Here is a 72,089-nt window from a genome sequence, read left to right as displayed (position 1 = left end):
CATAATGGACTCACGCAGCTGTAGCTTTTGAAAGGCTTTTCACTGTATACTTTTTTGTACCTCTTTAATTTTGTACCACGTGTATATATTATCTATTCAAAACATAGGTACTATTTTGGGAAAGTAAAAAATCATACTTCCAAATAACCTATTGGTTAAAGAGGAAACCCAATAAAAATTATAAAATATTTAGAGCTGAATAATAATGAAAGTGTTAATAAAATAGTATTAACAAAATGGGTCTCGATACTATCATACACAATGGAAGTAATCAAGACCCATGGATGCAACAAAAGTGGTACTTAGAGGAAAATTCATAACCTTAAGTGCATTTATTAGAAAACAAAGATTTTTTTAAGGAACCTAAAGTGTTCTATTTTAAGAACCAGAGAAAGAAAAATAAAGTAAACCCAAAGAAACTAGGATATAAGTAATTGAGATCACTATTGACTACTGAATGAATAAACACAAAAATAAATTGGCAATAATAAAAACACATATGATTTATGTATTGAGGCACAAGCCAACTTAGGGTGGTGGAATAAACATTGAACTTAACACCTCTGAGCCTCAGTTTCCTCACCTCTCAGTTGAGAATAATAATACCCAGCACTGCCCGGCAGTAGGCAGGACTTCCACCAATAAGGGTTTGGCCATAATAGCATTTCCTTTTTCACGTGCATTGGTACGCAAGATAATTACCATGGGAATTACTGTGTGCCATAGGGAGGTTTCTCATCAAGACATTACCTTTATATTTCCTTACCTGGATTTCTTTCTTCTCTGCTGCTTCTTACATCTTTCCTTTCTTCCTCCACTGTTGATCTATGCTAGAGAGGCACTGCAAAAGCAGAAACTTGGGGCCACTGAGCCCTAGGGCAGGCCAGTCAGAGTTCACATGCTGGATTCTGGAGTGCCCTGAGAAAAGCACTAAAGCCCTGTATTAAGAGACCAGGGTGTAAAACCACATCTACCACTTTCTAGCTCTGTGATCATGAAGAAGGCTCTTATATTCATAAAGTTTTGTATCTTTATCTGTCAAATAGGATCATAATAAAGTCCATATTACAAAACTATTATGAGAAGCAAATGAGATGATATATGGGAAAGCATTTCATAAATTGCAAAGTGCTATAAAATGTCAGTTATTATGGTAATTATTTTTGTTAAAACTTGTTCACCAAAAGCAAACTCCAAAAACATGTTTCCCCGGTTCACAGGAAGACTTCTGTGCCAGTGGCAGTTGGGTTTAGGATGGTAGCTCTTCTGATTTAGATGCCTTGCTTCCTGGGTTGGCTAGCCAGCCACCCAATCACCTATCAATACTTCAGCCGACCTCCCAGCTTTTGAATTATGAGGTTAAAAAGAGTGCAATTGAAACTTTACGGAAAGGGCTAAGGTAGAGAAAAGAGAGAATCTTTCTTTTTTGTTGCAAAGAAAGTTAATTACCCTTACCTTTCTTTCTTAGGTTCTTGGCTAGCCTGAAGAAAGAATCTTCATTGAAAGGTTAACAATTCACATATAATTATTCTTCTAAGACTTCTATAAACTAGATTACAGTGTTGTCCAATAGAACTACGCCAGCCACAAATGCAAGCCATAAACAGCCAGAAAGAGAATTTAAAATTTTCTCATAGTCACATTAAAAAAGAAACAAGTGTGAGTTCATTTTAACAACATTTTACTTAACCCAGTATATCTAAACTATTATTGTTTCAATGTAGTCAATGTAAAAAAAATTAATAATGAGATATTTTACAATATTTTTTCACACTAATCCTTCAAATTTTGAGATTCACTTGTAGTCCATTTCAATTTGGACCCATCACATTTCAAGTGCTCTGTAACCACATGTGGCTTGTGGCTGTCATCTTAAACAGTGCCGGACTAGCATTTAATTAGGCTTAATGAAGTTGTTTCATTTCTGAAGAGTAGAAAACATGGCAGGAAGCTAAATTGTTTCTTATAGAGTATAGTGGGGGGAGAAAAACATGTACTAGACTTGGGTTCATTTAGTTGGTCACTCATCAGCTATGTATTGAGCACCCACTTTGTGCCAAGTGCTGTGGTCTTGGCACTACAGCCAACTCATGCAATGAGTTTGGGCAAGTCACTTCTCAGGGCCTCAGGCTCCCTGTTCCACCTTTGAGAAAATACCCACATAGGAAGGAGAGAAATGTTTGTACCAGCTGGAGGAAAATACATCTGGAAATTATTAGCTCACTGGTGGAGTTTTGAAAGGCCATCAATACCAATCACTTTCATTGATTGTGCTGATGGAGCTCTCACAATCCCTTTATTATTAATGTGAAAACTCGATCTGCCCAGCGGGATTTTACTGGAGGAATTAATCACACGAGTCTTATCCATGGAAACAGTGATTTGTCATGCTGGTGGTGTTGCCCAGGACCCCATTTCTTCACCCGTGTTTTATTGACCATCCTTTTAGGGAAGTTCTAAGAGAGAACAATAAAACAAGTCATAAATTCCTTTGTGACACCAAGTGCTTTATAAATGCTAAGTGATCATTCCTGTCTATCAGTAGGTTTAACTGTGGGAAGATGTCTAGTAGGCGTTGCAAAGAGTGGTGCTGGGACTGTCTTAATATGGTCACTGAAGCTTGGAAATAAAGCCATTAACTTGTAGGTGGCCGTGACTTAGGAATGACTGCATCGTAAACAGAAAAAGGAAATATAGTTAACAGTTCCTAGGAACACGGTAGTATTTAGCCATCCAGCTGGGACTATCAGGTGAAATCAGTTTTCAACTTCTGGGTTAGGATAATGATTCTACACAGGTATTTAGAAAGAGAGAGAATGACTCTTAGAAAATAGCAGTGTTGGAAACTTATTAAGTAGATAATGATCAGAAAATCAGATACCATCACTAGTGGTTGCAGCCCAAGCCGGCATTGGTAATCAGGAAGCACAATCATAGTAGACAGTACAATTGCTAATGCAAATTGAGGTGGTAAGCACAAAAAAAATAATCCCTGACATTGGTACATGGCCTTTTAACTTTGCAAAGTGCTTTCACAACGTCATTTCACTGGCGCATCACAGCAGCTCCGCATGGGAAGGAGGATGGGTGTTGTAATCCTCACTTCACAGATAAGGAGACAGCGGCTAGTAGTGAATGGCAAAGATGTCTGTAAGAGCGATGCTTTTTTGTTGTTGAGTTTTTGTTTATTATCACTACATCTTGTTGCCTTCCTAAGCTTCCCCAGAACAAAAGTGTAGCCCTGGTGCCTTATACAACTTAGGGCATGTAGAGAGCTTCTTAGAAGAGTGTGTGTCTAGAGAGGTCCTAGCAGTTAAGAGGAGAAGACAACTCAAGCCTAGAAGGAGGTTGCCCTTTGTTCTCTCATAAATGCATAGACTTTTCACTTTGGAGAGGATGGTAGGAAAGGAAAATAGCTGTTCTCATTCACTATAATTGCAGTGGTATCAACCACAAAAGAAGTGGGATCATTGCTGAGAAACACTTCCCTAGAACTGAACATAATGGGCTTTATTCAAAAGAAAAATATATTCCAGATCTCATCTTATATATGATGACCCCTTCTCCTTAAAATCCACTTTATAATTTGTGAAACTTTCTCAGACTTATCTCAGTCAATTCTGATGTGTAGTGATGCCACAAGCAGAGAACAGTTATTACTTCTGGTATATAGTGTTTTGTTGAGTAAATGAATGGATGAACCCATTTTACAAATGATAAAACTGAAGTCCAAAAAGGTTGAGTGGTTTGTCCCAATGAGGAAACCATGACTGAAACGCATACTTTCTGAGTTCAAGCCTGATCATATTCCTATATGAGCTCTCCCTTGAGATCTGGTTTATGAACATACACCATAGAACATCAATCACCAGGGGAAATCATCAGACTTTCCATGAAGTAAGGATTTAGGGGGATCTCAGGTCTCTCCAATCATTCCTAATCACGTATGTTCTATAAATTAAGCCATTACTCACGCTCTCTGAAAAAGCAGTAAAAAGACCAAATTGGCATGCTGCTTCCTGAACAGCCCAAGGCAGAGTGAAGATGGCAGTAGATAGTAACCAAATTTCTTACCAACTGTCAAGAAACAGAAGCAGATGGATTAATTTAGGAGCCATCAATCACAAGTGCAAAATAATGCCAGCTTAGCAAAGAAAGTGGGAAAATATAAACATACACACACACACACACACACACGCACTAAAAATAAACCAGGCAACACCTGGTACTGATCCCAGTTTATGGCACAGATGCCTCCACAGAGAAGAGAGTGCTTGTTTATTCTCCAGGAACTTCAAGATTGAGGAGAAAATCCTTAGAAGAAATTTAGAACCCCAAAGGAGGAGTGACATTGTCAGTGGTGAGGGAAAGGATGTGGTCTTTATAAATCCAGAGGTGTTTGGGGGAAATGTACAAATTGTTTTCTTTCAGGAAGTATTCAGGAACTACTGGACAACCTCTGTGGAGAAGAGCAAGCATCTTCTTATCAGTAATTTTCCAGAATTCAAGTCTCTAAATTGAAAGGGGCCTTAAATTAACTATCTATTATAATCCCCTTGGTCCTGGCTGGTCTGCCAACTGTCTCCAAAACATTTCTGTCACAGTCATTGAGCCTCCATTTGTCCTTGAGTGGTGGACAAATCCAACATCCCTTGAAATATTATTTCTCTTTATCTGCCTTCTGAAAAGTGTTGTCTTTATGTTGAACCCAAAACTGCTACCCAGGTTTTTGTACATTGCAGCCCATTCCAAATAAACTTAATCCCTCTTCCATGTGACAGCCCATTGTAATCACGATGCTTCAGTCCCATGCAGCTAAACATCTCTAAGCTAAATATCTTCTGCCAGAGGGTAGTCCCTTAAAATATTCCAAGAAAAGATGGGTTTCCAGGCCCAGTATCAGCCTGGCTATCCTCCTGGACAAATTTCAGGATTGAAAGCTGGACTCCAAAGACAGCCTGAACTGCAGAGGGCACTTTCTCTAGGATGATTACTTGACACCTACCTCTGACCTCAGAAAATGCCCATTAAGTGGGGAGGTAGTGGAGGATGGAAGGATGGTCTCTGATCTCAGGGCTGGAAGCTTTAGCACTAGTAGGGTCCACAGCTGGGACTGTTCTGGGCTGTCAAGGCAACAGGTAGCACCATGTCAGCACGTTAGCACTGCCGTGATCGGGGCCTGGCCCCAGCCCAGGCTCATGGCTGTGGGCCCAGCAGAAGGTGAGGGGCTGTGTTCTCCAGAGGCTCCCTCAGGGGGCAGACTGGCTCTCCCTCCCTGCCATTCAGGCAGCATCCCCATCAGGCATACTCTTGCCCCAGCAAGCTAGTTGTAATTTATATTCTTACAGCAGCACAGCCTGCCCATCCTGGACCTTGAGTCTTTCAAACACAAGATCTACAACCTCAAGAGAGAAAATGTGCCCAGTACATAGCCAGGGCTTTAAAAAGTGAGACCAGAGAGAAGGGGCATTGAGAGGCAGCCGGGGGTCACTGGTGCTTTGACCTTTGACACAAAGCTCCCTCCCATGCAGCATCCACAGAACTTTAGAGCTAAAAGAAATATCACAAACCCAACTGCCTCCTTCTTATAGATGCGGAAACAGATCCAGAGAGGGGAAGTGACCCCTCTCAAGGACACACAGTGATGAACAGGCAGAAGCTGAGAAGGCCCCACCTCCTGGAATCTGGAGTAGCCCGTCTTATGTTTTCTAGGCTCTACCATGAAGGCTCCATCGCACTTGACATGGCTCTTTCCTTCCTTCACTCATTTCCTACCGATGGGATGCAGGCTCACAAACACTACACTTTGCTTTCCGCCTCAAAATAACTTAAGTATCACAGTGAACCTAAACTGTGGTCTAACAAGGAGAGTGGGCACAGAATGCTGGGTCTCGATGACTGTGAGATCTTGGCTTCCAGGTTCCACTTTCTCCACTTGTAGCATTGTTTGGATTAGCCAGGCACCAAAACCTCTGCCAGCTCTGACTTTCTGTGATTGTTCTGTGGTCAGACACCCCAGGAATTTGTTCAGCTTACGTTATAGAAGGATTTCAACCACTGTTAGCAGAATTAATAGGGAATCTACATCTCTCTGCCAATGGCTTCTTTCATTGTCAGGAGAGAAGGAAAAGTTCTGAGGCTATGAGTGGAAGTGGAACCCTAAAATGGCCCTGCTGTTTATAATGGGTGTGCAGGTCAAGGGGCAGATGCCCCTGGTTCTCCTGAGAAGTGCTGGGACTGAGTCCTTTGACCTGCTCAGTCTCCAAGGAAGCCTTCCCCAGCCCCGCAGCCTGGTTCAAGGTCAGTCACAAGTTCTGACACAGCTTCATCAATGCCATCACCACACTGCCATGGGGCCGTCTCTCCCCTGTGTCTTGTCTACCCCAGTGCCTGACATGTGGTGAATACTTACCTCATTCCTAATGACTGGTGAAATGAACAGAGCCTCTCTCTACTGAGACAGGAAGGTAGGACAGGAGTGGGGTGGTGGGGCATTTGAAATTACCCTGCTTCAACTTGTCGTATTACTTGGGGCAAGTCTCCTGCCCTCCTTTATATAAGAGAGCCTGATTAGATGAATAGTTTCCAAACGGTTCTGTAACACACTGGTTTCTTAGGTATTTTTCAGGAAAATAAAAAGTCTCCATGGGTAATTTGGATGTATCACGCTACAGATCTCTCTTGGAGATTCATGTACATAGTAAAATATTAAAGGCTCTGAGAAGTCCTACAGTAAAGACATCTATTTAATTTTATGTAAACCAACTTTCTCCAAAATCGTCTGGCCTCCTCCTCCTCCTCCTATCTGAGGAGCTGGCGTTGTGAAGCATACAGCCTGGGAAATCCTGAACTAGGTGATTTCCAAGTCCCCCGGTAACTATGTCTCATCTAGCCTGATATAGTGAAAAGTCCAGGGGATTTGGAGCCAGACAGACCTGGGTTTGGATCTTGGCTCAGTCTTTTAGCAGCTGTGTGGCCTTAAACAAGTCACTTACCTTTCCAAACTTGGGTTTTCCTAACTGTAAAATGAGCATGTAACACCTATTTGTTAAGGTTGTAGGCTGCTGAGAGCATTAAATGAGATAACAGATAATCTTGTAGAGTGTTTGACACATAGTAGGCCCACAAAAAATATTAGCTTCTTGGCCCTATTACTCCTGACACTCTTCTTCTACCTCTCACCCCCACACTCCTAAGCCCAGAGTCAGCCAACGGCAGGGCAGGCCGAGCACGTAGCAGAGGGGTAGGCTGAGTCCACGTCCTCATATGATCCTGACCATGTTCTCTTGGTATCATGGAAGGACCACACCCCAGCAGAACCGAGGTGAGGGGGCCCTTTTTTGCCAAGTACATATGTCTTTTCTGTGCTAGGCACAGAGAAAAAAAATGAAAGAAACATTCAAGTTGTTCCAAAATGAATGCCCACTGTCATCAAGCCACTACCTAAAATAGCAAACCCTTCCCAAGTCCCAGCTTGAGGCAAAGTCTTGGTCTGTCTGCCTGGGCAAGAAGCTAAAACAAAGGTGGTGACTTGAGTGATGGCAAACAGAAAGGGCACGGTTCAGGATGGCTTCTAGGAGCCTTGGCACCAGGATAGCCATTGCAGGATCTGCCTGTGGGCAAAGCCATGACTTAACAAACACAAAGCAAGCACCAGGTATGTTTCAGACATGGGACTTGATTGTGGTAGAAAAAAACAGGAATTCTCCAGGGAGGCAATGTTCTTGGCTTTCTGTAGGGACTGAACTAGCTGGCTGGATCAAATGCATTAGAATCTTAGTGAGCCAATCTCATCTTTGTACTATTCTCCTTTTCTTTCCATGTACAGCACTATTAGGAAAAAGATCAGGGGCCTTAGAGACAGAAGTGTCTTCAAGTCCTACTATGCCTTTGCTAGTTTCATGACCTTGGGCTATGAGTTTAACTCCCCCCCCTGAGCATTTCCTCTTGTAGGAGAAGGACAATCATCCCTACCTCACAGAGTAATTGTGAAAACCAAATGAGCCAACCTGTATATACCCTGAAGTGTAGCACATGTGGCTCTGACAGGGGGGGTAGACATTTTTAAATTCTAATAGTTAAATGTTCATTTAAATATGCATGAGAAAAACAATTAACACACCAAACCCTTTAATGGATGTTATTGATTGGTACAGGACAGAGTAGGTATGTAAGTTAAAGAAAAAAAGAAAAGAGAGTTGATTTAAAGAAAAGTTATTAAGTAAATAATGCCAAGAGTAAGTTATATATATATATTATATATATATATAAAATATATTTATAATATATATAATATAAATACTTATAATATATATAACATATATATTATATATGTATAATATATATATAATCCTCATCTGTAAAATGAGCATGATAACACCTATTTGTTAAGATTGTAGGTTGCTAAGAGCATTAATTGAGATAACAGATATCAAGTATCTAGTAGAGTGTTTGACACATAGTAGGCCCATAATAAATATCAGCTTCTTTGCCCTATTACTCCTGATACTCTTCTTCTACCTCTCACCCCCACACTCCTAATAGATATATACTATATATAACAGATATATTATATATTATAAATATATATATATAAATACATACATATTTTTTTATTTTTTTCTAGAGATAGTACATGACCACTACATACCTATTAGAATGACCCAAAATCTGGAACACCAACATCACCAAATGCTGGTGAAGGATGTGGAGCAATAGGAACTCTCATCAATTGCTGATAGGAATGCAAAATGGTGCAGCAACTTTAAAAGACAGTTTGGCAGTTTCTTACAAAACTAAATATACTCTTATCATACAATCCAGCAATCATACTCCTTTGTATTTACCCAAAGAAGTTGAAAATTTACATTCACACACACACACAAGAAAGAACTGCACATGGATTTTATAGCAGCTTTCTTCATAATTATTAAAAACTTGGAAGCAACCAAGATGTCCTTCAGTAGGTGAATGCATAAACAAGCTATTGTACATCTAGACAATGGAGTATTATTCAGCCCTAAAGTGAAATGAGCTATCAAGACATGAAAAGACATGGAGGAACTTTAAATGCTTATGACTAAGTGAAAGAAGCCAATCTGAAAATGCTACACGCTGTGCGATTCTAAATATATGACACTCTGAACAAGGCAAAACTATGGAGAAGGTAAAAAGATCAGTGGTTGCCAGAAATTGGGCAGGAAAGGGATGAATAGGCAGAACATAGAGGAAAATACTCTGTATGATGCCATAATGGTAGATACATGTTATTGTACATTTGTCCAAACCCCATAGAATGTACAACACCCAAAAGTGAACCCTAATGTAAACTATGGACTTTTGGGTGTCAGTGTAGGTTCAGTTGTAACCAACGTCCCCTCTATTGGGAGATGTTCACAATGGAGGAGGCGATTCACGTGTGGGAGCAGGGGGTATGTGGGACACTTCTGTACCCTCCCTTCAGTTTTTCTGTGAACCTAAAACTGCTTCAAAAAGATAAAACCTTAATAATAAAAATAAAAAGACAATACACATATGACGGACACTATTCATTATCAACCCCATATCCATTCTCTCCATTCTCACTAACAGAACCCCGATGTTACAGGGATGACAATATGTTCAATAAGAAAACACTATTTCCCAGCCTCCTTTGCAGTCAGAGGTCCAGAGTCACATAGTTCTGAGCCAATGAGATGTAAGCAGAATTTGCTGAAACGAACTTCCAGGAAAGCTATTTAAAGGGATCATAATCAGGAGGCAATGCTCTTTGCCCTTCCACCTTCTTGCATGAAATACAAGGCTCTGGCCTGGAGGTACAGAAGATCTGTGAGTCTGCGGTGGGTCACAATCCCATGATGGTAGAACAGAGAGCTGGAAGGAGTCCGGGTCCCTAATAGCATTGTACAAGCTCTGGACAGCGTGTCCCAGACTTTGTTTAGTAAGAAAAATAAAACCCCTTGTTTGCTTATGTCATCATTCCTCAGGTCTCTTTCATGCAGTCAATTGAAATTCCTAACAATATGTATTCACTGAAAAAATTTCAGTGAGTATACAGTGAAGGTCAGTCTCTTTGTTTCCTTAACCATTGGGCTTATAGCTCCTCTCCCCAGATAAAAACCACTGTTAGCATCTTCTCTTACACCCTTCCATGTATTATCTAGGAATATACAAGCATTGTGTGTGTGTCTATTTTTTTCAAGGCGCTTCTCATGATAATTTATATCCAGAACCCTAAAACCTAAGAGTGGACAACTCAAGTCACCTTAGTGTACTGCTCTCCTAACTTTTCTCTTGCAAATGAAACGTGAAGATTATTTGATTCAGAGGGTCTCAGGGAAGGTCAGAATGTGGGTGGAGGTGGCCACGCTAGGCGACACTCACTGTGTTCAATGAGAGGTGTTTTGATGAATGTGTATAGAACATGAAATGATGTGGGGGCTGAAGAAAAGGTTGAGACCTATTGATTTAGACCGAACTCCTCATTTCCCAAGGTCTCCAAGTGAGTTAGTGACAGAGTCAGGACTAGAGCTTAAGTCTCCAGGTGCCTAATTTAGTGTTTCATCTTCAACTAAATGGAATCATCAAGGACAGAGACTGAGCCTGAGGAAGTCCCCCTCACTGCTTCACTGCAGAGCAGAAGGTGAAGAGAGGCCAAGTAGTTGGGGCCTGTTGAAAGCAGACCATGGCTAAAATATTCTTTATTTGGTCCTGTGTTGTAACTGACTTGAATTTCCATTTCTTTCTCAGGTTCCTTGGGCACAAGTCTTATGAATATTGCCACATCGCTAAGAGCAAGACTTATCTGGACTTTCCAGATCTTACGTTCCAGAGAGGTGAGCAGAGCCATTCCCAGAACTTCCCCTCTTCCTGTTATCCTGACTCTCTTTTGGGAGAGAAGTTTCTAGCATCATTGGCAAGTCACTCTTCCAGTTTAAAGTTATTAACTTCCTTAGTATAAAGGCCCATGTAATGAATGTCAGGAATGTTAGGACAAGTCTTAGCCCTCTGCAATTTATAGCTTAGTTTTTTTATGGATGCATAAAACTAAGATCTAAATTTGTTACATGGGAAATCCCTACATGTTCCTGAGAATTAAAGAATTTTAGTAGTGCTCGGGCAGCTGGTTAGGTTAGGTGGTTAGAGCACAGGCTCTTAACACCAAGGTTGCCGGTTTGATTCCCACATGGGCTGGTGAGCTGCGCCCTCCACAACTAAATTGAAGACAACAGCTTGACTTGGAGCTGATAGGTCCTAGAAAAACACACTGGTCTCCAATAAAGTGTTTTTTTTAAAGAATGTTAGTAGCGTATAAATTTGGTGAAGACCAAAATTGCCGATCAAACCCAGCCAAGAGCCAATATTCAAACTGCAAAATAATTCACTAGTAAGTTGTCTAGTGCTGAATCCATTTTTACTTAGTTCATTCAGTATGTAAGATCAAATCAGGAAGGAAAATGCTCCCTGTGTCCACATTCACAATTGCCTTGTTTGAAAAGCTATGGGCAAATACATATAAATTGGACATAAGTGTCCCTATAATTGAATGAGGAGAATAAAACAGTACCTTAAGAATTCTGATTATTGTCTCTATTCTTCACCAGGCTAGAACAATACATAGATATTAAGGCTGAGGAGAGGGCTTTTTCTTGATGCAGCTGACCTTGGTTACTAACTGCTAAGGGGTGATCCCCTTCAGATAATGAAATATATATATATATATATTACACATTAAAATGGTAACTATATATAAAAAAAGAAACGATATGGATGAGCCTGCTGACTGAGCTTGATGGTTATGTGGAAATGGCGGGCAGCTCGAGCCTCTTCAATGAGCTGTTCCCTTAATTTTTCTCTGCTAAGAATGCCCTTTTTTCCTTTCTTGTTACATAATTTATGCATATTCATTATAGAAACCAGGCAATACAAGCAAAGGAAAATCAGGGAGCACTGTTTAGATTTTGTTGTACAACATTCTAGACTTTTAAAATTCCTACGTTTGCCATAACCACTGCTTACATTCTAGTAGATAGCTTTTCCCACTTACAACACTCTCCTGGATAGCCCCTCACCCCTTCCTAAACCTTTAGTTTTCTTCATAAATCACATGTATATTCAAGTGGCTTATGGTATGTCAGATGGCAAAAATACAGAAAAAGCATTATACATACAACGTACTATAAAGCATCCAGCACAAGTGTGATTTTGAACATACTTTTATCTTAAACCCATTTTTTATTAATGCCTAACATGAGATGGAGAAGGAGGCACATAAAATTCGGAATCCGAAGTTTTAGATTTGAGTCTGGCTTCTGCTGCGATACACAACTCACCTGGGCATCCATTTTTCCCCCTGTAACGTGGCAATTGTATTAAAACCTGCTCCCTAGGAGACGGGTAAAGATCGGGTGAGATGCTAAATAGAAAAGCAAATTTTGTGATAATTGTACACACTTTTAAAGATGTTAATAATATTTGCGGCTATTGATAACATTTAAAATATTTCTCTAATCGTGCAGGCCCAACCCCTTTAGACCTTTTTCTACAGTGGATTTCTCCACTGAAAGGAAGGGACTACAGTGATATAGCAGAAGAACAGAGTTCAGAGAGCAGGAAAAGCTTTCCAGGTAATTTGAGTAAAAGAAGGAAGTTGGACAACATGACCCCTCAGTGCTCTTTTGGCTCTGAGATGCAGGTTGGTTAATCTGTGATTTTAGGCAAATCATTTCTCCAAAAGGCCTTGGCTTCTCATCTGTAAAACAAAAGGGTTGGGCTGGCTGACCTCTCTGATCTGTTTCCCTTGTAAGAATTGACACAACCCTGGTGACTTGCCCTCTGTTCTCCCGGTTCCTGAAGCATGCTCTTGGTGCCTGCAGCTTTTGCAAGCCACCAGTAGACCTTCCAGGTGTGGCCTCGGAGCCCATAGGTGGTGGGTGGGCTGTGGTTTCTCTTCTCTGTTTGTCTTTTCTGCTGTATGCTCACCAATAGCCAAGTGACAGCTTGGCAGAGTAAACCACCCTTCCCATAAAGACGGCTCAGACATGTGGTGAGCAGGTGCTGCCCACCCATTTACCTTCCCCATGCCCCAGGATTAAGCACCCTCATCCTGTTTCTGGGTGGAGCCGGCCCCTCTGGCCCGTTCCCACATCCCTGGCTGGATGCTGTGTGCTCCAGATTAACTCAGCGGCAGTCTTTTCCGGGGTCGGCTCTCCTTCTCTTTCTCCTCCCGCTCAGAATGCCTCTCTCTATGATCTTTTTCTTTGGGGGATGCCTGAAATGCCTCCTCCTCCCAAAATAACTCTTCTTTGTCTCCATAATCTAAAATAATCACTCCTTCTGAATTCTTTCCATGAGTAGCCTGCACCTCATTTTTAGTTCTTATCAGTTTCTGTCTTTAAAAAAAAAAGCTCCGTTGCTCCCTGCCTGTCTTCTCAAGGGCTGGGTGTCTCTGTGCTGGCCACCCACGTCAGACATGCAGGCATTCGATGAAACAAACACTGACATGAGTTGTAAGGGACTTTTACACATCTACTCTTCCTTCAAGGTTTTCCTTTGTTTTATTTCTTTCTTTGGGTGAGAGTGGAAAATTTGGGCATAAATACAGTGAAGTTGAGACTTTGACATTAGTCTTGGCAGGGCCCGGCCTTCCTATTCAGCCCTTATTAAAACCATCATCACCAGTATGAGTAACAACAATTTCCTGAACAAAAGGCCCAGAAAGACCCAGGTGTCACTGAACTGGAGGATTCGTCAGAGACAGGGCCATATAGATGGGGCCTAGGCAGGGAGGGGGGCCTGGGTTCAGATCCTGATGTGGCTACTCACTGGTTATGTAACACCGTCATGTTACTTAGTGTCTCTAAGCCTCTGGTTTCTTATCTATACAAGTAATATGGAATAGCAATATCTTCCTCATAGGGTTGTCATGAGGCTTAAAAGTTAACTGATGCGAAACTCTGAGCACAGAACCCAGCATCAGGAAATGGTGGCCAGCCATGACGACTCAGGTACTCCCCTCCTGAAGAAACTCGTCACTAACAAATTTAGATCGTGTATTATTAGGTGCTTGATGAGTGACTCAGGGCATGTTTCAGAGGCTCAGAGGTGGGGAAGTCCGTTCATCTTGTCATTGACAACAGACTTTGAAGTATGTCATCTCCTGATTCCCCAGGATGCTCTAGAGGGTGAGAGATGCATGTATCATTATACCCATTTATGCAGAGGAGTAACCTTAGGCTCAGAGAAGTTAAATGATTTGCCCGAGGTCTGACTGATGATAAAAATATGTGCTCCTGGCAAGTTAGACTGTGTCTCTGAGACTTAAGCCTAGGTTTGCTTGGTTCATTGCAAACCCTCTTTCCACAACCACTGGAATGACCAGGAGGAGGGGAGAGATTTGCTTATAATGAAACCTGGATACAGCAGGAATAGGGAAGGTATTCCAGGCAAGGGCATGTTATAAATAGGCATAGAGGTTGGGTCAATTGGGTTGGGTTCCAGGAAAAATGATTAGACGGGTTTTGCTGAATAGGAGAGCTCATGGGAGAGTGGTAGAAAATAATGGAATTAAGGTTGAACATACACTGGCCTTAAATGCCAGACTCAGAAATTGGAGCTGTAACAGGCCGTGGGGGAACCATTGCAGGTTTCAGAGGCGAGGCTCTGATGATGGTGAGAAGCCTCCAAATTATGACTCATCGGGTTGAAGAAACTGATGTTTAACCTAGAAAAGAGAAAACTTTTGGGCGGGGGGTAGGGGGCCGACTCAGGGAAGAACATGATCATTGTCAGGCATTGGAACAGACTTGTTTCATGTGGGCTCAATGAGTGTTTGGTGAGTAAGCAGTGAGGACCAGTGAGGCAAATTCTCAGTTCAAATGAGGAAGAGCTTTCTGGTCCTTTCAATGCACTTTAACCCTAGTTTACTGAGAGCCCACCACCACATGCCCCAGGCACCGGGACACACTGGGGATGGAACAGTAATGGGTACGGACCAAGTTCCTGCCCTCACAGAGCTCCTATGAAATGGAGGAAGATACACCTTAAAGAGAATCACCCCAGAAATGAATCTTACGGCCAGAGCTGTCTAGTACAAGGACCGACTGCTTTGAAAGGTGTAAGTTCCCTGTCCCTTGAGTTTTCAAAAGAAATGTGTCAGGAAAGGGGATTTTTGTCCTGGGAGAAAGTCTGGGCCAATGACTTCTCGTGGGATGCTGTGCTTCTCCACGTGTTGCAAAATCTTCAGCAACACTAAATCCCTTAACGAGAGAAGGAAAAAAATGCAAAGATCAATTAGGGTCTTTAAAAAAAACAAACAAAAAAAATCCACATTTGCATGTTGCATCTGAACTGGAGTTCAAGGTACAGAGTGTGGCCAAGCAGGAATTTCATCCTGCATGTAGCTGGGTGACTCCACCTAGGAACAGAAAATCGTTTAGCTAAAATTGTGACATAGTGTGCAAATTATGGCCTGTCTGCAGGTTGGGGCTGCAGCTGCAGCGTGGCATGGTGCAATCCTCCAGCAGCTAACATGAAATGGACTCAGCAGACTCTCTGAGGCAGTGGAGGCAGGGCCCTGCTGCTCAGCTTACCAGGTTACAGGAGAGCTGGCTGGAGCGTCAGGGAGAAGAGGAGGGAAACTCAGCCCCTGACGTGGGTGCAACACCACCCTGCTTGCAAAGAAACATCATATCCACCATTTCCTAGTTTTGAGCCTCACTACAGCCCTGGGAGGTGTGTGGGCAGGCTAATAAGGAAAGTGAGGCTCAGAGAAGTAGAAGGATTCCTTCAAGGTCACACAGTGGGCAAGCGACAGAGCCTGGCTTTCAGCTGAGGTCGTCTGAATCCAACATGGGCAGCTTTCTACCACATATCCTAGGGTCAAGGCTGATCAGCTACAGACCTTCCCAGGGAAGACGGCACGATCAGTGGTCAGGCACCACGGCCCACGCTTGTGAGTCCCACTGCAAAATCTGCAACACTCAGGACTGTGGACTCCCTGAAGGATAATAAGAATAATTAGAGTATCAATACTAACAATAGACTGGGCAGTGCCTAACGCTGTGCTAAGCACTTAATATTCGTTGTTTCCTTTAACTCTCACAGCAATTCTATCTCAATTTTGCAGATGAGGAAGCAGAAACCCTGAGAGGTGAGGTGATGTGGCAGAGCCAGAATTTGGATCTACATCTGTATGAACTCAGGGTTCCTCTGTAAGGACAGCACTGCCTCCCTGTCACCTCTGCAGGCGGCCTTGCCAAACCATTGAAAAGAATGCCCAGGGTCCAATTCCTCTTGGTTCCTAGGCCAACAACAACAGTAATAATCAGAAGCCAAACCCCTGTTTCTTTATAACACACTTGAGAGTGTGTGGGGCCCTTTCACATGCATTCATCCCATTTGATTCCCACAGTTCTCAGGGTTCCTGGCAAGACTGACTAGACGTAAGGAGGGCCTTGTCCAGAGTAACAGGCAGTGCCATGGCAGGGCCAGGACCCACCCTCAAACCTAACTGGGGATAAGCAGTCCTTGCCACAACCCTCTTTACCCTTTGCTCTCTTCTGGGTCATCTGCCAGATGGTCTCATTCTGTCCTTCATGGATGCAGAGCCATCTCTCTCTTGGAGCCATTAGAGGCCTATGCCTAGGCAGCCAACCTCTGGGCTAAGCAAACAGGTTCTGGAGTTGTTCACATATGAATGTGAATCTCCTGGTTGCGTAGAATCAGGTTCACCCGTTTCTTCCTCCTAAAAATAGCAATAATCATAGTACCTATGTCATAGGCTTCATCTAAAGATGAAAGAAGGTAATCTGTGTAAAGTGTTAGCTCATGTCTGCCCACAGTGAGCATTCAACTGATGGTAGTTATTTCCATCTCTGTGATGAGTGGTTGATTTATGTATTCAAAAATATGTGTGCTCCTGCCATGTGGCCAGCCCATGCTAGGTCCTGAGAAGATGTGACCAATATGCAGCCTGTACCTTCAAAGAGCTCAGGCCAGAGATGGGGGCAGACATAAACAGGTCACTCTGGTGAGATACAGTTGGTAACAGAGGTCCTACAATGTTAATAACGCTGTGAGAGCCCCAAGGACAGAGAAATGATGGCGATTCCTCTTTTGCAACTCACCTGTCTGTTTCATTCTCACCTTTCTCAAGATCCAGCATTCCCACCTTTTCCCTAAAGACCTAATCTTGTCATCATGGTGCTGGGTCTTCATTTCCACTCGAACTCTGGGGGAAGCCTTGAGAAATTTGTGCTCTGTCATGAATCCTTGAAACATTATCACTTTTTTTTTTAACTCCCTAGTCCATCACAGGAAATGTTGGTACAGTAAAACCTTGGATCGCGAGTAACGTGGTTTGTGAGTGTTCCGCAAGACGAGCAAACATTTCTAATACATTTTAACGTGGTAAACAATATGTCTTGCAATATAAGTAGTTTGTTTATGGAACAAATTATGCTCGCAAATCAAGGTATTACTGTACTTGTAAATATCCACAATAGGATCTTTAAAAAACATATATCCCCTTAAAACAACACACAAGCACACAAAAGACGTAGAATGTCAAAGTCCTCTCTCCCCTTTCTTTTTAAGCTGAGCTCAGCAGCTGCTCAGCTCAGACCGGGAATCGAACCACTGTTACTCAGAGCTCAAACTCTTGAGCGAGCTCTTAACCAACTGAGCCACTTGGCCAGCCCTCCCCTTTCTTTTTTTTAACCTATGTAGTACCTGGGCCTAGAAAGGGTCTGTGATTTACCCTCCAGTCTTACAGGGAGCCTGTGGCAGGACCGGGATGAAACCGCGTTACCACTACAAGATCAGTGGCTGTCGCCACTGCCTCATTAAAAAGAACAGTTTCCTCCCCAATCTGGAATCAAACTGACATTCAAATCCAGATATTATCTGGATTTAATCCATTGTGGTACACACTCATGCACTTTTGACTTGCCTCACCTCATTTGATTATTCCCTCTATTTAGTGAGCTGAGAAGGGTGGGTGTGCCCCCAATTACAGACGAGGCTTCCAAGGCTTTGAGGTTCCGTGATGGCCCAGCTAGCGTTGGCATTGAGTGCTTCTAACTCCAATCCAAATGCCCTACCTGCCACACTGAAACCCTGTCCAGGTGAGCTGTGAGGAGCATTTCATACCCTGGATGCAAGTGGAAACCACCAATATGTATGTATAGTGAGAAAAGACTAAGCAGATTTCTGCTTCTGGGCTCTGTGGAGACATTTCTTAGAGCCCTCACAGCTCCAACTCTGGACAAGATACTGCAAGGAAAGCATGACATAATTTCCTAAACCCTACAACCCAGAGAACTGTTCATCTTTGAGAAAAATCATAAAAGCAGACTCTTTCTTCCTTATCTCCCCATTCCTTCCCAAGCTGGTCTTGCATAAGCAGGATGCCCTTCCATTGGGTGACACGAGTATGTCGTAAGGGAAACGCTTACAGGCACTACAGGAATGACCTGGTGCCTCGCCCACCTCATTAGAATTCTAATTGGGGTGTGTGGGAGAGGCTTCTATAAATGGTAAGGCAATCCCCAGCAGCCTGTCTCCCCACTTCTGCCTGCCATTCCCAGAGGATCCCCAAGAGGAGGAAGAGGCAGAGGAAGACAACATGACTGGTGAGTGGATGGAACCTTCTCTGCCAGGCCCTTGCAGGACATGATTCTCCTGGGCCAGTGGGAGACGCCAGAGTGACCAGCTCGGGACAGCTGCCCTGGGGGCTCTGTAGGTTGGATCTTAGTGCTTTAGGATTGTATTCTTTCTCAGTGGCTGCCTAGTCCCTCTAGTGTGGTCCCAGGGGAAGAATATATTTGGGATGCAGCCCTGAGTAATGAGCAGGGTGTTCAACACAGCTGGAGGTCACATTCCCTTAGACAGGTACATAAGCTTTGCTGTGTCAAACCCGACAAGCTCCCCTTGTTTCTGAATGCAGTTTTCCCAGCTGTCAGTAGCCTAGGCAAAGAAATGCACATCTCAGAGCTACAAGAAAGTGAGAGCATGGCAGCCTGTAAATTAATGTAAAAGAAACCATCAGCAGCCCTTGGATGCTTCTAAGTACACAACACATCCAGAAGCAAGGGCAGCCTCTTTGAAAGTGACTTGAGGAGCTGAAACCTCCCAGTAGCAGAAGGAACATGTGTGCCAATGACCGTATGTCTACAAGCGGCACCCGGGAAGGTGGGTGAAAAACAACAAGAAGCGCAGGTTTTTAAGCTCTGCGGTCACTGCCAGGATTTGGGCTCTTGTTAGACAGCACCCCTGCTGAGCAGCGTGATAATTATTGCCTGTCCTGGGTGCTCAGCCTCGTGCATTGACAACATTGCCAAATCCAAACTCGGCATGTATCAAACCTGTAAAATATCCTTAGTGGTGGTTAGGACTGCAGGAAGGTTTGCCAAAGAAACCACTGAGCACAGTGCAAAAGGGGAATGCAGATACCTTCAGGAATCACAAAGGCCAGGACAGGCTGGCGGCAAAAATGCACCCCCACCCCTATCCCCGCAATTCCTCCTGTGAACATGTTAAGTCACTAAGAAGAGGAGCTTTGGGTCCTCTAGACTTCAGCAAGAGGGGATGTCAGCTGTCGCCTAGGTCACCTCCCTCCCTCCAGGGGGAGGAAGAGTTCCAGGAAGAGCCAGAGACTTACCTGGTCACTCAGGAAGCTGGTGGCAGAGCCCAGACCAGGTCCCAGCAGCGTCCTTTTCACAGTTTCCTGCTACCAGAGCTGAGTTCATCCATGAGTACATGTGATATCCAGGGCACAGCAAAGCAATGCTGAACGCTGTTTCTCATTTGAAGGCCATTACCAGCCGTTTCTGTGTTCCCTGCTGCCACCGAGCTTCACGCTCCCAATTGCAAGATGAAGGGCTTAAAATAGATGGACTTGCAGGCTCCTTCTAGGACTGACAACTCTCGCCATGAGAGGAAACCGGGGACAGAGAGCAATGGGCCCCAGGGGCACGTGCAGTCCCATCACTCTGCAGGCCCTACTGTGGTCCGTGAATAGCCAAACACCTGCCCCTGTGAACCCTGCTCCTTACCCTGAGGGTCTGGTGTGTCAGTGCCTGTGAGTCATGGAGAAGTTAAGCTCTTAGAGCTCAACATCTGAACCACCAGGGTTGCTCTGAGGTCACGAAAGAACGCAGGCAATGGCCAGTTGGGAGAAAATCAATTTTAACAAATGCGGGGTAGAGACACGTGAATACCTCATCCCCTTCAATTCGCCACACATGCAGTTCCTGGCTCAGCTCCTAGTCACTCAGCCGGGCAGTGCTCAGTAAACGTCTCGTGAATGAATGAAGTTACTTAGTGGACACCTAGGGAAAGGAGCTACAAGTAGGTGCAGTAAGGAAGACAGAGATAAGTGAGCTATAGTCTCTGCCCTCCGTGAGCGCACAGCCTGATTGTGCTTGGTCAGTGGTAGTTGTGTGGGGTGAGGAGTGTTCTGGGCAGAGGGAACAGGAAAATAAATGTGGGTGGGTCATCAGGTGTGACCCAGGGGACTATCAAATCCATGCATGCTGGTTGGAGAGGACTGTGTCCGGCTCCCAATTTAAGGCTCTTGTTGGAATCAGCAGAGGTTCAGTTATTATGCCTCCTGGTGGAGAGAATGGCCTGAGCTATGGAAGGAGGTGATGGCAGTGGAGGAGGACTTGGTGCAGTATCTTGCACAAAGTTCAGTTGACCCTTGAACAACATGGATTTGAACTGCTCAGGTCCACTTATATGAAGATTTTTTTCAATTGACCTTCACAGTTCAAACCCAAGTTGTTCAAGGGTCAACTCTGTGGCTGGTAATCCATGTGTGCAGAGGGCCAACTTATACTTAAATTTTCAACTGTGAGGGCAGCCGACGCCCCCAACGTTCACATTGTTCAAGGGTCATCTGAGACCAGAGCGCCAGGGTGGACAGGAATGCAGGCTGTGAACGCAGATGTTGCACCCAGTGTGAAGGGGAAGCCTTGTTTCCCATCCCCAAAGCCACTCGGAGGCCCTGGGTCAGAAGCAGAGTCCTCAGGGTACAAAGCTGAGCTGCACACCCTTCTGCCTGTGGAAGGCCACAATCGCCATTCTGGGGACTAACATTCTGACCCACTGGGGCAGTCAGCTTTCTGTCAACTATTTTGTTGGGCAGAGTGCTGGCCATGGATGAAGAGACGTACCTTCTCTGGCCTCATTGCTCAATCTGTGGAGGACCTGTGCCGTTCTGGGCCATGGGTCTGCCACAAAACATCTTTGCTTGGATCTGGAACACCAGCAGCTCTTTCTCCTGGGTTCCTGCCTCCTTCTGGTTGGGAAATCTTCAAGGAGCGTCCTGGGTTCTCCTCACATTGGGCAACAGCTTCTTACGAGGTCTGCCAATTAAGTTAGCGAACTCATCCTGGGAAAAGTACTGCATACCTCATTGCCGAATATCACTACAGTCACCTCCAAAATACTTCCCTTGGGAAGCTATGCACTAATGCCAGTGCCTAGTCCACCCTTCAGAGCAATTTTAGAACTTTTTCTGGAATGGCCATCAGAGCTGTCGTCTTATTACTCTTGACATCCTGAATGTCATCAAAATGTCTTCCTTTCAATATTTCCTTAACCTTCGGGTAAAGAAAGAAGTCATTGGAGGTCAGATCAGGTGGGTAGGAAGGGTGTTCCAATACATTTATTTGTTTACTGGCTAAGAACTTCCTCACAGAAAGTGCCGTGTGAGCTGGTGCATTGTCATCATGCAAGAGCCATGAATTATTGGTGAAAAGTTCAGGTCGTCTAACTTTCTCACGCAGCCTTTTCAGCATGTCCAAATAGTAAATTTGGTTAACTGTTTGTCCAGTTAGTACAAATTCATAAAGAATAATTCCTCTGATATCGGAAAAAGTTAGAAACATCATTGCAACAAGTTCACTAACTTAATTGTCAGACCTCGTATTTCAGCCACCTGTACCCAGAACGTTATCTATGGTCTCTGAAAGCAGATCATCCCTGTGGTCTCAGAGGCTCATGGCTTCAGGCACTCAGCGTTTGTGATAAGGACAAGCTGCCTCTTCCCCCCACAGCCCCATCCACTTTCTTTCATCTGGGGCAGCAGCTGCTCCCTGTTCATCAGACACAGGCCAGCCAGTAGCTGCATCCACTTGAAATGAGGGCTGCCCATGTGTTCACTTTTGTTACCTAGGATTATATACAGGGGTGGACAAGCCAAAGGGTTACGAGTACATGTTCAAAGGCACGCTCTCGGCTGAATCTCAGCTCTGATCCTTACTAGTTGAGCAACCTGAGGCAGGTTCTTAACCTAAGTGTCTCAGCCTTCTCATCTCAGAAACGGGTTTATTGTGGAACCCACCTCATAGGGGCTCAGCCCACATAGCTTATTATTTCTTGGAAACTTTTCATGATCCTGAAGAAAAACTCCATGAGACAAAGTCCATTTTCTAATCAAGGACAGTTGCCAGGGAAACCTCTCCCACGAAGTGCCTCCCCTGCCCCCTTGCCAGCCCCCTCGCCAGCCCCCTCGCTCATTTTCAAATCCCCAGTGAGCTGTTCTTGTTCACCTCAAATAACTTGCCTTCTGCCTCCACCCTGCTGGGCCAGACTCCACAGGTGGGGCCATCACTCTCCTCCCCAGGGCCCACATGCCGGCCTGGGGTGTGAGCTGAAGTGAGGAAACTATTTTCCCTATCGCTCAGAAGTGGAGGGAACCAGGCCCCGGGGGTTTTGGTAGGGGCTCGGAGATGAGTTCAGGGGGAGTCTGCATTCTCCTCTCTTAGTGGTATTTTACTCCTTTCTAAAAAGGAGACAATGATTCCCCCTTCCCCTCCCCCACCTCACCCCTGCCTCCCTCTCAGCGCTGCTGTGTGGCTCAGGTGAGATAATTAATGTAAAAGAGTTTTGATAAGTGTAAAATGATATATAAGCCTAAAGTAGTGATTCTGCGTCCTGGGTGCTTATTAGAATCACCAGGAAAGTTTTTTTTCAAATACCAATGCCATCCCTAACCCAGAAATTCTAATTTAACTGCTCTTTGGTCAGGCAAAATGGGTTTCCAGTCTGGCCTTGGGTCCAGGCTCTGACTGAGTGTGTGATATTTGGCAAGTGACGTCACCTGACTGAACTTCCCAAGCAAATATCTGTGAAATGGGAATAACAACATCATAGGGTTTTTATAACTACCGAGGGTGCCAAAAACAATGTATACAAGTGGGCACTGCGGTCAACGTTGCTCAAGCAGTAGTTTGCCATAATCAGAAGTGTCTGGACGCTGATGGTCGCCACTTTGCGCACCTCTTGTAATTGCAGAAGTCAAACGTGACTTGTATTCATCTTTTGTTATTGGTGTATATTGAGCATTACAATTGTAATACAGTTTTTTCCTTTCTTAAAATGTGTATGCATTTTTTTTTGGCACCCTCTGTATGAAAGGACGTAATGCAGGTAAAATGCTTAGCACAACTGAGGTCCTCAATGGCAGCATGTTAAAAAGCTCAAACCCTACTCTCTCCTGTTGCTTTTGCCAGTATATGCAGGACCTCCAAGAGATTTGCCCCCCCTCCAAACCTCTTGGACCCTGGTGCTAGTGATAAGTACCGTATTTCCCCATGTATAAGACGTTCCCATGTATAAGACAAACCTTAATTTTGGGGCCTGAAATTTGAAAAAAAAATGTATTACATTAAGTTATTGAACTCAAGTTTTATTCGTCATAAAATTCATACAACACCTCATCACTGTCAAAACTCCCAACCATTAGCTTGCCCTCATCTGTGTCTGATGATGAATCTCTGTCTTCATATATTGCCTCGTCCTCAGTTCCATCTATGGCAGTTGAAATCTACAGCCACTGTATAAGACGCACCCAGTTTTTAGACCCCACAGTTTTTGAAAACAGGTGTGTCTTATACATGGGGAAATACGGTACATATGGAATCCTGATAACAACCCCACAAAGGAGGGTGTACCGATCTCACTGTCCCCTTCTATAGACGGAAAAAGTACAATCCAGAAACATGGAGGCCTTGCCCAAGGCCTCAGCCTTCCAGACCAGTACAGGACTCACTCACTTCATCCCCGCGAGCATCACCAGCCCCTCACTCATCTGCCAGCTGAACCCCTGAGCTTTCCTGCCACCTGGGTGCCAAGAAATTGTTACCACTGTGCTGCGCAGGGATTGAGAATGTCTAAATGCAGAGGAAAGGGAAAGGGCACAGGCTACAGAGAGAGAAAGTAGAGAGAGGTGAGAGCTAACAGGAAAGCCTGGTCCTTGGAGCCAGTGATGGGGCCAGCCGGGAGTTGGGGACATTCCCTGCGCCAGAGGGGAGAGGTGGAGAGCACTGGGAATGACTCACAGCCTCTCAGTGACGAGGATCTAAGACCTGGTTCTGGGCCAGCCTCTGCTTCTAAGCTACCCTCAGCACTTGGCTTCCCCTTTCGGGGCCTTGGTTTTCTTACCTGTAATGTGGGGGATACAGGGTGACAACATTATTTTTCTAGCTGCCATTTATCACCCATTAGCCGGTTGTAAAATTAGTTTAGTGGATTGTGACCAGCAATTAAAATGAAGTATAGGGAAAATATCAGTACATTGTACATAGTAAGAGCTGAGTATTGTTTTGTGAAACTTGATGTCAAGTATAGACCCATGTATGTAAACACTGGGTAAAAATGTATTTCTTAATGTGGCCTCTAAAAAAATGCTTGGAGACACTTAGTTATATAATTTTTAGTATATCGATTAGCCTTAATTAACTCTAGAAATCTGTAAGATAAACACATGTCTTTGACTAGAGAAGACATAGGGTATAGGGTCTGGGCAGGTCGGGGAGATGCAGCCACTGGAATATCAGTTACATCATATTGGGCCACCTGCCAGCAACTTGATGCTGTGGTCCTCCCAGGAATAGGAAGTGAAAACCCCAGTCACACACCCGTAACCAAGTCCTACCCACTTTGCTGCAGGTGATTCGGCTGCAGAGCTAGGCTGATAAGGATTGAGACAGCTGACTAGTAACCCCCTTTCACAGTCCGGAATCTGTTCTGCGCTTCTCATGTTACCCCTGCCAAAGTTGGACCCCAGAATAAGCTGGGGGGTTGCATCATCAAGTATATGTGATTAGGTATGGCTGTGAATGACAACAAACCCCCAAATAATAATGGCTTAGAGGAAGAAACAAAAAGGAACTTTACTTTTTCCTTACAGAATAGGTCTGGATGTAGGCAGTTCTCGGCAGGTAAGCCATCTGCACAATCCCCAGGGGTCCAGGCTCTGTTCAGTCCCCACTCTGTTGTCCCCAGGGCATGTGTGGTCCAAGATGACCGCTAGAGCTCTGTCCACATCACACCTACACTCCAGACAGCAAGATGGAAAAAGAGGGAGGTAAGCAGGCTAAGGGCATTTGCCAGCTGTTTTGAAAAAGAGGTTTCCTCAAAAGACTTGAAAACAGGTACTTGCATACAAATGTTCATAGCAGCACTATTCACAAGAGCCAAAAATTAGAAACAACCCAAATGTCCCTCAACTGATGAATAGATAAACAAAATATGGTAAATTCATATACAGTTGACCCTTGAACAAACACAGATTTTTTTTTCAATAAATACTGTAAATGTATTTTCTCTTCTTTATGATGTTTTAATAACATTTTCTTTTCTCTAGCTTACCTTTTTGTATACATGTACACACACATATATATATATATATCATACATATAACATACAAATTGAGTATTGACTATATACGTTAATTGATATTTATGTTATCAGGAAGGCTTCCGGTCAGCAGTAGGCTATTAGTAGTTACGTTTTTGGGGAGTCAGAAGTTATAACCAGATTTTTTCAACTACATGAGGGGTCAGCAATCCCTAACTTCCATGTTTATTCAAGGGTCAATTGTAGTGGAATATTGTTCAGTAATAAAAAAGAAATGGACTACTGATAAATGCTACCACACGGATGAACCTTGAAAACACTATGCTAAGTGAAAGAATCCAGACCCAAAGACCACATGTACGTGTAATTCCATTTCTACGAAATACCCAGAATAGGCAAATCCATGGGAACAGAAATTAGATTAGTGGTTACCAAGGGATGGAGTTAGGGGGGAAATGGGGGTTTCTTTGGGGGACGATAAAAAAGTTCTGAAACCAAATGATGGTGGCAGTTGCACAACACGGCGAATGTACTGAATGGCCCTCAATTGTATGCTTTAAAATGGTGAATTATATGTTCTGTGAATTTGACCTCAATTTAAACATTTTTTTTAAAACTGGAGGTTTCCTGGAAGTTAGTGCATGTAACTTCCTCCTACAGGTTGTTGGCCAGAACTCATTCCTGTGACCCCCAGCTGCAGGGGAACCTGGGAAATGTAGTGCCCATTAATATGGAGGATTTTATTACCAAGAAAAAAGGAGGGAGTCAATCTTGGCAGAGACATTTAGCAGTCCTGCCACATTAGGATTGCTGGTGGCACTGAAATTCTCAGGGAAGTGGCATGGAACTGTGAAGAGACCACTGGAATGAGAGTCCAGAGATGTCTCACTGTGGGCAAATCACCTTCCAGGCCTTCATGTCCTCCTATCTGGATAAGGATGGGAGTATATATGGTCTTTCTCCGAGGACTCTTTTTCCTCTGATGTTTTTTTTGAGAGTAAATGCTAATGAGTGAATTGCAGGGTTGATGCCATGCTCCTCTTTTCCCTTCCCTTCATCCAGGCTGGTGCGGAAGACAATCCTAAGACTCATAAATATCCATGAGGTTCTAAACTTAGTTGGTTGTGTACCTCCCCCACCCCCTCCCTTTCTCTTCCAGGACACGCTCTGGCAAAGGGGCTTGGGATTACTGCTACATGAAGGGGTGGTGAGTAGGGGCAACTGCGGAACATAGATAATCCACAGACACGATCATCAGATTCTTGATCTGGGGGGGGGGGGGAGAGCCAATCCTAGGGTTCAAGGGGTGGGACAATGACCAGGGTGACAGCCAACAGAAGGAAAAAGATTTCAGAAACCACATGGGAGGCTTTATTTCTTTATCCACATTGGAGCATGCTGTCAACCTGCCCCTTTCACTTCAGGATGCAGAGGCGGGCTGCTCCCCTTTTGTTCACCTCCCAAGTAGAATGCCCTTTTGGAACATATTTCTCCCTTCCAGGTGCTCACCCTCTCCTTTATCAGGAGGTGACACAAATGCATAGTGAGGGAACCTCACCCCGTGGGTACCTCCTGGACTGAAGATCCCGCCTGGGTTCCCTTTTCATGCAGAGAACTGGGGACCAGGGCAACAGGGGCGTCCAGTAAGACCTGGGTTCAGAACCCTGGCTCTGCCAATCACTAGGTGTGTGACGTAAATACGATATTTATCTCTCTGAATATCAGTTTCTAGTTTCTGTAAGGATTCCATTGATGATATGTAAAGTGCTCTGTATACTGTTAGTTAGCAGTTGACATACAATAGATCGATGGCAAATGTGAGCCCTGCTTTTCCTCACCCAGAGAAACCTTACACATCCCACAAGCACCCCGATGTGAGTGCCAGAGCTTCTTTGTGCCAGGGCTCACATCTGGTGTCAGGAGGGGCAGAGATGACCACCACAAACATCCCGGGCCTCACCTAGCGGGGCATGCAGGGTTCCTTTCATCTCCTTTCAGTGTCTCTGCAGCCAAGCCACCCTGGGTCTCACTCTTGTCTGTTTCATTTTTCCTATGGACAAGCCACTGGCCTCTGCTATGGACACAGCTGGATCAGATAGTGTATAAACCTTGGCAGGGCAAAGAAGGACAAGGACCTGTTGCAGGGGAGGCAGATGCCACCTGTAGATGTAGAACCGCTGCCGTCCCTCTTTCCTCACCCCATGTTTGGCAGAGACTGTCTGGGGACGTACTTTCAGCCCTCGGGGAGATCTAGGTTAGAACGGTGAGCTTCCCCTGGGGAGTGTGGTGTCTGCTTGCTCGCGGGCCGTGAAAGAATTCATGAGTCAGGTAGAAATATAGAAGGCAGATTGGTTAAAGTAAAAGAAAGGTCGGCTGCATGCATCCTTTGGATTTGGGAGGGGATGAGTAATCTCTAGGGGGTTCATGTGATCTGAAACCATATGTTCCTTAAGGGCTCTTTTTTTTTTTTTCTAAAAAAGACAAGGTGTGAAGTTCACCATATCTCAACTCACAGGGATGTACAGTAGGTAGTGACCAAGGTTGGGAGGAGGCAGGGGTTTAAAAGGTGGGGCGATTGTCCTAGAGAGAATGAGCATCCACAGGCCACATAGAGCTTGGGGCCCCCAGAGCGTGTCTCAGATCTGGGCTGTCTCCATTCGATATTTTTGTCCAGGAACATTCATCTTCTCTCCTTTCTCCTTCTGTCTCTCCTTTCCTCCCTTTGTCCTTCCCTGCATTTAATAGATATTTGGTGATTGTGTAAATGTTTTAGTTTCTCTGAGTCTGTGTGAAAACGTTAATTTATTCTTTCACTAACTATTTTTTCAATGAATGAATGAGGGATGTGTGAATGAATGAATCTTTAGTACCCTGAACTGGTGGGAAGATCACCTACTGATCCCCCCTCTCCAGCCGCAGTGTTGGTCTCTCCACCCCAAAGAGGCTGCATTTCACTTGAGAAAGTACCTACGATGAGCCTCTGCCCATCTCCAAAGCTACTTAGGTCGGATGCCCCTGGCCCCAGGCCTGCCCTGAAGCCACAATCTGTCCACCTCACCTTTCTCCTCTGGGCAGAGCCTCTGCTCTAGCCAAGTAACATACTTTCTCTCCTTGAGAGGCCTTGGCCTCTTCCCATTGTCCGGATTGCAGGCTGCTCCATTTGCACCTCTTTCTTCAAGGCCCAGCATTTTCAGTGAAGCTTTTCCTGATCCCTACAAGTGAACGTGATTCTTTCCTGCCTGCATCTCCTAGACACCTTTTATCAGAAAGATCGGATTTGCTTCCCCGGCCTCCCCCACCCCCGTTCCATCGTTTCTTATCACTTGTGCTTATCTTACCCACTGCTGAAGCTCTTTGAGGGTTAAAGCTTTTCATGCATTTTTGCACTCCCAACAGTGTGCCTAATCTAGTGTCCTATAAATGATAGGTACCCTCTATACATGTATTGAATGGCTGCCCCACATTCACTTTTCCTTATGGACTAAATCTTGAGGTGTAGTCATGATGGTCATAGCATGGCATTAGTTTTGGTTGGTTTGTTCATTTAATTCCTTCATGCATTTATCTAATTGTCCTAATACAGTCAACAATGTGCTAGGCATCGGAATACAAAGATCAAGTAGGCATATTCTGATGACGAGAGACAGACACATATAAAAACAAATGTGCCTGGCGATGGGGTGTGCCACCCCACTCTCACAGCTGTGACCTCATCATAAAGACAGAGACCAGCCTGGTTTGCAGAGGAATGGGTGATGGAATGTCCCGAACATAATGCAAACGAATAAAAATGTTTCAAAGGTTTATGTGGGCTAAACTCTACCCCGTGGCATCTCTCATAAACTCTCCTCAATTTAGCCCCATCACCTCCACAATCATGTGAGAAGAGGCAGAGGGTGTTAATTTCGAGTATTTGTCCTCGGGGTATGATCCAGAGACCTCATGGGCCTTTGACCTGCTCCTAGGTACTGCTCTTGCCAGTGAGCATTTGAAAGTCCAAGCTTCAGGCTTAGAAATTCTGTTCAGAGCCATGCTATCCTCCCCAGCATCAGAGTCCCAGTCCAACACCGAGGCACAGCACGTATAAAGTATAGAATACACAAGAAAACATTTTCTGGATGTTGGAGTCGTAAAAGGCTCTTGGTGTCTAGGGAGGTGCAAAGGGAAAAGCAAGCAAGCCAAACGAAGATGATGGATTTGAGAGAAGTGACCTCCTCCCAATTCTAGTCGAGCCCCGATCTACCAAGTAATGATGTTAAAAGTGGACAGAACCTGGGTGCTCTGGTTTCCCAGTTCTTCTGGCTGGTTGGGTGAAGCTACTCTGAGCACCTGGCCTGTTCCTTGAGGGCTGCGTGACTGCTGTCTAGGTGAAGGGGGAAGATATTCTCAGAAGTGAAAATAGTATGTGCAGAGGTTCAGCTGCCTGAAAGGGCAGATGGGGAATAGGTTGTGAAGTTCTCCCTATGCTCGGTCAAGGTCTTTGGATTTTAATGTGTTTCTTCCTAGAAGCTTGGCTTTGTCCTTACTAGCCCCACCCAAAAGCTGCCCCGTTGGTAACTTACACCTTTTTCCCACATCACCATTCCTTGCCTCTCAGGACCTCAGGTCATCTTTTCTGTCTCACAGATTTAGAACCCCAGAGTATCGACTGGCAGACAATCTCCAATCGGTTTGCACATCACACAGACAAGTTCTACAACCAGGATCTCATCTTGCGAAGAGGACAATCATTCAATATATCATTGACCTTCAGACGACTTCTTAGATCTGGAGAAAGTCTGGGGTTCATAACCTCCACAGGTACATGCTTATTGCTCCCAACCCATCCACACACACCTGAGCAGCCCATGGGACTGTATATCCAAGGGATAGTGGTCATTAGGTCACTGGGTTCTAGCCCAGCTCTGCTATTGACTCAGTGTGACCTTGGGCAAGTTTCTGCTTATCTCTGAGTCTGAGAGCCCTAGTCTTCAAATCAAGAGAGATTTGGCCTGCATGGTCTCTCCAGTTGCTTCCAGAACCATAATGTGGTGCTTCTTTTGGATAATGTCCTTCAAAGGTCCCCTGAGGTTTTATTAGACTCTAACCTCTCCCCACAGTCTGGCCAGCACTCCTTGGTTTTCACTGACCTCTGTCTTCTTTTACAGGGCCTGCCCCTTCAGAATCGGCCAAAACGAAGGCTGTGTTTTCACTCTCCAATGGGACAAATAGTGGCAGCTGGAATGCACAGCTCACGTCTCAGAGGGATAACACTCTGATCATCTCCATCTCCAGTCCTGCCAATGCTCCCATAGGCTGGTACACTCTGAACCTTCAGATCTTCTCCCAGGGCAATACCTTTACTTTGAAACTTGGGATGTTCATACTGCTCTTTAACCCCTGGTTGCAAGGTAAGCACTAAACACTCACACTTCCAGCCATCAGCTAATCGATGCCCATGGAAAGCAGATGGGGGGGGGAGTGGTTTTTATGGGCTCAGGCTTGATTAGGAAAAGTTTTTGGGAAACGGAAAAAGCACAGAAGCTATAAGTCAGGAGCCATGGGTTTGAGTCCCGGCTCTGCCACTTAACCAGCTATGTGAGTCTGGGCAGTCACTCTACCTTTCTGAGCCTCAAATTCCTCACCATTAAATGGACTGCCTGCTATTTCCTCTGGTGCTATTGCAAGGGTCTCATGGGCTTTTACAAACTGTATAGTATTGATGTCATTATACGGGACGACCGCAGTGCAGTTCTGTAGCATAGCGGTAGCTTCCTTCCTAAAGGAGCAAATGTTTCATTCCTGGAGTCTCATTTTCAGACTCTTGGATCACCCCAGCTTCTCTTTCAAGCTCATAGTTCCCAAAATATGAGTGGAAAGCATTACAGCCCAAAGCTTCCTTCCTCAGTGGAGGTTGCGGAGAAGGGCTCCAGGTATGACTTGCTCCGGTTCCCAGGCCAGTACTCAGGAATGAGAGGAGGACTGGTCTTTATTGTCCTCTGTAGGATTCTAGTCCCTGATATCTGATTTTTGTGTCAAACAGCGGATGGTGTCTTTATGAGTAATCACGCCGAGAGGGAGGAATACATTCAGGAAGATTCGGGCATCATCTTTGTGGGAAGCACAAATCGAATTAGCATGGTTGGCTGGAACTTTGGACAGGTAAAGGGGTCATCAGGAGGCTGGGGAAATGTCCCTATTACCCAAGAAGCTCAGCAGCTGGCCCCACAGATAGGTGGACGTTCCCAAATCTATCCATTTGCCTGTCCTTCATTCATTCATTCAGAAGACGTTTATTGACCACCTACTACGTGCCAAGCCCTTGCTGCACACTAAGAATACAGGAGATAGACAAGACAGATTTCTTGTCTTTGAGAAGGTCACAATCTAGTGGACAAAAACAGACATATAACTAAATTAATGTAATGAAGTGTTATTGGTGCCATGTTACACAAATGAAGATAAGGCCCAGTAGAGACACTTGGCATAAAAATGTAGTTTCTGTTATTCTTTCACGTAAGAATGTGATGAAACATAGAACATAGAGTGCATCCAGGGGTAGAAGGGGGGCTGGATGGCATGGTCTGGGCAAGCCTGTCCTAGGAAAGAACTTTTGATCAGAAACCTGAAGGAGGCAAGGGAACCAGCTAGATATCTTGGGGAAGAGCATTGGAGGCAGAAGGAATAGCACCTGCAAACACCCTAAAGCAAGAGAGAGCTTGGCCTTCTCCATTTGAGAAGCAATGACTCAGAATAAGTCGTGTTTTGTGAAAATAGCTTCAGATACCTCTTCTAGTAAGCTATTTTACCTTTACAAAATTTCCCCAGGAGTCTAACAAATATTCTCAAGATCACAGAGATAGATGGAAACTTTAGATGAGCTTGGGCCGATCCTTTGTTATGCAGATAGAGAAATCAAGGCCCAGGCAGGCTAAGTGATTTGCTCCCAAATTCATGACAATGAGAGCGTCCTGCTCAGTTAGAGGCCTCAGCACAGGGCCTCAGGTATCTTGAAAGCTCCGGACAAATGTGCAGGATTAAAGGCTGGGTGAGGTGGTTGTTCCTTGGTAGCTCTCCGTTCTGGAGGCCCAGAGTGAAAAGACCCAGGCAGATGCCGTGGTTCTCACCAGGGTAGCCCCCAGACACTTAATTAGCCAACACTACTTGTCATTTCTTTCATCATAACATATGGCTCCCATTTTGAACAGTTTGAAGGAGACATTCTGAACATTTGCCTCTCGATCCTGGATAACAGCCTGAATTTCCGCCGTGACCCTTCTACTGACGTGGCCCGCAGAAGCGACCCCAAATATGTTGGCCGAGTGATGAGTGCAATGGTGAGTGATAGGAAAACCACATCTAGTTGTTACCATATATTGGGTCATCGGAAAAGTCATGACGCATTTTTGCATTGGAAAACAGAAAGATATGTCATGACCCAATATCAAACCCAATTATGGGTTAGGCACATGCGCTCTTATGTATGTCATCTCATTGAAGCCTCACAAAATACAGTTGGTGGCTATTCCCATCCCCACTTTGCTCACGTAGAGCATCAGGCTTCTCTAAGTTAAAGCACTGCACAGTGAGTGAGCAGCAGAGGTTGAACCGGAACCAGGTCTGCCTGACTCCAAAGGCTTTTCCACTGTATCGTGAGACCTGTCCAGATGACAAGGGAACTTGCCCTTTTGGTGTCCGGCAAGCTGAGACTTTGCTCCATCCCTGGGTCTTTTCGGAAAGGAGGCAAGTTCCCAAGTGAGCCTGAAATGTTAACCTCCTTTGTTTTGACCTATGCCCTCCCAGTATAGAGTGCTTGAATATCAGACTAGGAAGACAGAAGGCCAACCCACTCATTGGGGAAACAGAAACCCCAAAAGCTGAAGTGACTTGCTCACAGCACATAACCTGTGAGTCAAACCAGAACAAGGCCTTGAACTGCCCACCCAGGGCCTCTCTCACTCACCCAGCCCCTCCACTTGATAGACCTGTCCCCTCTCCCCAAACACACACACACACACACACACACACACACACACACACACACGCAAGCTGGATCCTGGAGGAATCGCTTGCTCTGTACTCAGTGTGTAGAGAACGCCTCCGTCAGAAAGTATCCAAGCATGGACCAACCTGCTCAAGAGTGACACATTAAAAACTTAAAAGTCAGAGAGCTCTTGATCTTGAATCCTCTGAAACTAAATAATTACCCTAGAAATGTCTTAACTTTAGTGTTTAATGGGCTAAGCCTGCCCCAGTCTTTTTATTTTTGAGTTGGAGAATATCCAAGCTAATAAGCTAGTTACAAGGATAGAAACTTGAACAACCTTCGGGCTGAATGATAAATATCTGTGGGTAACCATTGGGGGCTTCCTGAAAGAACAGGCTTAAACCAACTTAGCAGGAAAAGAGTGTGGAGGCCCAGGGAACGTGGGGACACTGAGGAGATAGGTGGGAACCAGTGCCACTGGGGAAAAGTACAGAGAGGAAGTGGGAACTGGACCAAACCGTGAAAACCAAGTGACCATGGAGGGGTGGGATTGAAGGCCGAGGCCCACATTAAGAAAAGCTGGCATTCAGGGTGACTTACGAAGCTGAGCTTTCTTGGCCAAGGAGAGGGTGGGTGAGGCCAGCCGGCTCCTGCAGCTGCTGACTCACTCTCACCCTCAGGACAAGCCACTTTATCTCAGTGCCAATTTCCTCAGCTACACCTCCGTGCTGCTCTCTCCAGACCTCCTGGTTGGGCTGCACCATAAGCTAATAATTACGGCCTGTGTAGGGCTTTGAAATGCTCAGCTTTTAGCCAGAGATGACCCTGCTGATTACCACTCTGGTGGCTGGAGCACTGTGACTCAGAAAATGGAAGTGGGCTGCACAATCTTCCATCTTGGAGGAGTCCCCGTCTTGCCTGATTCTGTGATTATAGCCCAGGCCCTCCTGGAGGTAGATGCGGAGTGCACCCACCACACAGAGGGGCTGCAGTAGGCTGGGTCAGCCTGTCCTGGGCAAGGATTCTTCTGTTTCCAGACTGTCCATTCTCATAGGCCTTGCCACTTGTGGACTCCCACAAAGTGAGGGAGTAGAACTCACAGGCTGAGAGATTCTGGTCTAGCCATTCACTGTACGGTTTGGATAAATGTTGCATAAAGTGTCATAAACTCTGAAAACTTGGCTGCTGGAAGACATCTGAGAGCTCATTTGTTTCTAGCTCTCCCTGCATTCGAAGGTGAAGAGCTAAGGCCCAGATTGGTGAATTAACTCGCCCACAATCACCAAGCTGACAAGTGCGAAGGCTGGGCTTGGAATCTGGCTTCTCCTTCTTTCTCTCTCTTAACTTGGTGTTATGGAATAGTTCAGACTTTCACAAAAATAGAGGGGAAAATGAAATGAACGCCTACTTACTCATCACCAGCTTCAACAACTACACACTCCAGGCCAGCCTTTTTCCTTCTCTGACCCTATCCTCCACAGATTATTTGCTAATGCCCAGATTTTACATCATTTCATCCATAACTATTTCAAGAAGTGTCTCTAAAAGACAATGAACTCAGGTCTCCTGATTCCTAGTCCAGCCCATTTTTTACATTGCATCGTGGTTGTGTTCCGTGTACAAGAATCATGCCTTAAGTTGAATAAATGAATGAATGAAGAATGAATGAATGAATGGAGAATGAATAGCAGTATACCATCTTTATTCTTTCCAAGAAGAAGTTAGTTGCTAAAGTTTTAAAGCACTCATTTAGAAGACCAGTACACCAAAAGAAAGCGTCAAACCATGGACTCCCAGGTCAGATCCCAGTGACAGCCCATAAGTGTGGCAAGAAATTGTCTACAGCCTGAATTTCGGATGCGGCTTTGCCACTGACAAGCCATGGAGCCTCAGTTTCCATGGGAGCCTGCTGCACTTGATTGATCCACGGGCAATCAAACATGGATTACAAACACATCCTGGTGCCTCTCTCATTCCGAAGCCAGCTCTTTACTCACACTTCTTTGGGATGGATGTGCCTTTCAAACGCCCAAGGGCGCCATCATGGAAATTCTAGTTCATTTCTTGTTGTGTGCCGCACTCTCTCCCACCTCCCAGCCTTGGGCTCTGTTCCTGTCTTGAGAGGTTTTAGGATTATTAAAAGCTCAAACACAGCCCATTGAGCAAAGCACTTCTAAATGCATAAACTAGTTGATACCTCATCAATACAATGATCATCCCTAAATCACCTAGAAAGACACCAAAAAAAATCCACTCGATGGCTCCCTGGCTTACTTCCTCATCTCCCTACCTTGTCCCCTGAACTCTGCATGTCACCCCCTGTGCTGATTTTCATGGTGATTTTCCTATCCAGGTCAATAGCAATGACGACAATGGCGTGCTTGCTGGGAATTGGAGCGGTAACTACGTAGGTGGCCTGGACCCCAGGAACTGGAATGGCAGCGTGGAGATCCTCAAGCAGTGGAAGAAAGATGGCTTCAGGCCAGTCCGATATGGCCAGTGCTGGGTCTTTGCAGGGACCCTCAACACAGGTACTCTGAGTGTGACATGACTTTGCTGGGTCAGTGAGCAGTAGTGGGGTGCCCCGAGATATGGTGTCCACTGCAATCCGAGGCCTCACACTACCCCTTGACTTGCAGTGCTGCGGGCTGTTGGGATCCCCTCCCGGGTCATCACTAACTTCAACTCAGCTCATGACACAGACCGAAACCTCAGCGTGGATGTGTATTACGATGCCATGGGAAATCCATTGGACAAAGGCAGCGACAGCGTATGGTGAGTGTCTGACCTTTTCTGAGCAATCTGTGTAGCTTCTTGCTCTCCCCAGTCCCTGAGACCCAGCTCCAAACAGGAATTGAAAGGCAAGTAACATGTCAACACATGGTTGAGATTAGAAATGCTGACAATGCTGATTACACTTCTAACAAGACCCAAAACAACTCTTTCTGCAAAGTCTGATGGTTTGCTCTATCTTGCTACTGGGTGAAAAGTCTGATACCAGTTCATACCAAATAAGATATCAGATATGGCTTATGGGCTCTGCAAAACTGTCCTAATTTATAAGGCCCATTAGGCCTTATGCTACTTTAGAAGATAAACATTGAAACTATTGATTTTCCAGCAATAAGTATAAGTTTATCTCATTTCAGGCAACCCATGTGGCTTATGGACTTTATTAAAGAAAAACAACCCATTTTCTCTTACCCGTATATACTTTTTATGTACCCTGGTTGATAGAACAAAAAGTTAGTTTATTCTGGATTTCCAAGGAAAATAAGAAGCTTTATATGTAGCTAAGGGCATATATATTTCTAACCATAAATAGACCATGTGCATGTGTATCTGTACATGCAAATATATATGTCATGTATAATAGGTGCCAACTGGAAGTAGATTATATAAAACTTATAGACCTATCTATAACTTCATATAGCAGTATGTATTCATAAAATAGATATTATTACAGCTATTTAAGGGTATACCATATGCCAAGTTATTACCAGATGGCGACTGAAATAATTATGTCTATATCTACATTTTCACATAGATATGTGTCTCTGTATATAAAGTACACACATGTTAATTGTCCATTGTTTTAATCCATTTCAAAGGCCATACAGATGATACACACATTATCACATGCATAGATATGGCTAGATAACCTGATACAGATGTTATTTCCAGATGTTCAACTTTTTGAGATAGCCTATATAAAATACTCTTTTGTACTTATAATTCCCCGAGTAAGTAGACCCAACTTTTCTGAAATGTGCTCAGTGTAACTAATGGAACAAAGTCAAAGGAAAATACAAATTAGCAGAAAAGCTGTTAACACAAACAGCCAACAACAGAACTGAGTAATATAAGCATCCCCTCCCCTCATGAATTACATGAGGCTCATGTAAATCACCCAAGGTCTTGTGGATTCTGCAGTTTAATGGGGGAGGGGAAGCTTATTTTAGGATGTTCTTTCTTGATCTGCACATACTTTCTCTCCAATGACACTGCTACTTATGGCAAAGTTTTGTTTTCCAGCTTCCCATAAATGAGCATCTTATCTTCTCCCTGGTTTTTTGGTTGGTTTTTTTTTTTTTCATTTATTGTTTTGTCCAAAATCCCATTGCAACTGTTTGGATCGCTGAGGCAATGCCGTCCCTGGCCTGGGTTTTCTTCACAAAAGGAAATAATTGGTCCGACAAGATAACTGAGTTTGGCAGGGAGATCCTTTTAGGCATACTCCTGTGATTGTCCTGCACACTAGGAACTGCAGAGAGAGCAGAAACCTTAAGACTCACTCCCTCTACTGCATTTCTGATGCTGTTAGGGAACAGGGAGTGGGGAAGTCATTAGCAGAGGCCGGTTAACAGCTGAGGGCGGTATGTGGAGCACCAGGTCAGTGATTCCGACAGTAAGCACTGTGGGAACTCAGGGATGGAGTCATCAAGGAAGACTTCCTGGAAGCAGGAAGGTGGGGCGTCTAAGGTGAATTTACAATTAGGACCCAGATCTCTCGTTCAGGCTCCCACCCCACATTAGCTGCATAATTCATTCCAAATGTAATCACCTTGGAGCAAGTATGGGCCCATGAAGACATTCCAGGGTGTTCCCCCTGTCACTTTTTGGCCTCACTGGAGGCTGTCAGGCCCCAAAGCTCAGATTTTTGCTGGGAATCTCATCACCTCTCACCCTCCCACCTCCCCCTCTCCCCACAACTTTTTCTAAACCCTCCTCAGAAAGCTGTGGGAGCTGATGGTCCCTCTGACCCCATTCCCTACTTCCTGTGGGTGAGGAAACAGCCCTGGATGGTCTGAGGAAAGGGATTTCTGAGTCCTAGTTCCAGCCTCACCACCACCTTGCGCTAGGATTTATGTAAACCACCTCATTTTTCTGGTCCCAAATTTCTCCATCAGTGAAACATAAGGGTTGACCTAGAACTAGTTGTTCACTTAAGTCACTTACGAGCTTTAACTTTTTGATTCTCTGCCACTTCAGCTCACCCCACTTTTTGCATGAGAGCTACCCCTCCCAAATGAGCTCTCCCCTCCCTCTACATGGATCCCATCCAGGGTGAGAGAGTTAAACCATGAGTCATTTTCTGCCTGGAGTGAAATTACTACCCTGTTATTATAAGGACATTTTGGACTTGGACAGAAAACCTTCTATCTAAATCTTTGTATACTGCAAATGTTCAACGCTTTTAGAGCCTTGTTCAGATTTGCCTAAAGTATTAGAATGTAAGAATCAAGTGAGGTTAAGCATCTGAATGTGCTTGATAACAATAAGGGCAGCAACTAATAATCTGTTGAGCCATTGTTGTATGCTAGGTACTTTTCTAATTGCTTACCTTTACTCTTCAAAAATGTGAGGTAGGCCCTAGTATGATCATCCCCATTTCATAGCTGAGGAAACTGAGGCATGGGGTCACTTACCCAAGAGCATGTAACTAGAAAATGGTGGAGCTGGGCTTTCAACCCAGGTGGCTTTGTAAACCCTGGAGCACCAGAGAGATGCCAGAGAATGTTGTTATTATTATTTCTGACTGATGTTTGGGAAATCTGATAGCCTACCTTGAAATTTTCCAGAGGGGGTTGGCTAGACACCAATCAGGGCTCTGGGCAAGTTGAGTACTGTCCAGCCCATCCAGATAGATTCTGTGATTCACACTTAGGCAGCAAATGCCACTTTTCTGTAAGACTAAATGTTATCTCCGGGGCTCAGTGAAGAAAAATAACTTGTCCAAAGTCAATCCGTGAGTTAGTGTCTAAGCCAGGGGTGGAACACAGGTCTCTGTCAACAGGACTCTCCCAAGTCAAGGAACATTAGGACTGGAAAGAATCTTAGAAAGGGACCTGATGATTTCATAGCTGAGGAAACAAAGGCCCAAAGAGCAGTAAGGGTAAACAGCTGGAGACATTTCGGCATTCTAAAAAAGTGTATGACTCCACATACTTTCCTTAACTTTTCTGTACCTTTGTTTTCCATCTATAAAATGAAGGATTAGATCAGGGGACCTCAGCATTTTCTTCCCGATTTTTCTTTACATCGCACTCACAGCATCCAGTGGTGTACGTTTTCATCTAAGCCATTCTGCTCATGGCCTTGGTTTGGCTTAAGAGGCACCAGGCTCTGGAGTATTCCCTTCTTGAGAGTCAGGATGCTTTGAGGGAGAGCTGTGTTTGGGATGCTTCTTTTATACGGTTCCTTCTGGACCACTGTACAGGAGGTCCCAGGGGCTTACTCAGTCACTGAGCAACGACCAAATGATTTGGAACAGTTTGGCCAAGGTTATCTTTATCTTGACATTTCAGGCTCATTTTCTTAATTATTTGACTCGATCCCTCAGTTTCTAGAGTTACAGACCTGACTCTACTTGTAGACTCTAGAGAGCTCCGAGGCAGAAAGCACATGGAGATTGCCCTACCCTGTCATCAGGGAGGTGAAGTCAGCCAGTTCTGGAGAAAAGCTGTTGGCACCCGCCCATCAGCCTGAGTTCCTGGCTCCTAATGCAATCTCTCTGTGGCCACCAGCCTCCAATAATACCTAGCCAGCCCCCAGTGTACCTAGAGTACCTCACTCAGGCACACAGCAGGGAAACCCCAGCTCCAAGAGTGGCCCAGGCCCAAGAGTAATTTAATTCAGAAAACATTATTATGTACTGTGTACCGGACTCTGCACTGGGCACTGGGCACTGGGCACCAAGAGCCACGTGAGAGGCAGGAACCACCCTGGAGGAACTCATAACTGGATGAGAAGACTAGCGATCACGGAGTAGAAGAAGTCAAATAATTGAATTATGTGCAAGGTTCAGAGATAGTACAGAGGTATGGTTGGCACTTGGCATGTCAGGAAGAGCATTTGGAGGAGATAATATCTCAACTGCATTTGGAAGGACAGATAGGAGCGTACCAGTGGAAAGGGTTGGGGTTTGGGAATCACTTTCTAGACCAGGTCTCCTGACCCCATGCATTCAAAGGTAAGCATGACTGAATTGCTGTCTAAGGCACTGGTTTATAAATTGTCAAGATTTCATTAGCATTGCCTTGGGTGGAGGGAGGTAGGAGGGGCAGGAATGCATCATTTAATTAATGCCTTAGGTAGTTCTGACACATAGAGCTTGTCCTTTTCCTGGGCTCCTACTACTGAAACCCCTCAAGACTGAAACAGAGCCCAAAAATGGGAGGTGGGAGAGAGTGTGACACACAACAAGAAACAAACCAGTTTCCATGATGGTGCCCTCGGGCATTTGAAAGGTACATCCATCCCAAAGAAATCTGAGTAAAATGCTGGCTTTCAAATGAGGGAGGAACCAGGATGTATTTGTTATCTGCTCTATCTCAAATTTCTGCTTTGTAAATAAGTATTAAAACACAGCTACTTACCTTTTTTTTTTTTTTTAACAACCCACTCTTTCCCTAGGGTTCTCTGCCGGGAAGAAAAAGAACATACATCTTGGTGTTCTTACTGATTTCTCATCCCATTCTTGCCTTTTTCACCCATCTAGGCTTATCTTCCCACACCCCTTCTGCTTTGCCCAGGATGAATTCTAACTGGTCTTAAGGACCCATTCAAAAAGACACTTTTGGGGGTCTCCCTAGAGATAACTTTTCATAATGTTATCTTTATAATGACCCTTTTTTTTTACAATTATAGGAAATTTCAGAATATATAAATCATTTGTAACCTGACTATTAACATATTTTTAATATTTTATCATTGTCTATCCAATCTTTTCTCTAGCTGTCGTTTATAGAATTGGGATCACACATTTACTAGGCATGGGTACAAGACAGAGCATATGATAGATACATCCCACTTTTTCCCACACCCGGAAATTCACCCCTTCATCAACAGTTTTAAATCATGTGTTTTTGATTAAACATATTATGAGCATATTCTCTCTGTCATTAAATCATCTTCAAAAATAAGACTTTAAGTGTATCATATTCCATTGAGTGGTTGAACCGTATCTTTTTCTCTACTGTTACCAGTTTCCCATTCCCTATGATACCTATCTATTTCCCTTTTTTTCTATTATAAATAACACAGTAGTGAGCATTCTTATATATAAATCTTGAGCATGTCTGTAATTAGTCCCATAAGAAAGATTTTTAGAAATGGTATATCCTGAGTTAAAGGGAAGGAGCATTTAAAGGCTTATGATATCTATTGGTGTTGCCTTCCAGAAAGGTTATAACAACCTGTGTTTCATTACAGCAGTGAATAAGGTATTCTTTCTTTCCATTCATATCATTGGTTGGTATTATTTTTAATTATCTGTTTGTTCACCTCTTATGGCCTTATCCTTTTCTGCCTTGTTCTGGATCTGACTTTTTAGTTCCCTGTTTCCTGAAGGATGTAACAGGGTCATGTTGCGTTTGACAAGTACTTACGGAGCACTTCTAACTCCTTTTGACAGCTGTGTGATGTAGTGCTTCCTCGAGCACACATATCCTATCTGGTCCCCACAGGGAGCCTCTTACAACATGGAGAATTTTTTCTGATTATAACATAACAAAAAATCAATCAATAAATAATAAGAATTATTAATAATATAACTACCCAAAGAAAAACACTCATAACATTTTGAGATACACCTTTCTAGACATTTCCTTCTGTTTATATTTACACACATTGCATCTACGTGCATTGAGTTTTGATTACACAAATGGGATCAAGTTAAACAGTCTATTTTATAATTTTTTATATCTTTCTATATTAGTAACTAAAAATTTAGAGAGAGACAGTATAATTTGGTAGTTAAAAGCATGGACACTGCAGCCCACTCTGCCTATTTATTGCAAGACATCAAACAAGTTACTTAATTGCTTTGTGCCTCAGTTTCCAGAATTGTTGAAGAGGGATAATAATTATTCCTATCTTATAAGAGCATTGTAAAGATTAAATGGGTTGTTATATGGGGCTGTTATATATAATACTTAATAACTTTCTTTGTTGACACATGCTGTATTAGCTATTAGTGTTTATATAATATACATATTTTAAATATTTATTTTGTAATTATATAGTTATAGAAATAATAAGCAAGTCTCATTATAGAAAATGAAAACAGAAATAAATAATGTAAAACTTAGTTCAATATGTACTCAAAGCTGCCCATATACACAATATATACACCAAACTATTATCTAAACTGTGGTTATTTAAGGTAATAGAATTATCTGAGACTAACTTTCACTGAATTTTTAATGTATAATTTTCTAAATCCAAACAGGTTCATCATATTTGTACATATTTTCGTAAGCTTATAGATATACATATATATCTGCACACTATTTTGTAACTTGCTTTTTTTTACTTGATGATGTATTTTAGACATCTTTCCTCATAAGTGCTAAATTGATTTTGCTCATTCTTTTGGACAGCTCTGTGATATTCTGTTGCATGGCTGTGCCACAATTTATCTGACCATTTCTTTATTGATGAACTTTTCCTCTAGTATTTTTGCTATTACAAACAATGCTTCAATGAACATCTTTTCATGTACATCTGTGTGCATTCATGTGAGTTTTTTTATAGGAGAAATTCCTAGAAGTGGAATTAATGGCTTAGTGCGTACAGAGATTTTTTTAAGGTTTTTCATATGCATTGTCAAATTGCCCTCCACAAATGTCACACCACTTGAAACTCTCACCAGTAGTGTATAACAGTTCTTGTTTTCCCACACCTGGAAATGAGCATCCCACAACAATGGGTATCATCCTATACGTGCATCTTTTTCAGTCCAATAGGTGTAGTGGTGTCTCTTTGTCATTTTAATTTTATCTTAATGGTAGTGAGGTTAAAATTATTTTCATATGTTCAGTGATTATGGGTAATTGCCTTCTCGTCCATCATTGGAGTGTTTTGACTTTTTCTTTTGTGTCTTTTTCTTACTGATTTGTAAGTGCTCTATAAAATTAATTATAGTAAATCTCTGTCTACCACGCATGTTGCATATATTTCCCCCACTTTTTTTATTTTTTTCCCAATCGTTTTTCCCTCTCTTCTTCAAATTGGATGATTTCTATTGCTCTATCTTCAAGTTTACTGATGCTTTCTCTGTCATCTCTATTCTGCCAGTAAACCCATGCATTGAATTATTTAATTTCAAATATTGATTTTTTTTCCAGTTAAAAATTTCCTTTTTTTATAATTTCTATTTTTCTGCTAAGAGTTCCTCTTTTCATTTGCTATGAGCACATTTTCCTTTATTTCATTGAACATAGTTATAATATCTGCTTTAGTCCTTGCCCAATAATTTAAACATCTGGATTATCTAAGAATTAATCACTGTTGGTTGTCTTTTCCCTTGAGCATAAGTGATGTTTTTCTGGTTCTTTGTATGTTGAGTAGTTTGGGATTGTATCCTAGACACTGGGTATGTCTGGATCCTGATATTTTGTCTTAGCAGCCCACCCAGGGTAGACTCGATTGCAAACTCTGTCTCACCGTTGGTGGGCAGCAGCTGACATCTCAATGTGCTTCTTTTGTCTTTAGCTGGATGGCTTGTAGTCTACCTCATACATGCATGGTTCAGAGGTCTCCTGGAAGCTTGGGCAGAGTTTGTATACAAATTAGGGTTCACCTTTCTCGGACTCTTTCCTTTCCAAGACTTGCCCCTCACTCTGTTATCTCCTCAGGTCAGAAAGATGTGGGCTGTCTGTTGGAGTTTTTACTACCCTGCACTTTACCCCAACTGTGGCCTATCCTTAGGGCAAAATCACCAAAAGTGCAACTCGCCCCATGCTAGCCTCCTCCTCTGGGTTTTGACTCCCTTCTAAAACCCTCCTACTTTGTTCACTCTCAGATAGTTAGTGTCTTTTGTATTTTTTCAGTTTATTGTATATGCAGAGGGGACTATCTGTTATGAACTTACTCCTCCATGTTGGAAACAGAATGTTTGTTTGTTTGTTTGTTTGTTTGTTTGTTTGTTATAAGCACGTTTAATATTTTTACCTAGTCAAATTTATCAGCCTTTTCCTTTATGGCTTCTGAAATTGGTCCTCCACTTAAATCTATCTTCTTCACCTCATGAGTATAAGTAATTTTTTTTTCAAGTTAGTTAGAACTTGGATTTATGCTGGACTTACATTTCCTTCTAGTTGAACCCCAAAACACCACTGTTAATGTAGTTGCTATGGGAGTGAAAAGGAGGAGGGGGCAGAATCAAGAATGAATAGACATTAGCTAATTGGCTATACCTGGTGAGGGAGAGCACCTGTGCCTGAGACGTACCAATTGTGAGATGAGGGAACGCCATTGGTGAAGAACGTTTTAGAGCTGGTATATGTCATTCTTCAATCCAGACCTCAGCCAAAGGCTTTGTGGCTCTTAGCCAGATGTGTCATTCTTGATGTAGGCCCAGTCATTTTCAGCCTGCACCAAATAGAGTAGTGTCCCCCAATAGGATACACAAAAGGAAACTGTGGGTTTGCCTGCTGAGTCTCTGGCTGTAACTTAGATCCATTCTGCTCCTCAGACAGGCAGTAGAACATGGTGGTCAGGGACCTAGGTTTTGGAGTTAGTCATAGCTGGGTCCAAGCTGATTCTGCTGTTGTTAGCTGCTTAACTTTGCTGAGCCTCAGTTTCCCCTTTTATAAGATGGGCATAAAAATAGTTCCTGTTTCCTAGCGCTGTGAGAATTTAAGGGAGGCAATGCTTGCCAAGGTTTAAATAGTTGGCACAGGGTCAATTCACTCGATGCGTATCAGACCACTGCCCTATCGGATCAGAGCTGTGGCTTTGGCCCCTCACCTGCTGCGGTGGCCTTGGGCCAGCTCTGCAGCCTGTGGTTCTGTCTGCAGGAACTTCCACGTCTGGAATGAAGCTTGGTTTGTGCGGACTGACCTGAGCCCCTCGTACAACGGATGGCAGGTTCTGGACGCCACCCCTCAGGAGAGGAGCCAAGGTAACCCCCTGCTGGCCCACTGATGGCCCCCTTCTCTGTGTTCGGCTTTACATCACAGCCTCTCCATTTTTTATAGTAGTGGACAGTGGCACAGGAAAGTCACCAGAGTTCTCTCCATCTCTGGAAGGCACAATGGGGTTAAATTAAAAATATTTTCAAGGTAGATTTCCCTTCCTAATTTTACTCGGCTCATGCTGCTACCTAACTGAGTGCCTTGCCTGTGCCCACACAGCTGCCATCGCTGCTACACAGGCCCTGGCACATGCCAGGCAACGAGAAAAAGGAGCTGTCCTCTGCCAACAGTGATTATCCTGCACCGCCTCTAGTAGTCTGTTCCTCCCAGCACAGGATTGTCTGTTACCTTCATTTTCAGTTGCTTCTTTCAAACTTAAAAAAAAAAAAGTTAATTATACAAGTAATATGTAAACATGGTTTAAAATTTTTTCCAAACCATTCTCAAAGGACTTACAATGAAAATGAAGTCTTACCCCCTCTCCCAACTGCAGCCTCTCTGCCAGAAGCAATGAATGTGACGAGACTGGGGGACTTAGGGGTAGGATGGTAACTCTCCAGATATTTTCTAGACCACTGTTTTTCAAACTTTTCACTGCAACCCGTCAGTGGTTATAAAATCAAGTCAGTGGTTATGACCATCATTTTAAGAAACGAAATAGGATGGCATGTAAAGGAGGGGGTTGAAGGAAAGGAAAAGAAATTAAATATCAGGGTGCATTGGACATAGTAAGAATAAGTATTCTCCTGTAAAACTTTTGTTTCAGGATCATATATGTGCCAAAATGTAAAATCTATTTATTTTTAGGGGTCATGGTAAAAAGAAAGTTGAAAGTGACTGTGCCACTTTAAAAGTGTGTGTCTTTTTTGTTTGTTTTGTAAGTAAAGTGGAATAATTCTCTTTTTTCTATTCAGCTGTGCCTTGCTTTTTTTTTTTTTTTTTGGCTGGGCACTTCATGAATGAAACTATATCTATATATCCACATCTACATCTAATCTATATCCATCTATTCATTCATCTATCTATCTATCTATCTATCTATCTATCTATCTATCTATCTATCATCTATTGGAGCTACCTATGCTGAGTGCAAGAGAAGAGAGGTGACAGTCAGGGCTTGGGAGCTCAGAGGAGCAAGAGACGACCCCTGTAGGCTGGGTGTTCAGGGAACTCTTCCAGGGATAGGGAGGCGATGATTTGGGAAGAATGATTTGCAGAGACAGAAAAGAGGCAACCCTGATCACAGGACAGCAAGAGTTTCCTCTTTAGGAAACAGGCCAAAGGCAGTGGGTTAGTACGCACCCATAGAATGTGCACGTGGGATTGGGCCAGGCTTCTGAAGAGGTGAAGTCAGACCAGGGTACTATTGCAGAAGATAACAGTAGCACAGGAGGGTTTGTGCTGAGTGCCAAATGAGGGGGGCAGGCTGTGGGGGCTGACGGAGCTTGGCAGGATAGAAACAGGGGAGTTGGGTGGTTGCGGATGGCCCCCAGAGGAGCAGGCCCTGGGGTGGGCTGTTGAGGATGGGCCTGGCTTTGGCACGCATCTAACCTCTGCACCCTGGCCACCAGGGGTGTTCCAGTGTGGTCCCGCTTCGGTTGTCGCTATCCGAGAGGGCGATGTGAACCTGGACTTCGACATGCCCTTCATCTTTGCGGAGGTTAATGCCGACCGCATCACCTGGATCTACGATGCCCACAGCAATTCCCAGAAGCAGAATTCGTCAGATAGTCACACCATTGGCAAGTACATCAGCACCAAAGCAGTCGGCAGCTACTCTCGCATGGACGTCACGGAGAAATACAAGTACCCAGAAGGTAGGAGGGGCACTGGTGAGGCTGTGCCACTCGGGGATCGATGGTGGCAAGATAGCTGTTAGGGTGGGGAACAGTAAACTCACTGGTACAGGGTAAACTCACTCGATGAGTATCAGAGCACTGGGCTGTCAGATCAGAGATGTGGCTTTTGCCCCCCACATGCTGTGTGGCCTTGGGCAAGTTCAGCCAGTTCTGCCTGAATGGTAAGGCTGCTCCCTGGCACCTAACACCCAACTCCCTAGACTGTTTTAAGTGGGGACAGAACCATCATGGGCAGACTGGCGCCAGAGGAAGTTTGCCACAGGGCCCAGGCAGCTGTCATTCCAGCTCATCTTCAGCTGTGCCTCTTTGCCAATTGCATACTTGGGGTGACAGCACAGTGATTAAATAGCACAGGGAGACACATGGCCCCTATGGGTGGCTCCCAAGGCCTTTAGGAGAAATTATTCAATCGGCCCACTCCCCTAGCCTCCGAGAAACACAGAAAGAAAACACTTTTGGAACAAAAAAATGGACAAAGACCCCAACGACATGGGCTTGTGCCATGTTCACTTCAGAGGCCCCCCAAGAAACCAGGGGAGGTGGGACTACATCATGAGGAGAATTCCCACATCCCTGAAATCTTAAGCAGCCACATGGGTGCTGGCCTCCTAAAGTCACTGGGAAGGATAGTTGCTATGCGGCCACCTTGAACTCAAATGACTCTTGTTGCTCTATTCTGGACATTGTTTTTGAAGTCAGCAGCCTTTCTCTTTGAGGATTCTCAATTGTGACAAAAGTTCTACATTTGAAAGGGATGTTCATTTTTAGAAACAGCCAAAAGTAAATTAATGCTTGCTCTAGCAGTCCAGTCATTCCTTGACGGAGCCAACATTTCACTCTTTCTAAAATACTTTGAAATAGTTGCTTCAGTGGATCTTCACAGTTGGTTCTGAGGGGTTAAGAAAAGTGCTCTCAGAAAGGTGCCCACAGTACATTCTAAAGTAAACCCTACAACGGTGCAACTGTTGGCTATTGGTGCTGGATGCAATTTACAGAAGGAAAACGCTGAGCACAGGAGATGAGGTCTGGCTCCACGTTCAGTTGTGTGACCCTGTGGGTAGTGGTATTTGTGGACATTTGGAGGCACAACTCTAGGGCAATGAGATTGGTGGCCTCGATTTGGCCCCGTCTGCTTCTGCAAGCCATTCCCACTGTCGGGGTCAGATGACCCTTCTCTCAGTCAATAAACATAGACTGAGACCTCCACCAGGGCCTGCTCTGTGCTCAGCTCTGGGGAGGCAACAGAAAAACACTGCAGATGGAGCCCCTGCCCTTGCAGAACTCACAGGCCAGAGGGAAAGGCAGGTATAAGACAAGTATTTTCAACAATGTCATGATGTTGGAAACAAGCAAAGGGGCCAGAGAACAAACCACCTGGGGCAAGAGGTGAACTCCAGTCCTGCCACTTAGAACTATGCAACTTCAAGCGTGATTCTTAGGATTCCTGACCCCTGGTTTCCTCACCTGTAAAATGAGAGTGGCGATGGCCATCTTCAGTAGGATATAAATGAGCTGGTGTTTATAAAGCACCGAGTGCAGTGCCTGGCACAGAGTGAGGACTTAATAAATAGTGGCGACTTTTTTCCAATTTGAACGTCTGCAGCTTCATTGGAACAATGACCTCCCAAGGTGACTTTTGAAGTGCACCGCTTACATGGATATATGATGCTATGAGAGGTTCCTTACCTTACTGTCATGCCTTAATTCTACTTCTTGGGGGCTCTGGCTGTCCCAGCCAACCTTCTAAACTATGCAAAGGGGCCAGGCTGTGGCCAAGTTGGAGAGAATCCCTGCAGGATTCCTGGCAACACCCCAGCCCCTGCGTGACAGTAGGGCTCATCACCCTGCCTGTTGTTGCTCAGCTCTCCTTACCTAATGATGCGTTTGTCTCTGAGGGCCCTAGGGAAGAAAAGCTCATAAAATGGGTTGCTAAGCATTTGTGCAATAGCAATACCAAGGGAGAAAACAGTAGCAGGAAGCACAGTCTTGAGTAAGCCCAGCAGGTGACCTATATAGGTATCTAGGCTCTGAGCCTCATTGTGCAAACACGCCTGCTCCGAGGTCCTGGGCACAGAAGGCTCAGCTCCCTGCGCAGACATCAACCCAGGGTGTGGACTTACAACTCGGCTAGAGAATGGGAAGGCACCAAATGGAACTCAGCCCACCAGGAGCTATCAGCTCGGGTAATCTGGCGGACTGCCTCCTTTTCGGTAGGGAGTGTGGGAGGAACCTTGGAGGATGGGTCTTGAAGACTGGCTCCCTTTCTGGTTCTAATCCCAAGATTAGACTAGTCACTTGCACCAGTCGCTTCCCTGCTTAGGACCTTAATTCTAACATAATGGGCTTGGATGAATTGGTCTCAGAGATCTCAGCCAGTTCTTGCATGTAACTGATGGGAAAAGTGCTTATAATAAGTTATCTGGTGTCTTAAAATTTTCACAGGTTGGTTGGGGAAGGTGGGGGCCATAAATATGGTCTGCAGATATAAACATAGTAATTCCTTGTGCACCTCTGTCCATGCCCTGGAAGATCAATACCTTCCCATTGATAGTGGGTCTATCTTCAGATCAAGGCAGAAAGCCTAATGTGAACTGTGTGGTCAACACTGGCTCAGAAACTTGGAGTTTGTCACTCAGCTCTTAATGCCCAAGAGCATATATCACGGCCATGCTCCAGGGGCTGTTTATACCATCACATTCAGCAGGACCCGCATTCTGAATCAGTCAGAAAACCCATCCTTTGTGTTTTTGAAGCCCGAACCCTCTTGACAATTTAAACTCGTCATAACTTGGAACCATACCAACCATGGAAAATTATTGTCAACTGACACAGACAAAAGCGCTGCTCTTCAAGCTCTTCAAAGCACCTTTAGAAACAAAGCAGAATACCATGGTAAAACGGTTTGAAAAATTCTAATGAAGTCAATTCTAAATCATAACCTTTTTTATTTTTTATTTTTGCCTGTGAACTCATTCTAACCTTTCCAGCTAAGTTTTTATTTATTTTTCAATTATCTGTTTGTTCTTTAAATCTTACAAGGAAACTTTTATTCAAAAAAAAAAAAAGAAAAAAGAAAGAAAGAAAGAGAGAGAGAGAAAGAGAGAAAGAAAGAAAGAAATCTAACCTAATTAACCTAAGCAAAAATATCAAGCCATATAGTAATTTTATACAGTTGCTGATAAAGCTTTGCCTGCATATACAGCACCTTAGAAATTTAGAGCTGATTGGAAAAGCACCATAAACTGGCTGGTCTAAGAGCCGTACCTTAACCTTTTTGCTGCATTAATTGATTTCAAGTTTATTCTCCAAAATGTGTCCAAAATCTACAGAAAATAATTACAATATTTATATTTTTAAGAAAATACAGTTAAGGTGTTACATTTTATTAAAATAAATGATTACTTTGAAGTATAAAAATTTCCCAGGGCCGGCCGAGTGGCTCAGTTGGTTAAGAGCTCGCTCAAGAGTGCGAGCTCTGAGCAACAGGGTTGCCGGTGGGATTCCCGGCCTGAGCTGAGGCAGGGTGGCTCAGCTAAAAATAAAAAAAGTAAACATAAAAATAAATAAAGAATAAAAATTTCCTATTGCTATTCATTCTTAAAAAATACAAGAATATAGAAAAATGTACACGTGCTTCCCTAAACTTCCTTTCTGAAACACTGAGCTTATGGGGTCAAGTCAAACGCCACAGTCAGCGGTCTGGAAATATCATTCGACTATAGACGAATGTTGCAGCAAAAATGTTAAGGAGGATGAAATGGTGGCCTGGAGAGGCTGGACACTTGCTTGTGTCAGAATCACTGTGCTGCAGCAAAACCAGTGTCAGTCCCAGGCCACCTTTCCAGGTAGGGCACTGTCCTTTGTCCAGGTTGCCACTGTATCTCTGAGATGCTTCTCTCTTTTCCCCCCACAACACAGGTTCCAACGAGGAAAGAAAAGTGTTTCAAAAGGCTATGGGGAAACTTAAACCCAGCAGTTCATTTGGCCCAACATCTGCAGGAGGGAGAGAAAATGAGGAACGGGAGCCCAGCATCTCTGGCCAGTTCAAGGTCATTGGCATACTGGCAGTGGGCAAAGAAGTCAACCTGGCCCTCATGCTCAAAAACCTGACAAGGGATATGAAGACAGTGACAGTGAACATGACAGCCTGGACCATCGTCTACAACGGCACACTTGTACACGAAGTGTGGAAAGACTCCATCACAATATCTCTGGACCCTGAGGAAGGTAACTCATCCATCCTATAGGTTGTTGAGGCACCCTGCACCCAAGGTCACTGATATTCTGTTGGGGTTGGAGAGTTCCTATTGGAACTGACTCAATTGTCTAAGGAATGGGCAGCCCAGGGCCTCTGTGGTTAAGCCTTAGGTTTTGAAGTTTTGGAAGTTGCTCTCATGGTGTTCAGTGCAAGTCAGGGTGGTGCCAATGCAAATCCTTTTATGCCCTCAGTGAGGAAGGAGGAAGGCTTGGACTAATACCACAGTACCTCTTACAAGTACATACCACTTCCCACAGTGTGTAGAGTGCTTCCTTATATACTACCTTATTTGTTCTTCTATAAAGGATAGATTTCATTATCCCCATTTTATGGAGGCCAAAACTGAGGCTTGGAGAAATTGTGTCATAGCTAGTAAGTGGCAATGCCAGGCTCTTGGTCCTAGGTTTCCTGATGCTAAATCCAGTACCACTCCCACCCTCTCATTTTCTAGGATGTATTGCTGCCACCACCACCCTCCGCATGCCACCCCCACCCACCCCACTCCACAATGAATCACTTTTCAGGTTTGACCCTAGAAGTGTTGCAATGTACCACGGGTCTTGCACCCTCACCTAATGATCCCCACAGCTATCGGGGAGTGAGTAGAGTTTTCTGATGACAGCGATGGGTTTTCTTGGAGACCTGAGAATTTGGGAGGCACAGTGACTCCTTGCTCTCGGGTGTCACAGAAGGGAAGGGAGCAGGTGGAGCAGAGAAAGGCTGGTGTCCTGGAAGGATTAGAAAGCAGGTGTGCCCACATTGGCAAAATCTCTTAAGCTGTTATGAAAAGTTGAGGCTTACAGAGCAGATTAACAAGGGTGGGGTGGCAATTTGCTTCACAGAAGAGAATTACAAAAACTGATTAATTGCACAGCCCATCTTGAAAGAAGTCTCTCTACAGAGAACCTGAGACATGTTATACCTGTCAGAAGGCAGCAGTCCTCTAGCAACCTGACTTCTGGCAGAACTTTAGCAAATCTTCCACATACAAAAGCACGTGTCTGGCTGTTGCTTACCTTCAGTGCTCAAGAGAAGAGCTATTTGTGTAGGCCAAAAGTAATTCACATGAGGCAAATGGTTAAAAACAAACGCCAAAAAAAACTTCTGCAAGAGTCAGCAGAATGAAATGGGAAGGGGCAAGGAAGTAGGGGAACTGGTCCTGATGCTGTCACCTACTTCCGGGTGACCCTGTTAAGTCCTCCGCCATTTTTATTAGAGGGTTGGACCAGGTGATGCAAGGGTCTGTCATATCCTCATTTGGGGCAGACTGGGCAAATTTCTCCAGTGCTAAAAGCAGAGGCAGCTCCCTCCTTACTGTCTTACCACAGAGGGGCACCTCCAAGCCGCCCAGCATGATAGCGTGAAGGAGAGATGGGGCTGCCCTGGACCACAGAGGAGGGAGAGGTACCTGTGCCAGATAGGAGCCTTGAAGCTCGGGGAGGAGCCAGATAAATGGAGAGAAGCTGGGGAAGGCATTTCCACCTGAGGAAACTGTGACAGTCAAAGCAGGAAGGTAACAACGTGCCTGTCCTGTGAAAGAACATTGAGGTGCAGGGGGGTGCTTTAAGGGAGAGGTGAGTTGGGCTCAGTGATGCAGGGCCAGATTGAAGGGTCTGACTTTATTTAATGAGGAGCCACGGAAGATTTTTTGAAGTGACATGGAAGAGGAGTGACATGATTCGGGAAAAGAAAAAAAAAGTTCTTCTAAAGCCTCGTCTGACTGATGTGTGTAAATGACTTGGAAGCAGGAGACACCTGAGGTGGGGAGGTGCTTCGGATGCTGCTGCAATAGAATCCAAGGCTATTAGATGACCTGGGAGGATCCTAAGCTCTCATTTTGCCAACCCCTGGCTTCCCTTCCTAGTTATTACTGTGTTATCATCATTAGTGTTATCATCACTAGGCAATCAGTTAACATTCGTATTCTTCCCCTGCCCCTTAGAAGGAAATTTGCCCTTTGATGTTTTCTGGGTGTGGAGGAAGCTTCAGTCCCTATAATAATCCCATCCTCCTGGGAATCTGCCCAGCCAGCCAGAGCCTTGGCCTCTCCCTGGTCCCTGCTCTAGAGCCTGCACAGGATAAGGGGGTGTTTTTCACAAGCCCTGGGCTACAGATATTCCTGGCCCGCTTGCACTGACTTGGCTTGGTATCAGCTTTGAAGAAGGTTTCAGCAGCCAACCCCACTCCCTCTCACTCTGCTCCCCTGGCTTCTCCTTTCAGAAATACAGCATCCCGTGAAGATCACATACGCTCAGTATGAGAAGTACCTGAAGGCGGACAACATGATCCGGATCACAGCCATATGCCAGGCCTCTGATGAGGCTGAGGTGGTGGTGGAAAGGGACGTCATCCTGGACAACCCCACCCTGACCCTGGAGGTAAAGGGAGGGGGAAGGGGTGACCCCTAGCCAGCCAACCCTGTGAGCCACAGCCCTCCCAGACCACTAGGAAAGTCCTTCCCTGCTGGGAGGGGCAGAGGACTGGGCCCAGCTCGGGTCCAGCCTTTGCCAAATGGATCGGCCGAGGGCTCCCGCTCAGCCCTTGCTCCCTGTCTGGTGTGATAAACAGGGCACGTTGCCCTGTGCCTTCTTTGGTTCCAGCTCTAGACCCACTGGGGGTACCAGCTCAGTAGTGGTTGGAGAGACTCTCGGATTCACTCGCCCACCCACTCAGCTCTGAGCATCTGCTGTGTCCTGGGTCATGCAAGGCTCAGGAATCACAGAGGGCCACAGGGGCTGGGTTCTGCCTGCAGGGAGATCACAGCCCAGCCCCCAGACATATTCGTAGAGCAGATCAGAAATGGGCATGACTCACGGGCATCGCTCCACTCTCTAGACCCCAGAGTCACAGAACTGTAGGCTCTTAGGAGCCTAGTCTCATGCTCTCATACTCTGCTGTTTCGCACAGGAGTAAGCTGAGGCCCAGAGAGAAAGAGCCGCTAGTTACTGCCAGGGCCAGGGCTAGATCTCAGGTCCTGGGACTCCTAGCCCAGGGCCCTTTCCAGGACATCCGGGTACGTCCATAGCCAGTAGCAGCATCTTCATAGTGGCTGCCTCAGTCTCTGCTCTGGCTTCGGCTCTGCTCCCAGGTTCCTGGGGCCACTCTACCCTTTCCTCAGTGCCTGGGCCAGGAGTACTGTGCTGACTCTACGCCTGTCCCTTCTCTCCAGACCCTGGGCCCTACCGGCCCCCCGGCTCAAGGTGTAGGCCACCAGGGCCAGACAACACAAACCTAAAGGGTGAGGGGTTGGCAGGAAAGGACAGGCAGAGGAGATGGGGTCTTCCCTTGACATCCCACAGACAGCCTAGCCTCCTGGGTCAGGAGTCTGCAGTATCTACTATCGGCCCCACCTGTCTAGATGGGGATTGCTTTTTTCTGTTCCATCACAATGCTGCCAGCCTCGCGAGCCCCAGATTTCTAGAGGAGCTGGATAATTGTGGCTGCCTTGGTCCCACCTCTCCCCAAGTTGCACCCTAGTCGCAGGGAGCTCAGACAGAGATCAGGAGGACCCAGGGCTCTTACTCCCATGCAGCTAGCCTGCAATTGAGCCCTTTCACTGTCCTGGTTAGTCTGGCCTGTGCTTTAGAATGGGCAGGGTAACCCTCCATCTCAAGGGCTAGAGAGTCAGGGACTGGACAGCCAGTTTAGGCGAAAGCAGAGCAGGGCCGTAGTTCAGCCTTTGGGCCGATAACCTTGTATCCAGGTCCCATCATTTAGCAGCAGTGACCCTGAGTATCACCCTCAATCCCTGAGTCTCAGTTGCCCCAACTCTGTGATGGGGATAATAAAAGACTTCCCTTGCAGGATGTCATTTCTTTAAGGAAGTCTTTCCTGACATTCCACCCCTCTTCCCCCAAATTAGGCCTGGTCTCCAGTTAAACACCTTCCAAGCCTCTGTCCTCTTACTTCACGGCATTTGTCCTAGTTGAAGTTATACCTTTATTTGTGCAATTGCTTAGTTGCAGTCTCCGGCAGATATAAACTCCATGACAGGAGGTGCTCCCCCCTGCTCTGGGCCCATCACTGTCTTCCCTGCTATATCATAGAAGATAATCAGTGTTTGTGAAACAGAACCACCCCTCTCCACTGGAACAGAGACACTTGACTCCAGGCTGGCATTCTTCACCACCCAGAGTTTTCACTGTCAGTCCATGCTTGTCCACTGTGTGTTAAGGCCTCTCCTGCTCCCCAGGGCATTTCCAAGAAATGTGTCCAGTCGCTGCAGACATGATGGACAGCCCAGTGCTGAGTCCCACTCCTCAGGCTGGTAAACGAGACTGGGTAGCAGCCAGTTCTGTTACAAAAAGATTCTGTGTTAAAATGATCAGTGTTTAAATGAAGTTAGGTTTTCCCCCATTGCACTCTCTTATCCAATATCCTCAGCCCTTCTCATAGCTTTATCTATTCAACACTTTTGCACTCCATCTTTTCGATTTCCATGTCAAGTCTGCTTTGTCTTTAAAGAGCCTATAAAATCTTTAGAAAGGAAATCAGAATATGTACAGGCTGGAAATATACCATCAAGGACTTCCTTCTTTAATCTTGTTAAAAAGGCATCTGCCCTTCCTTCTTGTGGGCCTCTTCGTATGAATTTCCTCCTAACACATTCTCGCCTCTACTTTGGCTTTCAAGGAATCAAAACATCCTTGTCTTAACTGAATGAATTGATGCATAGCTCATTCAGAGCAACGGGCAGATTTTTAATCTCATGAGGGTGATCTGTATGAAAAAACAAGATTTGGGGTAAAGCCCCATTATCTTGTCTGGCACTGACTGGCAGTTAGCACTGAGGACCTTACACTGTAGAATCAGACCATGAAATCTGAACATTTTTCCAAAGGATGATGTCCTTTATTGATCCATGAACGACTGACAATCACACACAGGTTTCTAGTGGCCTTTACCCTCTCCTTTGGGGGCACGTACAGATTTAGGTCAATAGGACAGGGTGGTAAGCAGCAATAAAGAAAGAAAAAAGTACACAGAAATCTCAAATTGAATATCAATGTGAAAAATATGGCACCACTCATGTAGCCTTGTGGTAACCCAATGGCATAATTTTACGCTTCACCCTGCAAATTATGTCATACACTGAAATGCGTTCCACAGGAGAAATTATGGTATAGACCATGGTCTCTAAAATGTTTCACTTATGCACAAGTTATTGGTAGGCATTACTAGTGAGGAGATCAAACACTCTGAAACCAGGGAGACCCTGGCTATTCAGTCTTTCTGAACTACAGCTTTAGTAATGTAAAATGGTTGCTATAAGGATTCGTGGCAAAAAAAAAAAAAGAAAAACCAAACACAAAAGCAGCCCCCTGTAGTGATTCTCAAAAGCAGACAAGAAATCCACCAGCCATACAAATTCAGTTTCGATTTCCAAAACACTTTCTTTCCATCCATGATCTCATCTGGGCCCTCCTACCCCAGAGAGGAAGGGCAGAAAGGGATGACTAGTCCATTTATCAGACAAGGGAGTTGAGACCCAGTCATGTCTGCTTCTTGGCAGAACCACAAGCTTTTCTATCTGGGAGCAAACAAATCGCCCAGGTTGCTTTCCTGACTGGAAGCTTAGGCTTCCCTGGCCCCAGACCAAAGACAGTGGAATGTTGGAGCCCTGTCCAGACCACAACGTGGTGCGTAAGAAAACTCCAGGTTCCAGAAGCTTAGAAGGATATCACTAGACTGGGTGTCATCAGAGGAGAATGATCTGAATTGAGGTGGGGGCCCAACACTGTGTCCTGTGGAGAGCAGCTGGTCTGAGTAGGCGCAGGCCACCCAGGGAGGGGGCTACCAGGTTTGAAGGGAAGAAACAGGACCACGGAGTGGGAGATTCAAGGAAAGAACTGTTATTAAGATCAGAATGAAACCTTTCCCAACCCTTTGAGTGGCCTGCAGTGGAACAAGGCTGTGCTGGGAAGAAGTACTCGCCCTTCCCAGGATGAACTGGAAAAGGGGACTGTGAACCCAGCAGGGGAGTTCAAGTGCTCTCAGCCACTTCAATGTGCCACCTTTCCCCTAAGCCAGGGTGCCCTGTCTGTGGCGTGGGGATCATAGCAATTTCCTAGGAACCCCCTGCATGGATGTCACTGCCACTTAGGAAGATGAAACAGACAGTCCTCCCTGCCTTTGCCTTCAGTGACATCTTCCCTATGACCTAGTCACCCACCCAGCCCTGTCAGCTCTCACCAAGCAGCAGGTGAGATGAGCAGCCAGTGCCCTGATCTGTCAACGCTTCTCCCTGTAGTTGCTGGACAGGGCCAAGGTGCAGAGGCCTGTGAACGTACAGATGCTCTTCTCCAACCCGCTGGATGAGCCAGTGAAGAACTGCGTGCTGATGGTGGAGGGGAGCGGTCTGCTGCTGGGCAGCCTCAGGATTGAGTAAGTCCCAAGATCAAGGGGCCCATGTGGGGTGGTCGGAGAGGGGCACAGGGCCCGCAGAGCTTCTCTAGCTTGGAACTCAAGAATCTGCACGTAGGCATACACATTTGCACTTGGTTTGGGGGTTCACCAAACTTGAACTCTCAGGAAGTCCAGGTCACCAGAGCTTGGAGCTGGTCAAGGCTTAGCATATTTGGGAGGTCATGGGACCCTTACTTCTATCTGCTGAGGGGTCCCAGGGCTGGGAGAGCCTGGTGACTCAGGGTGACAGGAGAGGGGGCTAAAGGAGCAGTGACTTTGTCCAACCCCAACCAGAGCAGGACTTGAGGCCACAGAGGTCCATCCAGCCTGAGGTCCATGAATCTCACCATCAACACTAACTGATGCCCTTCCCCAACAGTGTGCCAGCCCTGCGCCCCAAGGAGCGGTCCCGGGTACGTTTTGAGATCATGCCCACGCGGAGTGGCACCAAACAGCTGCTTGCTGATTTCTCCTGCAACAAGTTTCCTGCAATTAAGGCTATGCTGTCCATTGATGTGACCGAGTGAAGAGCCCGGGTGACCCCCATACAAACTTGGGTACCACGGAGCAGGCAGGGCTCACCTGTCCAGCCTGGGAAACCCACTCCATTCCTTAAGGCTTCCTGGACGAAGAGCTCCAGCCTCCAGCACACCCCCCTTCCTCACTCCCAGGCTGGCCTGGCTCCACCCTGACCCAAGACTTGATCATTTTTGCACGGTCCCTGGCTGCTTGTCCCTGTTGGCTGCCTGCTCTGTGAGCCCCACATCCCGCTCAGCTCTCCCACCCACCAATGCAGCAGGATGAGTGGTACCTGACCCAGCAACTCTCTGAATGCATACCGAGGAGAAGCCGGTCTGGACTGTTTGCTGATCCCAAGCCTGCAGTTGGGACATTCCTGTTCCTGCCTCGGGCCACTGTGGAGGGGAGAGGATGGTTCACTTTCTGTCAGGGCACTCACATTCCTACACTCAAAATAAATGTTAAAAAGAGTGCAATCACACAGCATCGACTCTACAAGACTGCTGCTTCACCTAAGGTGGTAGAAAAGGGGAGAGAAGGGCTGGGGCCGTGGCCTTCCTGTGAAGGGATGACCTTGGGAAGACTTGTTCTCCATGTTCCAATGCCCAAAAGGAGTGGGCTTGCTCTGTTTGGCTCCAGGTGCAAAACGAGGGAGACATTTCAAGTCAATTTAGGAAAATGTTCTTATTTGATGTCCAAAACTAGATTAGGCTGCCTTAGGAGCGAGCTCCTTGTCATGCAGGCTTCAAGGGCTCTCTCTGTGGCCAAGCTCTCTCTTTTGGAGCCCTCTACAGGCATCAGAGTGGAAAGGGACTTCAACGTCTTCACTGGAACCCTTTAGCAGAGCAGGAGTCCCCCCTAGCCCGGCCTCTGTTTCTGCTGGGCTCTTTCCTCCTGTGTCACACATCTCCTCTTGTAGCCAGGAAAGAATCTGCCACTTCCGGTGGCCACAGCACTGCTAACTCAACGGGGATCTTCTCTGCCTTCACACATGCTCTGATGGTTCCTCAGTCTTTGCCCTTGAAATAGCCCCAAGCATATCCCGTAGCCTTCCTGTCACTTGTCCCATTGTGGCAATCATACCTCACTTTCTGAATTTGAGGGACCAGTCCAACATCACATCCAGCTCAAAGCTTTTTCCCTATGCTCAGCTTGGACCTGACCCAAATTTGCAGGAGGCACTGTCCTCCCCTACTCCCACCTTGTTGCTTGATCCTTCAGAGTTGGAGCAGAAAGAGAGGGAATCAGGAGAAAAATGACCAAGGTCTATTTCACTGGTGTAGCATGGCTACTGATGCCCTCTGTGTGGCCAACACGTGAATGCAGGCTTTCTATACTGCATGTTCCCTGACATGGGCAACATGCTCCTCAGTGTGGGTCCCTCCCCTGGAGGTTCATCCTGCTACCTCTCACTGCACTGGAAGTACTAGTGCTTTCATGATGGCCTGAACCCAGTTCATCTTCATGGGGCCCACTGGTCCATGGGAAACTCATCCCTCCTGGCCCCACCAAACAGTGGGTGAGCAGGCTGCTCTCAGCCGCCCTCTCTCCTCCTCCTGCATCTCGCACTGCTCCAGTCTCAGCTTTCCACCTCCAGAATTTCCATAGGGGCAGCCAGCACCAGAACCTGCGTCTATCACTTGCTCCCAATGTCAAGGAACTCTTACCAGGCCCCAGCTCCGGTGTCTGGACACAGCCGGGCTCCCCAGTCTCTGCAACACAGCAGGCCTCCACTGCAAGTGACAGGCTTGTCTCTCTTCTTGCCCCTTGACTCAGCCTGGAGATGGCGTGTTCAGTTCCTCCTCAGAGACTCTGCACCAGCCCCCGGTGAGAAGGGTTAGGATGAAATAGACTGCATTGGTGTCTGATAGGAAGAAAGAAATGCAGAGGTTTCTATTTCCTCCCATCCATGGGAGTCCTTAATTCTCTCAAGCAACAGACTTGTCGGCAAGCATTTCCTGAGATCCTACCTTGTCCCCGGCTCTGTGCTGAGCCACAGGGTCCAGAGGGATTAAAAATCAACAACATCATGATCCCTGCCTTCAGGTTTCTGCCCTCAAGGTGCTACGTGAAAAATCCATGTGGAGTTTTTAACGAAGCCTAGGTACATATTATCTAATAACACCCTTCTATCCCACTTGAGTTCCGAAGAATTTTAGCAATAAAACAAAAGAAATAGCAGACAAAGGCCACAATACTATATTTATTTCTAATGGATTTGAAGTTAAAGGCTGCAGTGTGAGATGCAAATGGACCCGCTAACTGAACCCCAGAATTAGGTGGCTTTGGTGAGGGTGTGTACTCAGACGTCATCACAAGGAAACCCAAAATGCCAAGGTCCTAAACAAGATGGGTATTTGTTTCTCTCTTGTGTGAGAGGCCAGGCTCTTTTGTCTTATGACTTTGTCATCCTCCACTGTAGTTTCCACCTAGTTGGCTGTTCCAGCTCAGGCAACATGTTGGCTGTTCCTCCAGCAGGAAGGAACAGAAGGGCAGTCCCAAGATTTCCCACTCAGAAGTCGCCATGGGGCAACAGTGGCCATGCACACTCATGGCCTCAGCTCAAAAGCTGAGGCAGGTCTTGGAGGCACGACAGGTGCACTGTGCACTCCTTGCCGCTCACCTGCAGGTTCCTTATGGAAGGGAGCGCTGAGCAGCACACCTCCACCACTGACACATTGGCCCTGAACGCAGTTCTGACTAGTCTGTGAACTCCTCAAGGACACAGACCAGACCTGCTTCATTTCTGCATTCTTTACCCAGGCAGAGCGTCCTCATCCAGGGCACACAAGGTCTGATAGACGAATGAGCGTTTGTGTTCAAGTGCGCATTTGTTCCCCATGACTTCTTTGAAAGGAACAGTATGATTCATGGGAATCCCTTCTATGTCTTTTTTTTTTAACTGCCATTCTTATAGAGTCTCACCCTCATACATTTGAAGAGATAATGCAATTTAATACACAGTTAACCGCTGCTTCTGGAGAACGCTTACTATGTGCCAGGCCCTGAGCCAAGTGCTCTATATTCAATACCTGATTTAATCCTCCCAACAAACCTATAGGATAGACACTAACATCCTCCATGTTACTGCTGAGGGGGCTAAGGCTTGGAGATGTTGAGTCATTTGTGCAGGATCACAGGGCCATGTAATGGAGAAACCCTTCTGACTACCTTCACAGCAAAAGCCACTACGCTAATGTGTCAGACACTTTTGGTGGCCTACAGTCATTTATCCTTCTTCTTCGCTAATTGAATTCTGGTTTCATCTGATATTCAAAGCTAGTTGGTCTAAACCCATCATGACAATCTTCTTTCATTTTCCCAAAAGGTGGACATGTAACCCAGTTCTGACTAGTGGGATGTAAGGAAAGTTTTCTAGCAGGCTTTTGGGAAAGATGTTTACTCCTGATAAAATAAGAAACTTAGGAAAGAGAAGTCCTGCTCCTTTTTTTCTTTGAATAGGGTCCTGTACTGATGATGTCTGGAGCAGTGGCAGTCATTGTATAAGCATGAGGAGAAGATGAAAGAATAGAAAAAAGTGACTCAAAGCTCTGACATTGATAAGACATTTAATTAACGAACCCTAAAACTACCAATCTCCAGACCCACTATTAAGTGGGATAATACATGTTCTTCTTGCTGAAGACACTTTTATTTGAGTGTATTGAAATTAAAGACTTCCTAACTGATTCATCATTGAGAGTCTTGCATATGCCAGGAGGACACTGTACCAGGACCCAGGCATACAGAGATGAAGGAATCACAGTCTCTGCCATCAAGAAGCACATTATTCAGAAAAGATACAAACCCATGAACTGTATGTACTTGCTGTGCCCTCTGCTTCCATTCAAACCCTGTCCCCACCACTTCCTAACTGTGTGAGCTTGCTCAAGCTACTAAACTTCTCTTTTCCTAGTTTTCCTGTCTTATAAAATTAGGATAATAATAGAACTTATCGCATGAGGATTCAATATGCCTTGTGTATAGTACAGGTTAAAAAATGTTAGCTGTGGCAGATGGTTGACAAAGATGGCCATAATAATTTCTCCCATCCCTATAAGCACACCTCCTTTATTGAGACTTTGGCCATTCCTTCGCACCAAGAGATGGAATCTATCTCTTACCCCTTGAATATGAGCTGGCCTATTGACTTGCTTTGACCAGTAGAACATGATAAAAGTCAGGTGAATTCTGAAGCCTGAGACTCAAGAGGCCTTGTGTGTTTCTGTGCTCACCCTCTTAGGATATTGCCCCAAGACCACTATATGAAGAAGCCTGGTTCATCCTTGTGTCAACCATGGATGGGTGTCATTTGGTTCTTCCTTCAAGTAACAACTTGTTGGGCTGCAAGGAAGTGCAATTAGATGATGGCTCCCTACTGTTAGTACCCTTGCTCTCCATCTCAGCTTCTGAGCCAAAGTCATGCTCTTCTTGGGTAGCTTTGAAAAATTACTGAGCCAGTAGGGAAACTTGGGTCTGCTGGTTTCTGCCCATGGTTGGGCTCCTCCAGTGGAAAATTTTTGCTATGGGACTTTTTGTTAGATTAGCTGAGACTTTGTCAGATCTGCATCATAGTCTGAGCTCTCTCTTGCTCGAGCCTGCTTTCTCCCCTTTTAAAAAGACAGTATCCACCAATAAAGCTCTTAAACTCCTAACCACATCTCAGTGTCTATTTCCTGGAAGATCCAACTGACAATTGACACCAGCAGTAGCATAAGAAAGCAAGCAATAATATGGGAATTTGGATGGCCTCACTCACCGCTCAGGTGCGAATGAGAACCCCATCCTCATCCCATATACCATCTCAGGCAATATGGGATAACTACATCTGGGTGGATGCCCTCAAAGATCTTGGCTCCCCAGACTCATCTGGATCCTCAGAGCCTATAGAGGTGGTTTTCCCCCTTCCTATTAAGATCTAGTATCTCCCCTCACCCCCCATGTGGGAAGAACATGAAGAGGTCTTTCCCTTGCAACTTAATGGCAGCCCCACTCAGGAAATGCTACCACCTCTCTCTTGGCTTCCAAGCTGATAAATAATATTAAATTGCAGCATAACTCAGCTGAGGATGTGCTTAGCCATATAAGGGAATGAAGAGACTATACTACAATCAAATAGCAAAAATTATGTGCCAACAGAATCAGGGTTGGCAAATTTGAGGGTACTTGATCAAAGGGACCGGAACATTAGCCTGAACAGAAAGAGTTTATTGACTTGGGGCCATTCTTTTGTGACACAGGATTTAACACCCTAGCCAGGACCAGCGCTGGTACAAAAATTGTGGCTTAGTGGCTCCAAATGTCTGGAAAAAGTGGTGGCTTATGTTGAGTGAAGTTGAAATGGCTGAACTGTCATGGCAGATGCTAGAGGAAGGGATTAAAAGGCTCAGAAAAGTAGGCATAGTGGACTTGACATACTGTGAGTGTCCAGGAGACCCACCCCGTACCCCTGCCAGAAGATAATGTCCCACTGGAGGGCACAGAGAATGCACCCATCATTCACAAAGGTCATCAGGAGTGCATTGGTGATAGAGGCATTGACATCACTAACAAACTCAGTGGTGGCCTCCTCTACATCTAAAGCAAAAATAATAGTGATGTGTTGTGAGTTTTATAACATTATAGAAGTAAAATGTATGGAAATAATAGCACAATGGCTGGGAAGGGAGAAATTAAAATATACTGATGTAAATTTCTTATATCCTACATGAAATGATAAAATATTATTTGGATCAGACTAAAGATGCACACTGTAAACCTAAAGCAATATTAAAAGAAAATAAAACAAACAAAAAACCATAGAGTTGTGATTAATAGGCCAACAAAGTAGGTGTAATGTGAGGAAAGAGTAAAGATACAGAAAATATAAACTGGAGTCACTTTTTCTCATCCTAACTAGCTTGAAGACTTAAACTTTTGAACTTTCCAGTCCTGCATCAATACCTAGAGTTACATCAGTTCATTGTATGTCAGTGCTTGGACATACATCAAACCTGCAGATAACCCTCTGAGTACTCCATAAAGGACTTAGAATGCAACCAGACTACTTGGTGCCCATCCTCCAGATCATGACGTCCATCATACAGACCATCTGACATCCGACTGGTAACTGTCTTGGAACAATAGGAGGACTAAGAATGCAAAATTGATTATTCTCAAAGATACAACTTCACTATAAGAACTCTTAGTTTTTATTTCTTCTTTAGAACACTCTGGGAATTGCCTAGTTGTGTTTCCAGTTTGCCAACTCTAAGATCCTTGAATAAATGTTTGTCATTTATTTCTAACCAAAGCCTCCTGACTCTTTTTGAGTATGTTCAACAAATGTAATAGTAAAAAATACTCAATTAATACAAAAATAAAGAAGAAAAAAAGAGGAAAGGGGGACAGAAAACAGATAAGATAGATAAAAGTATAAGTAGCAAGGTGGTAGATTAAAACCCAAACATAGTAATAATCATTTAATTGTTATAATCATTAATAAAATATAAATAGCCTAAACCCCTCAACTAAAAGGCAAATATTGTCAGATTGGATTTTAAAAAACAAAACCAACTATATTCTGCTATAAAAATTTAATTTTAAGTATAAAGTCAGAAATAGGTTAAATGTTAAAGGATAGGAAATGATATACCATACAAATAGTAATGAAAAGAAACCTGAAGTAGCTATACAAATATCAGACAAAATAGATAAAAATTTTTGCAAAAAATAATTTCTTCTAGAAAAAAAGAAAAATATTTTATCATGATAAAAATGTCAATCCATCAAGAAGAATGACAGTTATAAACAGTTCCACTGTCTTTGGCCACAATGAAAGTGAATTAAAAGTCAATAACATATTTATAATATATCTGAAAACCCTCAAATATTTAGAAACTAAAGACAAGACTGAAAAACCCATGGGTCAAAGAAGAAGTTAAAAAGAGAATTATAAGCTATTTTAAATTGAAAACACAACATACCAAAATTTATAGGATGCAGCTAAACAGTGTTTAGAGAGAAACTTATAGCACTAAATGTCTATATAAGAAACAAAAACAAAAAAATCAATGAACTGAGATTCCATCTTAGGTAACAAGAAGAAGAAGGAGGAGAAGGAGGGAGAATTAAACCCAAAATAAGAAGAAAACAAATAATAAAGAGTATAAATCAATAAAATAGAAAACAGAAAAACAAAATAATACATCAATGAAACTAAAAGAGGGTTCTTTGAAATCAATAACATTGACATGTCTCTAGCCAGACTGATCAAGAAAAAATAAAGAAGACACAAATTACTAATATCAGGAATTAAGAAACCTACAGCTATTTGAATAATAACAAAAGAATATCATGAACAACTTTGTGCCAATAAATTAGACAACATAGATGAAATGGACAAGTTCCTTAAAATACATAAACTGTCAAAACTCATTCAAGAAAAATAGATACCAAGACTATTCCCATATCTATTAGAGAAGCTGAATTTGAAGTAAAGACCAACAGAAACTGTCCAGTTGGAGGCTAACCCAATTGCCAGCCGCAGAACTGGTTGCTGGTTTGTGTGGCTTGTTATGCAGCAGAGGGTATTATTAACTATTTTTATTCTTCACCCCCATGAGAACATTTATTTACTCTTCAGCATCCAGCTCAAATGTTCTCTCTTCTAAGAAACTTTCCCCACATCCTTCTCACCTTGTTGCATCCCAGGCACAGCTGATCTCTCCTTTCTCTACGCGTCCCTTCATGGCACACACGTCTTTTTAGACTGCTTTGGCTTAAAATCATCTGGGCCTGTGTCTAATACCTCTCTCCCTCTAAGACCATGTACTTCTCATGGGCAAGAACCACGTTTCCTTTAGCCTAATATCCTCCACGTTTAGCACAGTGTCTGGTGTAGATGAAGCACTCATAAATATTTATGAAAGGTGAAGGAAGCAAATGAGCTTGTAGATGACAAACGAATGAATGAATGAAGTGACTAATTGGAATGACTGAAAAAATGTTAATATCTAACATTCATTGAGAGTATATAATCTGTTAGTCACTGTTCTGAGTATTTTTTTTAATTTATTGGGCACTTACTGTGTGCCAGATACTGTGCTCAGGGTTTCACATCCATTGTTTTGTTGAATCCTTTGTAACATTCCTGAGTGGCAATCAATGTTATTCTTATTTTTGTCCCACTTTTTCTTTAAATAGACTTTATTTTTTAGAGTATTTTTAAGTTCATAGCAAAATTGAGCAGACGGTTTCTCTTACATCTCTTGCTCTCACACAGGCATAGCCTCTCCCACTATCAGCCTTCCCTGCTAGATTAGTACATTTGTTACAATTGATGAACCTATACTGACACGTCATTGTCACTCAAAGTCTATAGTTGACATTAGGTTTCACTCTTGGCGTTGTATGTTCTATGGGTTTGAACAATTTTATAATGACATGCATCCATTATTATAGTATAGAGAGTAGTTTCATTGCCCTAAAAATCCTCTGTGCTCTGGCTATTCGTCCTTCCCTCTCTAACACTAGGCAACCGCTGATCCTCTTATTGTCTCCATAGTTTTGCCTTTTTCAGAACGTCATATAGTTGGAATCATATAATATGGAGCCTTTGCACCTTGGGTTCCTTCACTAAGTCAAATGCGTTAAGTTTCCTCTGCCTTTTCTTGGCTTGATAGCTCGTTTCTTTTTAGCACTGAATAGTATTCATTTGTCTAGATGTGCTGCAGTTTGTTTATACATTCACCCACTGAAGGACATCTTGGATGCTTCCAATCCCTGTGCACATTTCTGTGTGTCTGGACATAAGTTTTCAACACCTTTGGGTAAATGACCAAGAGCCCAATTGCTGGATCACATGATAACAGTGTGATTAGTTTTATAAGAAACTACTAAATGCTCTTCCAAACTTGCTGTACCATTTTGCATTCCCACCAGCAAGGAATGAGGGTTCCTGTTCCTCCACATCCTCACCAGCATTTGGTGTTGTCAGTGTTCTGGATTTGGGCCATTCTAATAGGTATGTAATGGTATATGATTGTTGTTTTAATTTGCATTTCCCTGATGACATATGATGTGGAATATCTTTTCACATGCTTATTTGCCATCTGTATATCTTCTCTGCTGAGGTGTTGTTAAGGCCTTTGGTCTATTTTTTAAACAGGTTGTTTTCTTCTTGCTGAGCTTTAAGAGTTCTTTGTATACTTTTGATGACAATCCTTTATCAGATATGTCATTTGTAAATATTGTCTACTAGTCTGTTGCTTATCTTTTCTTTCTCTTGATAGTGATTTTTATAAATGAGAAATTTTTAATTTTGATAAAATCCAGCTTATTAATTCTTTCATGGATTGTGCCTTTGGTGTTTTATCTAAAAAATTGTTGCCAAACCCAAGGTCACCTAGATTTTCACTTACGTTATCTTCTAGGAGTTTTATAGTTTTGAATTGTACATTTAGGTCTGTGGTTCATTTTGAGTTATTTTTTTTTAAGATTTTATTGGGGAATTGGGGGAGGAGAACAGTGCTGGGGAATCAGGGAAGGGGAACAGACAAGTTGCTGTCTTTTAGTTCTTCAGTCTAGTTGTGGAGGACATCACTTCACTGGCCCATGTTGGAATTATCACTGCGCTCTTCCCGGGTGAGGCAGATTGGTCGCCGGCCACTTGATGGCCACTCACGGAGGCTCTTGGCAGCTCACGCCGGCTGCTGGCCGCTCACAGTAGCTCACGGCAGCCCACTGCAGCAGGGGCTGCAGCCTATGCCGTTGCCATCCACTCAAGACAGCCCAGCTCCAGGTCAAGCTGTTGTTCACCATCTTAGCTGTAGAGGGCGCAGTGTCACTGGCCCTCATGTGGAATCCGAACCAGGGCCCTGCTGCTCAGAGCTGGCGTCCCAAACCAGCTCTTAACCAACGCGCCACTCAACTGGCCCCATTTTGAGTTAATTTTTGTAAAGGGTTTCAGTTCTGTGTCTAGGTTCATTATTTTGCATGTAAATTGTTCAGTTGCTTCAGCACCCTTTGTTGAAAAAACTGCCATTGCTCCATTGCATTGCCAAAGTTCAGTTGGCCATATTTATGTGGGGCTATTTCTAGGCTCTCTATTCCATTCTATTGATTTATTTGTCTATTCTTTTGCCAACACCACACTGTTTTGATTACTATAGCTTTATAGTAAGTCTTGAAATTGAGTAGGGACAGTCCTCTGATGTTGTTCTTCTTCTTAAATATTGTGTTGGCTATTCTAGGTCTTTTGCCTCTCTATATAAACTTTAGAATCAGTTTGTTGATATCCACAAAAAAACTCCATGGGATTTTGATTAGGATTGCCTTGAATCTATAGATCTAGTTGGGAAGAACTGACATCCTGACAATATTGAATCTTCCTATCCACGAACATAGAATGTCTGTCCTATATTTAGAACTTTGGTTTTTTTCATCAGAGTTTTGCGGTTTTCCTTATGTAAATCTTGTACATAGTTTCTTAGCATTATACCTATTTCACTCTTATGGGTGCTAAAGTAAACAGCATTATGGTTTTTTTTATTTCAAATTCCACTTGTCCATTGCTCATACATAGGAAAATGATTGACTTTGTATATTAACCTTAAATTCTGCAATCTTGTTGAATTTCCCTTCTCCCACGTGGGAGGCTAGTGAGGGCTGAAGTCGGGCATTTCCCTCGCCCAGGTCAGTTAGACTCTGACAAATCCCCGGAAGTTTTGGCTGATAAAATAGTTTCTCCTGAAGGCAGGCCTTATTAAGAAGAACAAGAATGCTCTGACGTATTTCAACATAGCTGTTTTCCCCTTACCCCTCCCTGAAGCATGACAAGATTTTTCTCTGATCTTTACTGTGAGAACCTGATAGGGCTCATGGTGGTAAAACTCACGAAAGTGTGGGGTATCCTTTATGACTGGGTCTCCCTGGAGTTTTTAACTCTGAGAGTTGTCCACACTGAGCCTCCAGCAAATCACCAATCACAGTTCAGGTTTCCTTATCCCAGCACTGGTTCCCATGGGGGTTGTTGCTCATGGGTGTCTGCTCCCATAAGTTGTGATTCTCTGTATTTGCCTCCCAGTCTCTCCAATTTGGGGGGCAGTGATTTACTCTACGATCCCACTTCTATTTTAGTTCTAAGAAAAGTTGTTCATTTTTCAGTTTATTCCACTTTTTACTTGCTGTTGGGTCAGAGTGGCAACGTGCAAGCTTCTTACATGCCGGACCAGAAACCAGAAATCTGTTCTAAGCATTTTATAATTATCTCTTTATCCGTGTAGCACTCCTTTTCAGAAAGGATGAATATTATCTTTATTTTACAGATGAGGGAACTGAGCCTTAGTTAATTAGGTCACAGGCGAGTTAGTAAATGGCAGCATTGGTACCCAGGTAGACTGGCTCTAGTGCCTAACCTCTATGTTATGCAGTACTACCTACACAAATTCTAAAAAGGTACCCAGCGATAAATGCCATCGCAGGTTTACAAAGCAAATGATGCAGAAACTCAAGGAAGCCTGTCTCTGCTATGGCACCCAGCCCTGAAGAGGCATTTTTGGCTGCCTCCTCCCAGCTTATTTTCCTATAATGTTGAGTTATTGGCTCTCTCATTTCTACACTGAGGAAGTGCCATCAGCAGGGAACCTGAGAGTCTCTCTTCCCAGAAACAGCCTCTTCACCCACCCTGCCTCTGGCTCTAGGGCTCTCCTCCTCTTAACCTTGATCACACCTGCCTCAGCAGCCAGCTGGATTCAACCAGCACCTCCTGAAGCCTGCCAAGGAGTAGGGGCTCCTTTTGCCATAATGTCATTCCTCCTTCCAGAAACCTTCAAAGGTGGACATTATTTACCACCTTGTACCGATGAGGAAATGGAGGCTTAAGGCAGGTTCTCTCCATTCTTTGCTCTCATACTAGCTTTAACGTATGATAAAGCTGTGATAACCTACAGTGCTTTATTGCAATAATTTGTTTATCTGCCAGTGATTGCCGTTCTATAGGGTGGGAACGGGCAAATATGCATTAACATGATTTATTGATATAAAATTATAATATGTAATATTTTCAGTGACATTACATGAAAAGTTCAATGTGCTTGAATTCTTACACGGCATAATTTGTTGTGTTATGCAAAACTACCATGAAATTGGAGTGTTGACATAGCAATTACCCTAATCCTGCACGCTGCCTCAGATGATCCTCGTCTCTTATTTTCACTGAATAAACCTGCACCTTTAGCATGCCTCAGAAGATGTAATCAAAAGGGTTCAATCTGGAACAACATAAAATAATATTACTTATGTATTCTGGCTTTATGGCCACTTTATAGTAAATTGGCTTTCCCTCTTGTAAAATAAAAATAATGCAAATATAGTCATAGTATAAAAATTCCTTAAACACATAAGAATATATAAGAGGGTGAAAAAATAGTTCTCTTTCGCCACTTCTCCTCCACTCTTTTCTTTTTTTTCTTTTTAAATTTTGTTTTGATTTTTTTTTTAATTTTTCCTTGGGAACAGTGTGTTTTTCCAGGCCCTGTCAGCTCCAAGTCAAGTAGTTGTTTCAATCTAGTTGTGGAGGGTGCAGCTCCGTGGCCCATGTGGGGATTGGACCAGCAACCTTGGTGTTATGAGCCTGCGCTCTAACCACCTGAGCTAACCAGCCCGTCCTCTTCCACTCTTTTTTCCAGAATACTCTCAAGTGGTCAGTTTGGTGAGTGTCCTCCCAGTATTTCTGAGCTCTTGCTGGATGAGAGTGGGGTGCTTCCTCCTGTTCCATGGTGGGAATTACAGGCTTTTGTAAAATCATGTGATGGCCAATGCTTCAGACTGAAGGCCCAGTCTTCTGTTTAAACTTGAAGTGCCTGTGGGGTCTGGGGGACATGACTACAGAAAGACTTTGGTATTTCTCTGTATGACATTGGCAATGCAACTCACCTGATCATGGAAGATGTAACCATTCAGGGTGACCAAGCCATTAAATTCTATAGTCAAGAATCACAGGTGATTAAATGAGCCCCTACTGTGACCAGATGATCTGTGCTTTCTGGAAGCTTGTCATTATGGGGAGACAGAGGTGGGGGGGAGGGTAGGGGTGGATGTGGGAAGGTAGATAACAAAATGAGTAATCAAATGAATACAAAATGTAAATTCAAGTAATAATTAGTACACTGATGAATAAAAGTCAGGGTAGGGGTATATGTTGGGGAGGGCTTGGGGAGGGTCTTCCGACACGTGATATTTGAGTAGAAACCTAACATGAACTATGAGGAAGAATCATGCAAAGATCTGAAGGCATGACTGCCAGGAACACAGGCAAATTCCTGAGGTGGGAGATTCCCTGGTGTGCGTGCAAAACATAAAGGAAGCAATGTGGCTGTAGTGGGGCAGGGAGAGTGAGAGTAATTGGAATGAAGACAGAGAGGTGGTAAAGGGTGGCACAGATCCCAAAGGGCCTTGTAGGCTACTGTGAGGACTTTGGTTCCTATTCTGCATAAGATGGGGAGACCAGGAGGGTTTTGAGGAGAGAAGTGACA

General features: G+C 44.3%; 1 protein-coding gene across 1 annotated transcript; it reads left to right on the top strand.

Moving 5' to 3' along the window:
• Positions 1-18,561: 18,561 nt before the first annotated feature.
• Positions 18,562-58,626, top strand: TGM3 (transglutaminase 3). Its single transcript, XM_019645709.1, has 13 exons — positions 18,562-18,632; positions 30,274-30,447; positions 30,795-31,037; positions 31,670-31,788; positions 32,835-32,963; positions 35,967-36,144; positions 36,253-36,388; positions 45,418-45,521; positions 47,106-47,351; positions 51,312-51,620; positions 53,872-54,029; positions 57,902-58,035; positions 58,436-58,626. The coding sequence occupies exons 1-13, from the start codon at positions 18,626-18,628 to the stop codon at positions 58,581-58,583; spliced, it is 2,085 nt and encodes a 694-aa protein (XP_019501254.1). The 5' UTR covers positions 18,562-18,625; the 3' UTR covers positions 58,584-58,626.
• Positions 58,627-72,089: the final 13,463 nt, after the last annotated feature.

Source organism: Hipposideros armiger, unplaced genomic scaffold, assembly GCF_001890085.2.
Source record: "Hipposideros armiger isolate ML-2016 unplaced genomic scaffold, ASM189008v1 scaffold_94, whole genome shotgun sequence".
Classification (NCBI taxonomy): domain Eukaryota; kingdom Metazoa; phylum Chordata; class Mammalia; order Chiroptera; family Hipposideridae; genus Hipposideros; species Hipposideros armiger.
This window is presented reverse-complemented; position numbering and strand designations above follow the sequence as displayed.

Coding starts and splice junctions, on each gene's coding strand:
- TGM3 (XM_019645709.1), top strand. Junction 31,038..31,669: donor CTTTAACCCCTGGTTGCAAG/GTAAGCACTAAA, acceptor TGTGTCAAACAG/CGGATGGTGTCTTTATGAGT. Junction 32,964..35,966: donor GCCGAGTGATGAGTGCAATG/GTGAGTGATAGG, acceptor TTTCCTATCCAG/GTCAATAGCAATGACGACAA.